Source organism: Rhodamnia argentea, chromosome 8 (genome assembly GCF_020921035.1).
Source record: "Rhodamnia argentea isolate NSW1041297 chromosome 8, ASM2092103v1, whole genome shotgun sequence".
Classification (NCBI taxonomy): Eukaryota; Viridiplantae; Streptophyta; class Magnoliopsida; order Myrtales; family Myrtaceae; genus Rhodamnia; species Rhodamnia argentea.
Window position 1 is genome coordinate 11,346,407 of NC_063157.1, and position 70,174 is coordinate 11,416,580.

Below are 70,174 nucleotides of genomic sequence, written 5' to 3' on the forward strand. Positions count from 1 at the left end.
CACTAACGTTTTGCAACTGGGCCAACAGTGAGGTGCAATCATTTATAATTGTTCGAGCAGCCCATGGAGTTCCCTGTCGGCCCGATACGTAGTTCACCACTGATAGATTATCTGTTGATATTTGCGCGCGCGGATCAGTTCCATTACTCAGTTTAGTTCGTGCACCTCTTGTCTTCTTCAGCCTCGACAGTGCCTCCCTCACAGCTAGGGTTTCGGCGACAAGGACGGAAGGGGCGTGGATCTCCTTTGCGAATCCATACGTGATGAGGCCGTGACTGTTCCTGCATATGCCCGCGACTGAACCGACCAAGGTAGAGCAGCACCATGAGCTATCCACGTTAAATTTGAAGCCGTTTGTCGGCGGGGAGGTCCACTGTGCCGGTGGGTGTCTATTTCCTCTTACTGTTCTGCCCTTTCTCGGATTCGACTTCGCATGAAGCTTATTCATCAAGATTGCTTCTTCTACGTATGCTCTGGGGTTGGGTCGCCTGGCTTGGAAAACCCCCTGGTTGCGCGCCTTCCATGTCAACCACAATACTCCTGCGAACAGAGCTTTCTGATCTGGGTCGACTTTGGGGGTGAGATTTCCTAAGACCCATTTGTCAATTCGAGTGATTTTTCTAGGGGAAGTGTCGGCCATGAGATGCGAATTTGCAAAGAAAGAAACAATGCCATTCTCCGAAAAAAGATGCCAAACCCAACGATCTCGTCAGCAGAACCATGGCGGAAAATCTTTGCTGTACCTCGGATCTGGTTATGGGCTTCAAGGACTTAAAAGCTATATAGCCCATTGTAGCATGAAATCTAACCCGGTTGCGGACTGGCTTGCAAAAGCCCGTTGCAATAGGTCTTTACCCTTTAATTAGTTGTCTAGTCCGTCGAGACCCTTATGAGCTTTACTTTATTCGGAATCTAGTTTTTTGTACTCAAACTTTTGAGTTAGCTAATGAATTTCCTTTTCTGACCAGTAGCAAAAAAAAAAGAAGAAGTCTTGTCATCTAGATGAAATGTGCTAATAATTTGAGGAGACGGTTAAACTTGACTGAAAAGAGTCTTTTGTTAGATATTGTTAATGTCTTTACTACTTGCTAAGTGCATGGATGACTAAAGTTTTTGCTACATCATGCAATGGGATTGCGGATAGATTAACTATATCATCACTCGGGATCGAGTAAAAAAGTTCCTTATTTTCATTTTCTAGCAAAGTTTTGAAATTTAAATGAACGAAATGAAAAATCGTAGGATTTAAGTGTAATATTGCACAAATTTTAGGACTTCTGATAGGATTGCCCCTATGAATTTTGAAAAGGTCGCCAACTTCGTATGTGTCTCGAATTCATTTCCCCATACAGTAGGGGTGTCAAAATAAAACCGAAAAACCGAATCGAACCGTTAACCGAACCGAACCGAAAATTTCACGCATTTCGGTTCGGTACGGTTTCGGTTTAGGTAATGAAATAAAAAATCATTTTTGTTTTTTGGTTCGGGAAACTTATGACTGATTTGGTTCGGTACGCGGTTAACCGAACTGAAAAAAGGCCCATCTTCTTAAAGGCCCGTTTTATTATCTTAATGTTTTACAATACCTCTCTTCTTTTTCACCCCTAAAAAAAGCGGTCCCCGTGAAACCTAATCAGCCTCTCCTTTAGTATCCCGTCATTGAAGCCCCTCGAGCTCGACCTCACCATCATCAATGTCGAGCACCTCATCAAGCACCTCATCAAGCACCTCATCAAGCATGCCAACTGGAAGAACGGCGACCTCAAGCCATACGCCATCTTCTGGATCGATCTTGATTGCCGCCTCGCCACAAAGTCCGACAATTACGGCTCAACCCGACGTATCTGCAACAAACAGTTCACAATCCTCACCTCCTTCCTCAGCTCCTCCCAACCAGACTCCTGCAACTCTAGGCTCGAATCGCCCACCATCGGGATCTCCGACTCCAGATCCTTCCAGAGGAAAACTCCCCGATCGCTCTCGTCCTTCCGCGGATGCCCGCGACGACGCAATGGCGGACACCTTGGGGCGCGATTGCTCACTCCGCCATCTCGCTTCCCACGTAAAACTTGGGCGGATAGTCAAAAGCGCAGATTTTTCCACCACTCACTGGATCTTCACTTTCCCTCTGTACTCCCGCTAGTTCATTTTTCTCTCTCACCTTGTTCGATTCGTTGAAGGCCAGCGAGAGGGCGAGCCAGAGTCGGGCACAGAGAGAGAGAGAGAAAGAGGGGGAGACATGGGCCTTTATCGGGTCGGGTCAAGCCTTTGATTAAAGCAAACTCGAGCTCGACTTGATCGTTTTGAAACAAATTTTTTTCCCTTTTTTGGTTCAAAGGGATTATTTTCTTGTTTTAAACAAACTTTTCGGGTCAAGCCTTTGATTAGCCCTTTCGATCTGATCCGAACAGGGTTATTTTCTTGTTTTAAAGGGTAAATTCTTTTCTTAAAAAAGGGGAAAAAAACAATTAGGAAAACCGAAAAACCGAACCGTACCGAACCAAAAATTCGGTTTAGTTTGGTTCGGTTTGGTACGTATTCGGTTCGAGTGATAATGCGGTTCGGTTCATCCGTTTACCATAATGGTTCGGTTCGGTTATTAAAAAAACCCGAACCGAACCGTACCGTTGACACCCCTACCATACAGTCATTTTAGTTATGACTTTAATTAGTTAAATTATTAGAAGATATTGCACCTCTAACTCCTTAAATTGTCTAAAAAATAGTGATAGTGTATATTTTAATTGACAACACTGCAATTTGTATTTTACGCCTTGCCACTTGCTTAGTACACCTAAATAAAAAATTTCTTTTTCTGAAAATTAAAATCGAAATGAAAATCATGGATCGGATAAGACGCGAGCCGAAACCTAAATAGATAATTCAAAATGGGAGATTATTCGCACCAAATGACGTGAGGAAATCAAACCAGTCCCGATCTCCTAATCCACAGGCGCATATCGTTCGCATACATCTTGTTTGTTGAATGGAAACTAGAAAAGAGAAAACGAATATGGTTTTTCGCTGCACCTAGTCGTACGCTTGAACCGGTCCTCCTCCATTGCACTTTTTTTTTGGGCCACAGTTCTCGCATTGCCTTTCACTTCCTTGAAGCATTATTCGTAATGATTCACTTACGTACTAACCTGCGCAAACGCACTTAGAACAACTGAAGGAAATAGAGTCGTCAACGGCGTGATGAATCTCGAAGAATGCCATTATATCTCAGTTGAGAAGTAATCAATAATCAAAGATGGTGCAAAACTTACACGATAAGTCTTTGGCAATCTACTGTTTGTCACTGCTTGAGATCCGATCTTAATGCTTGGCCTTCGATCTGAATTGAGAGAAAAGATTGAGAAAAAATAGTGGGTCAGAGCAAGCTTGACTATATGTATATGTTGGTACCCATCTAATCGATTTTGGCACATAAAATGCATTCAATTTAATGCAGGGGGGGTCTTGTTTTTATTTCGAATGAAAATTCAAGAGTTTTTCAGGAAAAAAAAAAGTTGAAAGTTTATAGGAATATCTCTTGACAATAAGTAGTAAGAATGACCTATGAGAATGAAAAAATGTTTTTAGAAACAACTACGAGAAAAAAAAATCAAAATTTTGACATAGGTATAAATACTATAATGCCACATAAAATTAGCTCTATTATGCATGATACACGATATTTATATACTTACTCAAAAAGATTACTTATACATCTATAGCTCAATGTGGAGAAAAAAATGACTTTGTCACTTACAATAAAATGCAGCAAAAGAAATAAAATCAAGGTCCATCATTCTTATTGCTTTGCTAAGTTCCTTTCTAATTTGCCTAGTCTCCTTGTATTTCCTTGTTATCCGACAAGTACCCTGTTATTAGACTGTCGCACTAGATAGGAGTTTGGGAGAACCCGTGCCTAACTTAGGGTTGTCGGTCCGCCTTTAGCATTATTTGTAAACACATTATTTTCCCGACACGCCCTTGTCGAAAATGAGGGTTGTGACAGCTCACTATCACTTGTATCCGCGTGTTTGTATTTGGAATCATGGTCCGAATTGTTATCTTCTACCTCACTGGTAGTCTCCACCTAGACTCGTCAAACGACTGAATTGGGTCAAGTTTGGATTCCAAAATGGGTCGGACACAAATTAACCCCTATTGAACTATCTTTTTAGCAAATTGATACAATTTTAGCAACCCATACCCCGACCGACCTAAACCTAAATCGAGCTCTAGTTCTTAGCAAATATTCCCCTTATATATGGAAAAAGCATGCTGAAAATAAAATTAACTAATGAAAAAAAAAAATAATCATGCAAACAATTGGAAAATAAGAAATTACTAAAGAATTTGACAGATCAAGCTACTAGAACACATGTCCTGTTATTTCTCTTAGTATTAGAAATTTGATCTAATTTATCAGAAGAGACCATACATATATGATGTTCACTTCTACTCTCGCGAGCACTAAAAGATCAGAAGAGACCATACATACTACTACCCATTAATGGACTGATTTGCAAAAATTTTCAATAAAATATATTTTATTCACCAACGATGTAATCGCGGGTTGCTTGATATATTTATTTCAAATTTCGTATTGACAACTCGCTTATCGTAAATTTCAACTTAAATTTTAGAAGTAGGTAATGAGAGTTAGCCATGAATACTCATACCTAAATTACTCCCGATGGGTTAATTATCTGGAAAGCGCACACAGCACAAATCACGGGTCTTAGCAATCTTCTTCGCGGCGGAAAGCAAGTCAAAGTCTTCATTATCTTGCTTGCTTAGTCACAAACCATGGGATTGCAGAGATCTACTTGTTCAATCAGGAAACTTTTGCGGGTCTAAATTGAGTAATTAATGGGTTAAAGATGGGTCTGTCACATAATTTACGTAGGTTGCAGCCTAACTTTTCTGCGGCCATTATCAATTTCGCATACGTTTAGTCACTCCACCCAACATGAAGTATGACTCTGAAAACGTCCGCCATCTGTGAAGGTAATATACAGTAAGAAAATGCATAGCTAGAGGAAAATATTATCAATTTGCGGGAGTGCGACTTCAGAATCTTCTCCTACACAAACCCGAAATCGACCTACAATGGATTAAACTTGAAGTAGATTAAAACCGGGACGTCCTCAACATAGATAAATGACCACTTAAATGGGCTTTAATTTGCTAATACGTAGAGTTATGGATTTTCTATTGCGTAGAATCTAGAATCTAGAGACTAGAGACTAGACAGCCATTGCACTTATTCATGCTGTAATCGCAATCACGGAGTGAAGTGAATTTCGGGTTGCCTCCCATAAAGCCATGAGAGATACGAGCTATAGTCACTCGGGCCGTCCTTCACCATTAATTCGTCGTGGTTATGGACGTGCATAATCTCAGGAGCCTGCAATTGGTATGGGCGAACCCAAATCGGCATTTGTGGGAGATGGTGGTGAACGGCGGAAAGATTTTGGTAGTCAGTCGGATGGCCTCCGAAGCCAGCGTAACCGAGGCCGTTTCTTCGTGTATGGACATCAGGATTCATGTCTCCCTTCCAATGGAGAGCATCAACCCTCCTGGCCATTGAGGCGCTCTCTCCGATGTTCTGGTTGAGATAGTTTCCAAGGGTCCTATCTCCTTCAAAGAATGCGGAGGGCATTGTATCCGCTCGACGTAGGATCTGTATATCGTTGTCTGAGTATGTCTTTGATCCATCTCCTTCTTGCTTCTGATTCGTTTTGAAGTCTGGAAGGAAAAGCTCTGCGTGTTTACCAGAACCTGCCAACTTCTCAATCAAAATATCGGAATCCACCGTGCCGGAAACAGTTACCAACTCTTGCTCCGAATCAATGTGTACCGTGTAAACACCTGGACTCATAAAACCACGTCACCAGTTAAGCAAATAAGACCAACAAAACGCATGAGGAATTGAAGGAATATGTCAAGAGGAAACTAACTACGGGGACCGGAACTTGATCAGGCACCATTAAACCATCTTTAGTTCTGTGATGCATAGATTTTACAATGCTGACTGGACATTCATTAAGCAATCTTCAGAACGTAGAAGCAAGAGACTCTCTAAGTAAGTTCGCCGATGATTGTCTCAAGAAACAGAAGAAACCAACTCTAATCACCTGAAGTCTGAAACATGTAAACCCTATTGGGCGAAACCTAGACGAGATGAGTACCGTCGATCTTCCGGAGGAGTTTCTTCACTTTCCGCCGGCATCCTAGACAGTTAATGTGCACTTTGAGCAAATGTGTCTGCGAAGCAGAGAAAATTCGGTTTCAAATGAGCCAAGAAACATGGCTTGAACTACAGGTCACCAAAGGGCAAGAGCCAAAAAGGTGGAGGACCAAGATTAGAAAGAAGAACCTTCATCATCTGATGTTGACCAAGTTCATTGGTTGACATTCTTAGCACACAAGTGATACTGTCTGGGATCTGCTACAGGAACCCTTTTGCTTCAATTGACCCATGAAACTCCAAAAGTTGAGACAAAGTGGCTTCTTTATGAGGAAGACAGAGACAGGGACTTCTGCGTGAGTCTGGTTTGGTCTGGAAGGTGTCAAAGCGATTGACCAAGTCCAAAGGGCGTGACACTTTTTCGGATTTGCGTGAGTCGCAGATTCGCACCTCCATCGCCTCGTGAAGGTGCGGTTGCATCTGCACACGGTCATTTCGTTACCGGGATTGACCATTTCTCCATTTTTCCTTTCTGCATTCAGAATGAGGACGGTAAAAAATAAGATTAGTAATCAAATATATATGGATGGGTGACCATCATATCAGGAAGCATGGACAGAGAAATTTTCAGTTCCACCCATAAAAATGGGCTGTATTCTCATCACGAACTGCATTAGAACATTATATGCACTAGAACATTTTATGTGAAACTCTCCACCAAACACTTTACCTCCGATTAGACCGTATCGCAGGCTGCGGACCCGAGCCATATGGGTCTGTAGACTTTTCGGGTGGTCTTCGGCATTCAGTGAGAAAACCTAGCCGCCGCCCGGACTTGACCCAACCCGAGGGCTTGTAAGTACCACTTTGATGGTTAGCAAGCTTGGGCAATAGGCCTGACCTTAAGGTCCGGCCCGACTGCCGTTGACTAGATTTCTGAGACAAAAAAAGATTTAATAAGAAAGTTTCTGCAAGTTCAAGGGCATAACTAGATAAATTGAAAGTTTAAAGATCTGATTAGACAAATTAAAATGATGCGTTTACTAGTATATGCCTATTAAATTTCGTCATCTTTATTTTCGTTCTCCAAGAATATGATAAATCAATTAATTAAACTATCCTTCTACTTTTAAGCATGTCTTTTTCCTTCCTCTTTTCAAAATGCTATGAGCAAATTTTTGTTTAGAATATGGGTTATGTTAACAATTGTCCATCAGGCATTTGCTGGACATACTGATTAAGGAATGTTTTTTTATTTCTAAACCAGTGATTACACATAATACAAAAAATTAGTACATTGAAAACTATAAAATTATTTTTAAATGGTTTCTTAACAAGTGCAATGGAGGCATCTTTAACAAAAATAAAATAAAAATAAAATATATGGATGAGAGGAGAACTATAAATACACACACACACACACACACAAGTTTACTCATATATATTATACTTTTTGTTTCTAAAACACATCTACTTAATTCATGAATTTCAATCTCATACCATTCACTTCTCATTGCATTTTCTCAATTAAACTAAGGCTCCTTTTTGTTTACAAATATTTAAATTTAAATTAATTACAAATAGGCTATTAAGTAGGCATATTAACTAGCCAATATAAAAGCTGAATAATTGATATCAATTGCTTGTCTAGGATTTTCTGTTCATGGCAAAAGAAAACTTTTGTCAATTATTCACTTACGTTTTTTTAGGGGTTCATACCACAGAAACCTCAAACCGGTACACCTATGATAAATTTACCACAAACCAATTTTTTAACAACTAACCTTTGACAAATTTACCTCAAACTGATTTTGTAACCACCAAAATCCCAAACCGGTATACCTCGTGACAAATTCACCTCTCGTAGTTTCCGTCAAGTTGGATTAGTACTATGAATAAAACCCAAACTGCTACTTTTGTGACAAACAGAGGGTAAAACTTCAAACTGTTGCACCGGTCAACCGCCACGTGTCATCCAACTCAACAATGTGATGGTAAAATTTTAACAAAAACTAACGGATAGTAAATTTATTACAAGTGTTCTAATTTGAGGTTTTTGGTGGTCAAAAAATTAGTTTTGAAAATTTTTTATCACAAATATATTAATCTGAGATTTTTCGTGATATTAACTCTTTTTGTAATAACATCAATATGTCGAACATTACGAGGATAAGACCAATGAAGAACCGAACTTGCAAAATCTCAAGTGCATTAAAAATGAAGGCCAATTCTATTAAATTTGACCGTGACAAGTAAACTCGACTCCTCTTGAACGAGGCGAATTATTTGTGATGTTTTAAATTTATTAAATCATTATGTAGTTGCTTTTTTTTACTAATATGTAAATTTGATATAATTACACATGGCAATTAATTGGGGGAAATGCCGTAAATCCTGTGGTGTCAGCTAATTTCTCAAAGTACCCTATGAAGCTGGCAACTTTGAGTCAATCGACCCCCTCCCTCTCCGGAAAGTGTGTGGACTTTTTGGGTTGTTTCCTGTTTACTGGGTCACAGAACTCTTTGACCGACAATAAAAAACTATTGTAACAGGTTCTAAACTAATTGCAAGTGATTCACTAATCAACTTTAGCTAATCAACTAAATTCTCAAGTATGGTATATGTTCCTTCCTGACAACTTTGCACATATTTTAACACATATTTACTCAAAACTTTTTGTTTGGCATGCTTTTGAGCTTTCCATAAAATCGTATATGATTATAATACCAGTAGAAGAGCATACGCATAAGTTTGTGAAAGAGAAGTTAAAAAGTTCCAAGGTATAGTGAATCAAAATATTTACAATATTAAACCTTCGGACATTTAAGCAATTAATTGTAAAATGAGAAAGATTCAAACGTGAATTTAAAATTGGTTACGACAAACAATTATGGGATTGCATGATAATTATATTAGGATCTAGGAATTTCAAATCGTAATCCTATTTTTGAGATATGAACGCACTGTTATGTTGGTATTACGCACGGGCTTTCATGGAGCTTCCTTGCGAAAGTTTATCGGGGGAAATCTACTCATTTTTTAAGGGAAAAAGTCACAAAAAATCCTAAACTATGTTCACATTGGAAATAAATTAAAAATAAATACAAAATAAAAATAAAAATTCATTAAAAATTCATTAAAAATTCAATTTTTTTTAATGGAAAATTTATAACGATTGTCCACATTAGCACCGGACATACATGTAGGTTGGCTGGCTGTCCACGTCATTATTTCTAGCCAAACCATGACGTGGAAAATCAAAATAGAGTTTCCTTTTATCAAATGTCGAAAAGTATTTTCCAATTCCTTTCCAAGTCTCAGTCGAACTCTGGCAAATATTATCATTTTCTTGGAAGATGACTTTTTGGAAATCAATTTCCGGAAGCATAACATTTTTCGTGAAATAAACGGAGCATAAACAAACAAATTTTGGTATTTTTCTTATTTTACCGTGGGAAACAATAATAATGATAATCTATTTCAGGAGACATGCAACTCTTCATATCAAGTTGAATATTTTTTAGAGGTTTGTTTTTAAAATTCACAATTATTTTCTTAACTGACACAAGCTCTCGAGCACATGCTATGTGCGTGTGGTTACTTTCATGCTCTTTTAATTAGTGGATTAGTTGAGCAAAAACATATTGGTTCTGCTATGATCTTTTGCATGAATGGATAACTTGTATGCATTTCTTTAACTGTTTTGATTTTTTCGCGGGCGATGAGATTTTAGTGTACAATAAAGGATCTCAACAAAATTATAAAAGGAGAGGGAAATTAAGGATACTTTTGCAAAAAAGATGTGATAGATGCCAAAAGATTATCATAAGCTCACTTTGTTTGATATACATCACTCAATCTTGCAATAATTAACCAGTTTAAACATTTGAATACTATGTCAATAAAATGTGATAGGTGTTTTATACTAAAAACTCGCGCATCGTGCTATCTGAAAAGCTAGTTTATACCACACGTGATAATCTTATCCTTTAACAACGAGCTAGACTATTTACTTTGCATATGAGAGCACTTGCAATTTCTGTGCGCGCATATTCTTCTTTATGCAAAACATAAAGATATATCTGTCTAAATCGTAAATAATTTTTTGAAGTAATACGATCCCATGTGGTAATTTTAAATATATAAGGAAAAAAAAATCAAGATATGCTTCTAACTTGCCATGGTCAATCTTGTTGGACATAGCTGAAAGAGCACAAAAATATATCAATATTTTTGAATAAGCTGAAAATGCAATTATTTTGTGGTAAATCATATATGTTCAGCGCAAAAATACAATTCTTAGGCAAACTGATAATTTGAAAAATTAAAATGCACAATATGGATGACTCTAGGTTATCTAGCTGAAAAAACATTATGTTATCACTCTTATGAATGATAAATGCAGCAAAAGAAAAAGAAAAACATATACAAGTTTTCATTAGAGAATGTAGCTTATTTGTTGTCTCCTGTACCGAGCCATATCCAAATTATCAAATCAATAAAACAGTACTGGATAATTGTTTAAGTTACACAAATCTAGGAAAATCGTCATATTTAAGGTTATTTTTCCTTAAACTTCCTTTCGAGCTGTTAACATCCACATGAACCAATCATGTCCTTCCCTACAGAGGAGGAGAATAGGCAATATTTCGACACGTGGTGCAATCAAAGAAGGTTATACAGCTTGACCTTTTTTTTATATAGGTAGGCATAGATGGATAGCATAGATGGTAATGGTTAGGATAAGATACTTATCCTTCAATTTTTCGGATAAGATTATATCTTCTTTAGAAGACAATATCAGATACATTACCAATGAAATGAATTTATCATTACAAATTAATCAAAGAATAACATTTAATTTCTTACTTAAAATTAAAAATTTTCCATAAAAGTATCACCAAGTTTTAGGTTTTACGAGTTTAACGTCATAACGTTAATTTTTTGCAATTAATACTCCACATATTGTTTGATTCTAATCCTGAATCCGAACACAAATTTTCTATTATTCTTTTCAACACCCAATTGGATTCTTCAATCGAGTGTAAAAATAAATATGCTCCTCTATATTTTAAAGGAAGGCTTTAATTACTCTGAAATAAAATAGACATAAATAAAACATCTAAGATCATAGGGTTACAAGAGACATTCACTCAATCCTACGGATTTTCTCAATTTTTTTGGATAAGGTTAAAATCTTTTTTAAGGATAAGATGGAATGTCTTTAAGAACGGCAAGTCTACTCTCTATATATATAGAGTTTAACCCTTTCCTGCTTACCGCATCGAAAATCATCTGATGTCTTCGGTAGTCATGGGAGGCTCGTTTACGTTGCTTGTAGAAGTTCTCTTCCTTCTTCTTGTTTTGTGTATGCGCAGAGGAAATGTCGAAGCAGTTCGTTCTTCAAGAGTGAAGTTCGACATGGGAGGTCTCAGCCGAGCGAGCTTCCCCAAAGGTTTTGTATTCGGTACGGCCACATCTGCTTACCAGGTCGAAGGCATGGCCAGTGGAGATGGCAGAGGTCCTAGCATTTGGGATGCTTTCGTTCAAGTTCCAGGTGCGTCTGCGAAAATTTCTTTTACTTGAGAAATGATTCGTCTTTTTATTCATCCGTTTATTCATTCGTCGGACAGGAAATATTGCCGAAATGGATTCCGGAGAGATTGCGGTTGATCAGTACCATAAATACAAGGTATTATCTCTTGGAATCGCAGAATTTTGCAAAATTGCCATTTGACGAGATCTTCTCTATTCATTGCCCTTTTTTTCTAATGCAGGATGATATTGATTTGATGCACAAATTGAATTTCGATGCATATCGATTTTCAATCTCATGGTCAAGGATATTTCCGAGTAATTACTCTTCCATAAACGTAATTTATTGTGAATAATATTGTTATGTGCTCATTCTAAGTTGATTTGGTTATGTAGATGGCACGGGGTATGTAAATTGGAGAGGTGTGAGTTACTATAACCGGTTAATCGATGCATTGATCGAGAAAGGTAGGATCTAGTTCTACTTTTTTGAAGAATTAGAGTTTTTTAGGCGAATTGAAAATTGTTATTGAGCATTTTCCCTATTTTAGTTTACGCATTGACGTATTAACTTTTGCATTTTGATATTGTATGTAGGAATAACTCCTTATGCAAATCTATATCATTATGATCTTCCTCTAGCACTTCAACAGAGATACGAGGGATTGCTTAGCATCAATGTTGTGTAAGTTTTGTATCATACTATGTTTCATTTCCCCAATTAAATATTTCAATGCAAATGATTCAATTGATAAACACATTTTCACGTCTTGCTAATATCATCATTTTCGAGTTACTGTTGGTTTAATTGCCTTGTAGAATGTATTATTCAACTAAAATGTTTCGCACCTGCAGGAAGGATTTTGCTGATTATGCTGAGTTTTGTTTCAAGACATTCGGTGATAGAGTGAAGAACTGGATGACCTTTAATGAACCGAGGGTCATTGCAGCTCTCGGGTTCGATAGCGGAATCAATCCTCCTTCTAGGTGCTCCAAGCCGTATGGGAACTGTACGGCAGGCAATTCGGGCACTGAGCCGTATATTGCAGCACATCATATGATACTGTCTCATGCTGAAGCAGTCAAAAGATACCGCAGAAGATACCAAGTAAGAGTCACTATCAGCTATCCTTCAATTTTCTTTTGAACAAAGTTATTATCCCTGCAGTCTTCCATCTAACTTCCTCGTCTTATGACAGGCGAAGCAACAGGGAAGAATCGGGATTCTGTTGGATTTCGTTTGGTACGAAAATTTGACAAGTTCACTGGAGGACAATTATGCTGCTCAAAGAGCAAGAGATTTCCATATTGGCTGGTAAGGAAACATAGAGAATCGATTGAAGCAATGGTTGTGTGCCTCTTCTAACATCAACGTCATTTGACAGGTTTCTGCACCCTTTGGTCTATGGAGAATATCCAAAAACGATGCAGGAGATAGTTCGTGAAAGGCTTCCGAAGTTTACTAAAAGGGAGCTCAGGATTGTGAAGGGCGGTTTTGATTTCATTGGCGTTAACCACTACACATCTTACTACATGTATAATCCGAATTGGACTGAAACCTCTCCACCAGGCTATCAGGCAGATTGGCATGTTGGATTTGCTTGTAAGACCTAGCTTTTAAACTGAAAAAAGCCCATCATTGTTAATTCGCAAAACTGATTTTTCTTTTGCTTGAATTTGCAGTTGAAAAGAACGGAGTTCCAATCGGGCCGAGGGTAAACCTTCTGAATTCCTAAAACAATAGCTTAGAACTACATTGTTAGCCGAATCTCTTAGGAATTCTGTCATTCAAAGCAGTAGACATTCTTTGACATGCTCATGAAAAGAAAAGCTATGCTTCCAAGTCTGTTGTCATTACTATCTCTTCCGTGTTGTAAGTTGCTTGATTTGTTTATATGCTAATTGGCTTAATTTTACTTGGAATGTCAAACATATGCAGGCAAATTCAGGTTGGCTTTATATAGTGCCATGGGGTATCAATAAGGCCATTACATACGTGAAAGAGAACTACGGAAACCCGTACATGTTTCTCTCCGAAAACGGTATCGGAAAATGATATTACTACTAATCATATCTTGCATCCTTTTTAGGGTTTTTGGTTTAGGCATCTCATGACTTTGTTTGTACTTTCACAGGCATGGACGACCCGGGTAATGTAACTTACGCGGAGGGATTGCACGACACTACGAGGATAAACTACTACAGGAGCTATCTGCAGGAGTTGAAGGCAGCCATTGATAATGGAGCGAATGTGAACGGCTACTTCGCTTGGTCGCTGCTCGACAACTTCGAGTGGCTGTTGGGCTACACCGCTCGGTTCGGCATCACGTACACGGACTTTAGGGACCTCTCTAGACACCCGAAGATGTCCGCCTATTGGTTCAAGCAATTGCTAGAAAAGAACTAAAGCATTTGCTAGTTATGCAGACTCTAGTTTTCGTCGGCTAAATGTTTCCAAATTCCGTTAGTAGCTTGTCAATAGCTCTTCTGGATTATTTTTGCTTCGAAGTCGCCAGTTGAACCGGGCAAGATCCTTTCTAGGATGAACTCTTCAATCAACGCAGTTATTTCTCCCCGACTTCAGATTGATTATAGGTTCATAAGATGTCTCTCGATTGTGGAATGGATTGGTGATTGATTTATAAGTGTGAGGGAAACCTCATCCTTTGAGCATTTATAAGTGTAAGGGAAAATCTCATTTTTTGAGCTAGCTTTTGAATGAGAGAGGTTTAAGACCACCACACACTGGTATTTTGTACCTAACAGTGATAGGGGAGAGGTATGAGTTGTTGCTGCTTCGACTAGACATGGCCAAATTGAACCATGGGTCCGGAACCGGCCCATTGACCTAGCCCACAGTTTCGACCAATTTAATAATTAAAAAGGGGGAGCTGGTGGGGAAAGAGCCGTTGGGCTCTTCCCCGGTTCCCCCCCTCCCCCAAACGGCTCTTTGGGCAGTTGCTTCACCAAAAAAAAAAGTAATTTTTTTTAAAGTTAAATAATCCTCTCATTCTCTATAAATATCTATCCTCCCCTTTCATTTTTCTCATAAATCCTCTCAACAATTCTCTCAAATTCCCTCAATCCACTCAATTCTCTCGGTCCCTCATCAATTCTTTCAATCGGATTTCTGATCAATTCTTTAAAAAATGGCAAGTGCAAGTAGAAATACTGAAAATGCCAAGTGGTGATGGGAGATTCCGAGTATCATATTCCTAGATATGATCCTCGTGAGTATACATATTGGGAAGACGACGATAATATCAACGTTGTTCCCATTCCGAACGTCGAGCACCTCTCAATACAAGAAAGTCTTCATCCTCCTACTGGTGTCGAAGAAATGTTGATGAAAAATGCGCCGGAACGGAAGGGCCGAGAGAGTACATTCGACTTGTGGTTGCACTTCGACAAGGTATATGATGAAAGTGAATGTAAGTATAATATAAATTGTAAATATTATTCACAAATATACAAATTTACGAAAGGAGACGGCTACGGAACATTCTGTTGGCACCTGACGAAAAAACATCCAACGTAAGCGGGGATCGACACTACGCAACAACAAATTTTCGGGTACGCCAATTCTAATACTCATCCTTTATTCTGTTACACTGATGCACTTTATAAACAAAAATTAGCTGAATATGTTGCCCTTGATCATGCTCCGTTTACTACTGGTGAAAATTTTAATTTGAAATATTTGATAAATACTGCGTTGGTTCCGCAAGTACTAACTATTTCGAAAAGTACTCTTAAACGCGAACTTTTGTATCTTAATAAAAAACAAAAAAAATCTTTAGCAAAATTTTTTGTGGAGTTCAATAGATGTGTGCATTTAGGTAACGATATTTGGAGTGATCCTTAGCAAATTCATTCTTAGATGGGTGTCACGTGTCATTGGATAGGTGACGATTGGACCATTCAAAAAAGCCTTATTGCATTTTGAGTTTTTGATGAAAAACATTCGGCTCATAATATTTATAGAATAATTATGCAAGTTTTAGAATAATATAATTTGATAAATAAAGTATTTTCAATTGATTTTGATAATGCCGCCGCAAATATCGCTTCCATTCTCGAATTAGAAAATATTTGCAAACTCTCTTTTGGCGGACAATTTTGTCACTTAGATGTGCTTGCCATGTTTTAAATTTTTGTGTACAAGATGGTTTACGAACTCTTGAGATTTCTCTCGCCCCAATAAAGGGTGCAATTAAATTTTTATGGAGTCGTGTCCATTTTATGAAAGCATGGAGAAAATTTTGTAAACAACATGGGAGAAGGACAAAAAGGTTTCTAAAAGATATTCCGACTCGTTGGAATTCTACCTACGAGTTGCTTCGTCAAATTTTTTATTACAAAGATTTACTATGTATGTTTATTTCGTAAAATATTCTCGAAATTACTTTACTTCCGTAACATTGGGATGTTTGCAAAAAAAATTAGAATTTTTGAAAATTTTTGATGATGCTACTAATACTTTATCTAGTATTTATTATTCTACTTCGCATTTATTTTTAATAGAGTGTGTTAATATTGGTGTTTTTTAGTGAATATGAAAAAGATACTGAATTAGCTAGGACTATTTTAGTAATGCGAGAAAAATCGTTGTATTATTATTTCAAAATTCCTCTTGTCTATTTAGTTGGTATTGTTTTTGATCTACGTATTAAATTAAATGGTTTACTAGATTATCTGAATGTGTATTATTATGATTGTTTACATTTGGAAGATGCAATAGATATTTCAAATATACAAGGAGAGGTTAAAGAATCCATAGTAGTATTATATGGAGAATTTTGTACTAGATATAGTTTAAGTGATTGTGAATCTTTACAATTTACTGCATCACGAAGTGAATCTGGTAGTTTAATTAGTAGAGGGTACAATATGCTCAAGAGTAGACAAAAAAAAAAAATAAATAAAAAGGGGCAACATGTAGTATTTCTGAATTAGAAAATATTTAACCACTCAATTTGAGTTTCGTGATACCGAACATAGTACTGATTTCCAAATCCTGAAGTGGTGGAAAAGTCACTCAATTGATTAACTTGTTTTCGCCCTCATCGCTCGCGAGATATTAGCAACCTCTTCTTCAACAGTTGCGATTGAATAAACATTTAACGTTAGAGGATTAGTTTTGGACTATCGCCATTCAAGATTAAGTCCGGAGTCGGTGGAAGCTCAAGCTTGTGTCAACGATTGGACGAAGGCATTTAGCGTAGGAGCATTTCGACACCAAGAGCTGGATCGAGAACATGAATTCTTTAGTGAGGATTGTGGAGATACCACCGCCACGGGTATCACAACGGGTAGCGACGATTGACGATGAGGTAAGTTGGCGTTATCAAAGGTAAAAGAACTACATGAGTTTTGATTCTTTTATCCCCAAGAAGATATGTTGGCGCTTAATAATAATTAATTAAGTTCAAGCCCATTCCTCCTTTCTCTTTTTTTTTCCCCAAATTTTATTACGATGTATAATTTGATTATAATTTATAATTTATAATTTATTATGTTTATTTTATTATTTTCTATTTTAAAAATTAAATTTAAAAAACGGAACCGGAACCGGCTTGGAATCGCCGGTTCCATCTTTTCTTGGAACCGGAACTGTCGGTTCTCGAACCTGAACCGGCGGTTCGGCAGAACCGACCATTTCTAGTTCCGACCCATGTCCCAATGTGTGAGAGGGAGATTGTTAGAGTTGTCCTACATCGGTTGTGGAATGAACTGGTGGTCGGTTTATAAGTATGAGGGAAAATCTCCCTTTGAGCTAGCTTTTGAACGAAAGAGGCCCAAAACTATTCAACACATTTTACATTACTTTTTTCATTTCCAAGACGGCTTATATCACCTTGTGAAGCAACCACATCCCCTTCCAATCCACCATTCTTGAGGGAGATCCACCATTGAGAGAAACAAAAATTATCTCAAAATTTCAGAAATTTTCAACTTAATAGCATAAATTTTTAAGATAATCAGATGTTCATTTTAATCGGTGTTAAGTTTGTACTTAATGCTTTTGTCATTCTCCTAAATCTTGTCGCTGATCACTCCAACTATGTATATATATATTGCCTAGTTTGGTTGCAATACATCATTCCAATATGAATTAATTTAAACCTTCCTTAGTAATAGAGATATTCAAATATCCCTCTGTGGATTGGATCCGATCAGTGTTGGATCCTAGAGATTTGACATATCTATAGTTTGTTGAGTTTAGAAATGGAGATGGCATTTTTATTTTTATTTTTGTTTAGGGAGATGCCAATTAAAAGAAATGAAAGAAGAGACAAATATAAACTGTGCAAATAATTTTAATAATTGAACATAAAAAATGCGAAAAAGGTCAACATTGCCCACTCTCTCTCTCTCTCTCTCTCTCTCTATGTTTTTTTTGTCCTTCTGATTTCGTGACCTAAGTCCAATTTCACATAGGGTATTATCGGAAACCTAAAATGAGATGAATGTCCCGAATTTTTCCTTAAATATAGGCCAAATCAGAGGAAAAATGCAGCAGTAATTATCAAAAAAGTCCTAAATCTGTTGCAATTGTGTCACTTCAGTCCAATTTCTTTTTTTGCCAATTGAGTCCAAACCTTTTACAATTATACTAATTTTGGTCACTTTGTTGACTGACATTGATGTGGACGAGTTTTAATAATATTTTAACAATTTTTTTTAAATTTTTTTTCCTTTCCTACCTCTATTGTGGCTGCTGAGGGTTGTAACTCATTGGCCACTAGGCAAGGGCTTTGCGGTCTTCGGCAAAGCTGCCTTTGCCCACAGCTGGCGAGGCTGGCCTTGCCTTGATTTGGGCTTCGCGGCCCCCGCTCGGCCTCGTCCAATAGCGTGTGAGTTTCGGCGACCCTCGCCGGCCACGATAGAAGTAGGAAAGGAAAAAAAAAATATAAGGAAAAAAAAAGAAATATAAGGAAAAAAATAATATTATAAAAAATTATCCACGTTAGTGCTGGCAAGCCACGTAAGCTCCGGCCGACAAAATGGACCGCAAATAATGAAGAAGTTCGTCCATCTTTGATTGTTTGAAAATTTAAATAGTTTTGTGGCTTGATGGTTTCAATTTTGGCTAGCCATTGAAATTCTCTCTCTGTCTATTTTTGGACATAATGCATATTCTAAATGAAGAATTGTTTGGATTGTTTACTTTGAATTAAAGGGTGCGTTTGTTTGAGGGAAAGTATTTCAGAGAATAGGTTTTCTAGACTCTCCCCCGTTTGGTTCGCCAAAAACGATTAAGTGAAATCCCTAATCCGAAGAGGTGAAAACACTTTCCGGAATTGCTTCTCTCAAATTTTTAATATTTTATTTTTTTAATATATCAATATATATATAATATATTTTTTTATATCTTCTTTTTCTTTATCTTTTTAAATTTTTTTTCTTTAGCCGCGAAGCCTCGGTGATGGCTAATGACAGGCACCCTTGTCGGCTGCCTGTCGAGCTCAAGCTCGTCGACCACTTTAGGCGAGATGATCCTTGCCGGTCATCTCGTGTGGTTAGTTGTTGGTCATCGCTGAGGCCCGACAATCGGTGGAGGAAGAAGAAAAAGAAAAAAATAAAAATAAAGAAAAAATGATACAATATAAATAAAAAGTTACTTAAAATTCGAATTTAAATTTTTGGTCTCAGATAAAGTAATGAGATTGAAATAATTTTGCAAATGTGTAACAAACACCTTAAAACATTTTTAGTAACATATCACCAAACAAAGGAAAATAAACCGTTCTCTTGAAAAATGATTTCTAAAAAATCACTTTCTTTTTTTATGGAGGTTTTCCCCAACCAAATGCACCATAAATAAATCCGGCCAAAAAAAAAAAATGCACCATAAATAGATGTTCCCGTTAATACATATGCTACAAGATTTGCTTTTGCAACCGTGTGCCACCTTTTTTTAGTACATATGCTACACTCAGTCCATTAATACATCTTTTTAACCAAGTATATCTTCCGGAAGTGTTTTAGCCAACTCAACAAAATTAATGGCAGTTATTAGCTTTTTACAAAGATAAAGTTAATCTACATAACCCACCCACGCATGGCGTGGTTGGTTGAGAGCGTGCCCTTCTTCGTCCACGTCAAGGGTTCGAAACTCCCGACCGCGTTTCGTGATTTAAGTGGGGGGGCCTGGCGGTGGGTTGTTGGGCTAGTCTCCCCCGAGGTATAGTCGCGGGCGTAAGTCGTGCGGATCCTCGGATAAAAAAAAAAAAAAAAGTTAACCTACATAATAATTACTATAACACATCGCCGGTGTAAATATTTAAAAGAAACACTTATAAAATGAAAATACATATCTTGTATTACGTAGGGACATAGTAAAAATCGCTATGATGCCATCATTCGAGATCATATTTGTTGTGATATTAAAAAGAGGAATAGTCACTTGACTTGAAGCACAAGTTTTCTAAGAACACTTCCTCAAGTCTATCACCAAATATTCAAAAGATATCGCAAAAGATACCAAGCTAGAATTCTCATTCGAATTTTGTGCCGAGAAGACTTGGAATTCTTTTGGAAATTTTTTTTATTATGAAGAACGAAATTAAGGTTCATTACCCTTATAATTCCTTTTAATAATATGACCAACGGAGTGGTCAATTTAAATCAGAACAATAAGCATGTTTCAAAAATCAATTTGGCTAACCCTCATTTTTCTCAAGTTCCTTTCCAAGTTTTTATGCACACATCTTAGATAGATATAGATAGATTGAATAAATAAATGTAGGTACTAACTAATCTAAGTAATACTTTTGATTAAAATTTTCATTAATTTTTTATAAGTTGATGTGATAAAATTATTAATGCAAGTATAAACAATTGAATTACATTTAAGCACGCAGCAAAAGTACGCTAATATCGATTCATAATATAATTTTCTTGAATATAATGGACCTATACGAAAGACTCTTTAATATAAATGACTTGGATAATTTCTCAGACTGACGTTGCCAAAATTGATTTACCATGTTTTAAAATAAAAATTCAGTTAGAACAATTTAAAATCAAAGAAACCCGGTTTTTTTTCAAATGTTGATCTTTTATTTTTTCTTCTGTTTTTATTGTTTGTGAAATGCTATTGTTATCACATTAATTGCCACCCTCTCCAGTTGGCAACGGTAATTAACTAACCCACGTCATCAATTGGAATTATTACGATATATATATATATATATATATATATATATATATATATATATATATATATATATATATATTAAGTTTGACTTCAAAGTGCAATTTCCTAAATTAAACCTACTTCTCCCACTCACCACACCACACGCACAAAATCATCTTGATATATCGGAATGTCTTATTTTATTTCCTATTGTGACTTTGAATTATCATATATACTTGAACCCCACTAATTCCTTCATTCACCTTCGCTTACCTTACCCTACAGTTCTAACAAAGTCTCTCTGGTCTCACCTACCTCCCCTCTCTCTCGCAAAAGCTCAATTTCCATTAGATCTTCTTCGCCACCTCCTCTCTTTCTTCTTTTGGTCCCAATTATAGAAACGAGGCGAGCCACGACAAGAACGGTGACTGATGGATTGATGGTCTCGTCAGAAGATGATCAGGAGAAGGCCGTTCCCCGGTGGTTGAGGCCGATTGCGGGTGCCAAGTTCTACTGCTCGTGCGAGACTCATCGCTCCAAAGAACGCAATTACTACTGTAGAGTTTGCATGGTCTCTTTCTGCAAAGATTGCAAGGAGCAACACGATCGCTCCAAGCACGAGATCCTCAAGGTAACAATTTCCATTCAGAATCGTCTACCATCCAACAATTTTAAGGGCATTTTTTTTTTTAAGAAGTGGGTTGCAAAACTGTGCTATGTAGTACTCTCTTTCTTTGTATGATGAAGAAAACGGGAAATTAAGGTTACTTCTGTTGATATTGAATTTTTCCCCTTGTTAAGATTTTGTTTATGGGTTTTAACCTTCTTAGGTATATAAAACTTCCCATGCGGCATCCTTCAGGGTAGAAGACTTGAAGCCGTTGTGGGATATTTCCGGTATCTGCATGTACACTTCCAACGGGTGGCTGGTCGCCCTCATATACAAAAGGGGAATTGGGATCTCTGGCTCCCGCGGTAAGAAGGGCATCGCAGAGTGCGAATCTTGCTTGTATGGGCTCAAGTCGCCGAGTGCCAAGTACTGCTCCGTGGAATGCAAGGTGACGATCAAGCACTTCTTTTCAAACCAACCTCGTTGTTTCATGTTCTGCAAATTCGAAGAACATTTTCTCACATTTGGGTCCTTTTTTTTGTTAGGTTGAAGCTGCGTTGAAGATGAATGGAAGTGGAAGTATTACCGAGAAAGCAAAGAGGAAGCTAGAAACAATGTTAGAGGAGATTGCTCATGATGTTCACTCATTCAGAAAACGAGCAAGAAAGCAAAAAAAACCGCAGAGAGCTTTGTCTCATTAAATTGATATTTTGTGTAAATTGGGAATGGGCTAATGGGTTTTGGTAAATATGATTACTTTTCCTTTTAATTTCAGTGGTATATTCCTAATACGAAACAATTCTAATTTTTTCCTCACATTTGAAGTGCAGTACTGCAACAATTATATTTTTTTCTTGTATTATGTGGCAGCGGTGCTGGTGTTTTCTTTTATTAAGTATTAGTTACATTAAACTCTGCTAATTTAAAATGTGAATAATTTAACTAGATAAACATAAAAATGTGAAAATATCAAGATTGCCCACTCTCTTTTTTTTCTTTCTTCCTTCTGATTCCGTGACCTAGGTTCAATTTTGCACACTAGGTATTTTCGGAAACCAAAAATGAGACGGATGTCCCAAATTTTCCCTTAAATATAAGCCAAATCAGAGGGAAAATGTATCAAACTTATACCCGCTGGATAAAAATATCATCACTTTTACTTGAGGAACAAAATTACCGATTGTCTTCCGGTTATAAATTTATGCATTTGTTGAAATCTAGCCCTTAAATAACTAGATTCACATGATTTTTTGGACCAGGACTCTTGTAAGCCACCCCATCAACTAAATCCATTAGCAAGAATTTTGGGCTAGACGGTTTCAATTTTGGCTAGCCATAGAAATTCTCTATCCGTCTATTTTTGGTAACCTCCAGTTTGATCGGGGAAACCACAGAAAATAAATCTGATAACGAGGGTTACAGGCTCGGTCAAGAGGAAAAACTATAATAATGTAGCTGCTAAAATTCATTTTGAATATTGAAAACCATTGGTCTTATCTCATTAGATCTGGCCATCTAGATGTATTTTAGTACATGTGTCACATATGTCCATTCTTATTTCTTTTTAAGCAAGTATAACTTTGAGAAGTGTTGTGGCCTATTCAACAAAATTAAGGACGATTAAATTTTTAAAGAGGAAAAGTTAATCTTACAGAATAATTATTAAAAACACCGCTAGTGTAAATATCTGAAATAAGCCGTTATATAATGGAATTAACCACTTGTAATACACAGGGACTTAATAGTGATCGATGCTATGATGTATGATGTCATAATTCGTGATCAAATGTGTTGAGATGTTAGAAAGAAGGATAGTCACTTGACTTGAAGCACAAGTTTTCTAAAACCACTTCGACAAGCCTATCACCAGAGATTGAAAAATAATCTTATAAATACCAAGCTACAATTCTCATTCGCATTGTTTTTTTTTGTTTTTTTTTCTTTTAATGAAAATGTTCCAGCAATTTTCCTTCTAACTAATGCGTTTGAAGAGAAGACTTGGAATTCTGTGGACTTTTTTTATTATTATTATGAAGAACAAGATGAAGGTGGATTGCCTTTATGATTCCTTTTTTGAAATGACCAAGGGAGTAGTGAATTTAACTCAGAAAAATAAACATGTTTAATAAACCAATTTGGCTAACCCTCATTTTTCTCAAGTTCGTTACCCGGTTTTTATTCACATGTACTTAGCTAGATATAGAAAGATTGAATAAATAAATGTATGTACTAATTGATCTGAGTAATATTATGGGTGAAAATTTGATTATTATTTTACAAACTGATGTGATAAAATTATTAATGCAAGTATAAACAAATGAATCACACTTAAGCACGCAATAAAAGTATGCTAACATATCAATTCATAATATGATTTTGCTGATTCTAATGGACCAATAACAAAGACTCGTAAATACAACGTGAGTGCCAGTGACTCAGCGAGACTTATATAAAGGTAACGACTTCGATAATTTCACAGATTAATGAATAAAAAAAAAGTTACAGTTTTATTTGTTGCCCAAAATTGATTTACCTTGTTTTAAAAAAAAAATCAGTTAGAACAATTTAAAATGGAAGAAATCCGTTTGAAAATCACAATTTATTTTTCTCTTTTTATTGTTTTTGAAATGTATTGTAATCGCATTAATTGCCAGCATCTTCTTCGCTACTGCCTCCTCTCTTTCTTCTTTTGGGATTTCCTTCCTCTTTTTCAAATTTTGAAGAAGCGAGCCAAGCCGCGAAAATGGTGGTGACTAATAGATTGATGGTCTCGTCAGAAGATGATCAGGAGAAGTTTGTTCCGCAGTGGTTGAGGCCGATTACGGTTGCCAAGTTCTACAGCTCGTGCGAAACTCATCGCTCTAAAGAGCGCAACTACTACTGTAGAGTCTGCATGCTCTCTTTCTGCAAAGTTTGCAAGGAGCAACACGATCGCTCCAAGCACGAGATCCCAACGGTGATAATTTCCATTTAGAATCCTCTGCATCTCAGGACTTTTTAATGGATTTTTTTTTTTAGTTAGTAGGGTTACGAAACTGTGCAATGCAATACTCTCTATCTTTGCATGACAAGGAAAACTGGGAAATTAAGGTTACTTATCTTCATATTGAATTCTTTCTCTTTTTCTGATTCTCTTTATGGGTTTTAATCTTCCCAGGTATATAAAACTTCATGCATGGCGTCCTTCAGAATAAAGGACCTGAAGCCGCTATGGGATATTTCTAGTATTCATCTGTATACTTTCAACGGGTGTTTGGTCGCCGTCATATACAAAAAGGGGATAGGGATCTCTCGTTCCTGCTATAAGAATCGCGTCGCGGAGTGCGAATCTTGCCGGTATGGGCTCAAGTTGCCGAGCGCCAAGTACTACTCCGTGGAATGCAAAGTGACGATCAAACACATCTCTTCAAAGCAACAGTGTTTTTTTAATGTTCCATAAATTCGAAGAACGTTTTGTCACATGTAGGTCGTTACTTTGCTTTTTGTAGGTTGAAGCCCCGCTAAGGATGGATGAAAGCATGGTTTTAATGAAAAGGCAAAGAGCAAGCTAGAGACAACAGTAGAGGAGATTGCTCACAATGTTCACTCAATCGAGAAACGAGCAAGAAAGCGGATAAAACCGCATAGAGCTTCGGTTCATTAGATTGATTCAAAGATTGGAAATTTGGTAAATTTGGTGTAAGTTTAGGATGGGCTAATGGTTTTGGTACATATGGTTAATTTTCCTTTTAATTTTATGGGTGTATTCTTAATACGGCTGATTGAAACTACTAAGATTTTCGTTATTTTTGTCTCTCTCTCTCTCTCTCTCTCTTTTATTTTTATTTTTATTTTTTGTGTAGGAGATAATAAGAGTGCTATTAGCACCCACTAGATCCGCCTTGTATTTAGAGAAATAAACTCTATTGATTTTTCCTCCCATTTGAAGTACAGTAATGCAACAATTATATATGTTTTTCTTGTCTTATGTGGAATCGGTGCTTGGGTTTTCTTTCGTAGGTATTAGTTACGTTAAACTCTGCTAATTTAGGTTCTACCGACCGAAAAGAGTTACTATTATTATTGTCGTTGTTGTCATTTGCTTATTAATTCAATTTGTTTATTTTGGGATTAATGCTTTCTCATGTTCCAAAGAGGTGGAAAACCAGCGTCGCTTTTGGTTCTCTCAATAAAAAAGTAAAAGTAGAACACCTTTTGTCTAATTAAGTGGATAAAATCGGTGCATGCTGAATATGATTATTTATGTAAAGATAAATCGACGCATTGTGCCTAAATAAGGGGGGCCATAAATGGAACAGAAACAAAACATTGACGCCATTAATCTCTTACTCCACCACGCCAAATGGGCACTTCGAAGATTGAGGCCCAAGCAATCATTGAAGAACCCCTCTTGCCACCGAAGATCTCAATTTTCAATGTAATGATTCTTAATAAAAGAGGGTAGCAAAAAAATTACAATGCCGCTAATAAAAAATCTCAATTTAAAAAAAATGGAACAACTAAAAATCGATGGAAATCACGTTTGGAAAATGCTAATCCTTCTTTTCGTAATTAATTTTTTTTAAAAAAAATTTTACAAATGGGGATTGTTATCTCATTACTTGGCAACTGGAGATGATTGCCAATATATGACATCTAGCGAGTAACGGTAACTAAACCAATCCCATGTCATCAAATTGGAATTATTACGAAATATTCGCAAAATATAGTAAGTTTCGACTTCAAAGTGTTGTTTCCCGAACCGAGATCTTTTGCGCGTGGTGTGATGAAAATCTTGATATATCAGCATCTTGGATTGTATTTCCTGTTTCTTACTGATACTCAGTCCTCTCCACTCCTCGTTTCTTCTCTCTCGCGCAGTTTCCTTACATCTTCGCTGCCCTTCTCTCTTTCTTTTTCTGGGATTTCCTTCTTTCATCAAATTATAGAACCGAGCCGCGACAATGACATTGACAGATGCCATGATGGTCTCGTCAGGAGAAGATCAGGAGAAGGTCGTCCCCCGGTGGTTGAGGCCGCTCGTGGACGCCAAGTTTTACAGCTGGTGCGAGACTCATCGCTCCAAAGAGCGCAATTATTACTGTAGAGTTTGCATGCTTGCTTTGTGCAAAGATTGCAAGGAACAACATGATGGTTCCAAGCACGAGATCATCACGGTAATATTTCTCGTTTTGAATCGTCTTCGTCTCTATTATTTATAACGGCACTTTCTTTTCACAGTGGGTCGCAAAACTGTGCACTATTGTGCTTCGCTATCTTCGTTTGAACTGGGCAACGGGAAATTAGGGTTTCTTCTCCTTATGCTGAATTCTTTACCCTTTAGTTTACTTTTTGTTTATGGATTTTCACCTTCTCAGGCATATAAAGCTTCACACATGGCATCCTTCAGAATGGAGGACTTGAAGCAGCTGTGGGATATTTCTGATATCTGCCCATATACTTTCAATGGGTGGCTTGTTGCCTTCATATACAGAAAGGGAACCGGGATATCTCGTTCCCACTGTAAAAGCGGTGTTGCAGAATGTGAATCTTGTCGGTATGGGCTCAAGTTGGCGAGCGCCAAGTATTGCTCCGTGGAATGCAAGGTGATGAGCCGAACATATCTCTTTGAACTAATCGGGTTTTTGATAGTTTACTACGATGTGAAGATCTTTTTCTCACATATGGTTCGCTTGTTATTTTTTTTTTTTCCCTTTTTTTGTAGGTTGAAGCGGCGTTGAAGAAGAACGGAAGTGGAAGTATGGATTTGAAAGCAAAGAGGAAGCTAGAGACAATAGTGGAAGAGGTTGCTGAAGATGTTCACTCATTTAGGAAACGAGAAAGAAAGCAGCAAAAACCGCAAAGAGTTCCGTCTCATTAGATTGATAATTGGTTTTGTTTGGTACATATGGTTAATTTTCATTTTAATTTTTGTGCTACATTCATGATGTGGCTCATTGATACTACTGGGATCTTCCTAATTTTTCCCTTTTGTGGATCTGGAGAAATAAACTCTAATTTTCTTTTACTTCTATTTTGAAGTATAGTTATGCAACAATTCTCTCTTTTTCTTGGTTTATGTGGAATCGTGTAGGTGTTTCTCTTTTCTTAGTATTAGTTACATTACTCTGCTAAATTCAGTTCTACCTGTTCTCTGTTTTTCCCTCTTTTTTTTTTTTTACTACTACTACTACTACTGTGTCTAATTAGCAGAGTCTTAACTTTTCTGAGTACAATTCATCGTTTCATCAAGAAATGTCTTGTGGGTGAAGAATTTGAAGCAAGAGAACACTAATTCAATTGATTATTTACAGCGAAAGTTCAATCAACAGCATATTTGGGAAAAAATAAATATAAAAATGAATGAACGAAAAAGGAAATATCAACAGCATTAAACTGTAGCTCCGCTACACCATATACACACTTCAAACTTGAGGTCCAAGAAATCATCAAAGAACACTCTTGGGACCAAAAGGTACAGCAACAGATTCGGATTATATTCAAAGTCATATGAATAAGCCGCCTTTGGCAAGGGGCCGATGCAACGGATCCTAATCTTGCTGCCCAGGTCTACCGTTTCGATTTTCAAGACAAAAAGAGGAACGTCTTCTCTCTTCATTGAGAGAGAGGTGCTGAAGTAGAAACGGAACGATGTCGCACAAGCCCCATGCTTGGTGCTGAAGTGCTTCACTAACATCCTAAGCAGAGCCAATGTAGCTGCAACTCAAAAAGGGAACGAACGGGCAGCGAACGAACACATCTTCTCGTGGTTGCTTTTCACGTGGTAACCGAACTTCAGATTGCAGCCAAGCTTTGCATTTTGACATGCCATCTGGACAGACTCCAGGACCTTCGCGATGGCGCGGCATCTGTTGTAGCCGATAGGCATAGACCAGGACGGGCATTTGTTGCTGATCTTTTTGCAGCATGAAGAGCAAGCTATGTGCGCATTAGCGCACTGTTTCACAATACGAAGACAAAGGATTATCAGTTCAGCCATATAACAGCAACCATCACAAAGAATGCCACTTCGTTCAGTATATACAAAATCTTATCCTGAAAAATGTTCATGTACATGGACTTTACTCATGATAAGAGCATAAGATTAAGTGGCACAAGCTAAAATAAGAGCCAAGGTGAAAAAGAAATTGACACAACAGTAGATTCGGTCAAAATTAACATCTGAAAAAGCCAGATCATCATATATAGTCCCACAAAGAGACGCAATTTTTAGTTTAATCCTCAAAAGAGATATCATACATACAACTAGGCTAGTGTACTAACCAGACAACACAATAATGAAGAAACCCTGTTATTTTTCTGAAAACACTGAGGTCAGTGAGAGTAGCACACCCTTCTTCAATTCTCTTTGATCGAGAATCAAGCTTCCTGTGAGGCTTAGTGATTAGAGACAAAAGATTTCTCAGGAAAAAAAATATAAATGTGTTGGCAGAAAAATGATCTGGGGGCCAAACACCCTGAAAGTCCCCATCTAGCGAGATATTCATGCTTTGAACATGAATTCCAGGAGCTCTCCTACTCCAAACAAAAAAGTACAAGACTAAGTGACACTCTCAATACATCCAGACTTCCTTGTCAGGGCTAATTACATATCAAGAGAAGCGCCAAAAGAGTCACCAAGAAGAGGGAGCTTTAGCATGGCAAATTGGTGGATTCTGATTAGGCTACCATCCTCGGTTGATCACGGACGCAGACATTTCATGGTCGGTGATTTTAAAAGATGCAGACATTTCATGATCTAGTGATCCTAAGTGTGTTTTACCTTTTATGTGAACCCACTTCCCAGGTGGAACAGTTCAAAAGACAGCACCAAAAGATAAATGCGTTTCATATGACATAAATCTAGGCCAACCGGCTCTCAGCTACATATGGGTCAAAGAATATCCACTATTTTTCATTAAGACCCTAAAGATTGATTGCCTACTTTCATCCAAATCACTAACTTGTTACCATTTGCACCCAGAATTCTACAATGGGTTTATTGGTCAGAGATTTCTACATTTATTACAACACCAATTTCCAACTTTGGGATCCACTAAGGGCACCAAAAAACACTGCCGATTGCAGCAATTCTAACACGACTCAACCGATAAAGTAACACTGATTCAACATTGCTCAATAAGGTAAACTACTACCAGCACACCCCAGAGACGCCGGTACAATCTGGTCATGTCTGAGGCCAACCGCATGGCCTTTGTCAACGATCAATTACTGAAATCAAATGATAGAGGCCAAGAAAAAACCGTATTTCGACCAGAAATGAAGCAAAAAAGGGCATCCCAACAGAGACCTTAGGCCTTCAATTTACATGCAGGGACTAATACTAATCGAGCAGCTCAATTTCATTTACAATTTGACCCCAAACAAAAACGAATTCACTCACAACCCCCAACTAGGCACGAAAGAATCGAAATTCATCAGAAAGATGCGAGCTTCTCCTCCAAATTCAGCAGTTCTGCTCTCACACAGTCAATTCATGCCCACCAACAACCACAATGGAATCACCAACAAGCAATCAACCAAGAAATGAATACCCGCTCCAAGGAAAATTCAACCTGAAAAACGAGGGCTCGTCAAGGGCTCGAGACAGACGGCGCAGTCGAACACATCCGGGTCCGTGAGAGTGACCTCCAAAGACCCAACCGCCCGGCCACATGGAGGGGACCAACTACGACCGTACGAGTACTCGTCACCGTACCATCTCGCATGCGCCGATCGCCCCCGATCCTGTTCTTCTAATTCTTCCTCGCTTGGGCTCGATTCGTCCGATCGATGTCTTTTTCTCTGCCTCCCACTTCTTCTTCTTTAGTGGGTCGGCTTCGGCTGCGGCTTCGGCTTGGGCTACCTTCTTCTTCTTCCGGTTGATGGCTAGAAGAAGGAAAGCGGCGCCTCCTGCCAAGCCGGGAGCTGCTGGGTACATCGTCATCGTCTTCTCCGTCCACTGAGAATTTCGCCATTACCGTCCTGCTTTATTTCCCTCCCAGTTTGTTAGGCTAACCTGCGAGGCTCGAACTAGATACTACTACTTATAGTTAGGTACATTGGCTTATACGAATGCGAGAGGAAATTATTTCCAACAGTTTAATTTCATTTTATCTTTAATTTTAGGACATTATCTTACGTTTTTTTTATTTGTTTAAGAGATAGATATTAGTCCATTTTATTACTCGTTCGATACACGGAAAAAGTTCCGAAAAGTTCAAGTAAATTTTGTCGACATTCGATAATAATCTCGATACCTATAATTAAGGTATCGAGATTAATTATTTGTCATGTTTGAGACAACTTTTATCATTGATTTTCTAAATAGGAGGGAATTTCAACTTGATTTTAACCTGCTTCTGTGTGGATGTTTTAAACTGATACATTCTCATTGTTTGTCCTTTTTGCTGTATCGGATCGTCATAACAAATTAATTAAAAGTTAATAAACCTAATTAGTCTATCTACCACCTTGGACCTCTAGTTCTACGCTCTCGGCTGCCAGTCGCCAGTCTTCGGCGACAAATTCCATAATCAAAAGCATGAAAACACTCAACTCAAACAATTAGCAAGCTCACGCAACCAATCATCAGAGTAAGAATTTCGAATTTGGCTTTGGTAATTTGATGTCGATCATGGGGTTCGAATGGCATTTTTAATGCCTTCTCCGAGCCTCTGCAAGTGGATAACGAGCCGTTAACCCCACTCAGAAGTTCCGCGTGGACGGAGAAGCTAAAAATGGCATCCAAAGTTCCCGGTGATAGTTTTCTCAGAGGAAAGCATGGAACACGGGACGAAGTCTTGGATGAGAGCTTGTGATGAGAATGTGCAGGCTCTCCGAGAGCTTCGTGATCCGATCTCCGGCGTCGCGAAGGAGCTCTTCGATCTCCCTCAAGAGACTAGGGTTTGAAACTCCAATAGCGCTCACTCAAATAATTATGTTGGATTTTGTGGATGGGTACCGGGCCGCCCAAGATGAGCTAACCCAGCTCATAACACACAAGAATTGAAATAACTGCAAAAGGTGATTAAAAAGAATCACGTTCCTTCGTCGTTTTCTTCTAACGTTCCACAAAAAGAGAGAGCATAGAGAACAGAACAAGAGAGAAAACGATGATGACGACGTTCCTTCTCCTCTCCCCGAATGTGATAACGGGACGAACAATCTCTCGAGGCTGCAATGGAAACGTTTAATCCGTGAAAAACGAGTTGCGTCCGTTACATGGCATACTCCTACGATAGTGATTCAAATATGTTCTTGGACATATTTTTTGAGTAATCTGTTGCATTTATAGTGGGAATCGTTCCCTTCCGGTTACATAGCCAGAGTTCCTAGAACTCGATGTTGCTGAGAAACTCGAAGCTGAAGCTTGTGAGAAGTTCGCAGCTCTCATGTGGCCGTCTGGGAATGCTCTCTTCTAGTAACGACCTTTCTAAAAAAATATTCCTTTGGGTGTCCCTTTCATATAATTTAAATGTTGTTTGTAGATGGAGTGCATGTGTCATTTCCGCGCATAATGTAAGTTTAACTCTTTATAATCTCATACATTTTGGCCACTGACTTGAGCTTCGTTTCGTACTTTTAGTTTTACTCGTTTACAAACATTTTAAATTTACTAACTTGTTTTAGAACTTGCCGATCGCAGTTAGAATAATTACAACTTTTCTCCAATTGAGTTACCAACTAGTTTTGCTTACCAACTTTTCTTACTAACATTTGAATGTATCAACAATTTTATGAAATCGTTAACCTTGTTATATGACATACTAACCTTTCTTCCAGTTTAATGACCCACTAGAATAGTTGGTAAATTAAAAAAAAATAAATCAAATAACTGTTGATAACTAACTCAAATGAGAGTTGATAATTAAGAATTGGTTGATAACTTAATCGGAGAAAAATTGATAAATTATTTAAAGTAAAGTTGGTAATTTCATATGAACGTCGGCAAGTGTAAGGGATTGGTAAGAAAAGTAAACAAAAGTTGGCAAAACATAAGAAAAAGTTTGTCATTAAAAGAAGAAAATAAACTTGCAAATTAATGCAAATGAGAGCTGGCCATAAAAAATTATAGTAACTTAATCGGCGAAAAGTTAATAAGCCACTTTAATTTTTGCTTGCAATTTCTAAAAAAGTTGGTAAAGTTAACGCATTAAGAAATGCAAACACGAGTTTGTATAAGAAAAGTTGGCAAATAAAAAGAAATCAAAAGAACGTCATTGAGTAACTCGTATGAGAGTTGGTAATCCTATACTAAATGGTATATTTATAGGAGAAAAGTTGGTGAGTCACTCTAATTTAGCTTATTAACTTCAAAAGGAGTTAGTAAATATAGAGTTTTGCTAACCAGTGCAAATAAAAGTTGACGACTCAACAAAATAGTCAATAAAACAAAACAGTGACTTAGAAGTCTATCCAAAGATAACATTCCGAATTTTCCAAGACTAATAGCGCAATATTCAACCTGTACCCGGAAAGATTCAGATATGGCCAAAGCAGTGACTCGGTGAGGACGATCTGAGACACGTTGAGGGCAGCAGCAGGGGATGGCCAAACGGGTAGGATCATCGTTGTCGATGGGACTCGGCTAGATTCATGCGCGGGCACTAGTTGTGAAGCTCGGTAAGCCCGGAGGCGTGGCAGCCTCATCGTCTTTGGAGGGGAATTGCAGCCGCTCGTAGACGGACCCGGTCAGCTGTAGCTACGTCGACCAGAGTTGGGGGCGTTTCTCGGTCGGCTTGGTCTCGGCCACGAATGGGGAAGCCTTGGCCGAGACTCCCTCTCTCTCTCTCTATTCTTACGTGTTTCTATGTTGATCTTGGCTGTAGCCTCGGCCGAGACTCCCTCTCTCTCTGGCTCTCTTCATTCCAGTGGGTTTATTTTTAACCACACTAAGCTCAAAGCCTTTTTATCAGTTCTAACTCCAATGCAATTGAATAATTAAACTTACATCATGATATGGCTTAACAAAATAAAAGAGAAAACTTAGACTAATGCACCCGGCAATCGAGACATTGACGTTCAATTCTCATGCATAGATTAATTTGTATCAATCTTCTTTGACTTCATCGTGATAATTGCATTGTCCCTCACAGTAATTTTGATCTTTAATATAAAAAAAACTCATGAAACGAGATTAAGCGTATGACGGTTGAATTAGAAATAACTGCTAATCTTGAAATTCAACGACTAATGGGCTCTGTCAAGGGCCGGGGCAGCAAACTTATTAGTATTTATTTTCTTTTCGACATTCAATTTATTGGATGTGTATTACATTCGCCTGTCAAAATTTAATATATTTTTTCCATGTGGGTCTATAACTACGTACTCTCCTATACCTGGCTTAACGATAGAACCGTTCAAGAGGCTCTTCACGTCGGACCGGCATGCAATGAGTAATGCTACAGCAAAACGCATTTGACTCTCCTACCTAATTATACTATTATTTATCTGTTTATTTCATCCTATTTTGGGTTTAAAAAAAATGATATGCCAGGGAACAATTAGGAAGTGGGCAAGGTGCAACGTGACATTGTCTTTTTAAGTAATGCGTCTGAAGAGAAGACTTGGAATTCTGTTGGACCTTTTTTTTATTATGAAGAACAAGATGAAGGTGGATTACCATTATGATTCCTTTTTTTTTTTTTAAATGAACAATAGAATAGTGAATTTAAATCAGAAAAATAAACATGTTTAATACATCAATTTGGCTAACCCTCATTTTTCTGTAGTACCTTACCCGGTTTTTATTCACTCGAACTTAGATAGATATAGAAAGATCGAATAAATAAAGGCATGTGCTAATTGATCTGAGTAATATTATGGGTGGAAAATTTGATTATTATTTGACAATATGATGTGATCAAATTATTAATGCAAGTATAAACAAATGAATCACATTTAAGCACGCAGCAAAAGTATGCTAACATCAATTCGTTATATGATTTTGCTGAGTCTAATGAATCAATAACAAAGACTCGCAAATATAACGTGAGTGGCAATGTGACTTATATAAAGGTAATGACTTCGACAATTTCTCATATTGATGTATAAAAGATAGTTACATTTTTATTTGTTGCCCAAAATTGATTTACCTTTTTTAAAAAACAAATCAGTTAGTACATACATTTATTTACTCAATAGTTGTACAGCTCATGCGAAACTCATTGCGCCAAACAGCGCAATTACTACTGTAGAGTCTGCATGCTCTCTTTCTGCAAGGAGCAACACAATCGCTCCAAGCACGAGATCCTAAAGGTAATAATCTCCATTTAGAGTCCTCTGCATCTCAGGACTTTTCAACGGCATTTTTTTTTTTTTAATTAGTGGGGTCACGAAACTGTGCAATGTAATACTCTCTATCTTTGCATGACAAGGAAAAAAATAATAATTTAGATTACTTCTCTTCATATTGAATTCTCTCTTTTTTTGATTTCCTTTATAGGTTTTAATCTTCTCAGGTATATAAAACTTCACACGCGGCGTCCTTCAGAATATTTCTGGTATTCACCCATACACTTTAAACGGGTGACTGGTCGCCTTCATATACAAAAAGGGAACAGGGATTTCTCGCTTCCGCTGTAAGAACGGCATCGCGGAGTACAAATCCTGCCGATATGGGCTCAAGTCACCAAGCACCGAGTACTACTCCACGGTACACAAGGTGATGATCAAGAACATCTCTTCGAACCAACGGTTTTTTTTTTTTAATGTTCCGCGAATTCGAAGAACGTTTTGTCACATGTGGGTCACTTTGTTGTTTGTAGGTTGAAACCGCACTAAAGATGGATGAAAGTGCAAGTATTAATGAAAAGGCAAAGAGGAAGCTAGGGGCAATAGTAGAGGCGATTGCTCACAATGTTCACTCATTCGAGAAACGAGCAAGAAAGCGGATAAAATCACACAGAGCTCCGTTTTATTAGATTGATTCAAAGATCGGAAATTCGGTAAATTTGGTGTAAATTGAGGATGGGCTACTTGGTTTTGGTACATATGGTTAATTTTCCTTTGAATTTTATGGGTGTAATTTTTAATACCGCTGATTGAAACTACTAAGTTTTTCGTTATTTCTATCTCTCTCTCTTTTGTGTGTGTGTGTGTGTGTAGGAGATAATAAGAGTGCTATTAGCACCCGCTAGATCCGCCTTGTATTTAGAGAAACAAACTCTATTGATCTTTCCTCCCATTTGAAGTACAGTAATGCAACAATTATATATGTTTTTCTTGTCTTATGTGGAATCGGTGCTTGGGTTTTCTTTCGTAGGTATTAGTTACGTTAAACTCTGCTAATTTAGGTTCTACCCACCGAAAAGAGTTACTATAGTATTATTATTGTCGTTATTGTCATTTGCTTATTAATTCTATTTGTTTATTTTGGGATTAATGCTTTCTCTTGTTCTAAAGAGGTGGAAAACCAGCGTCGCTTTTGGTTCTCTCAATAAATAAGTAAAAGTAGAACACCTGTTGTCTAATTAAGTGGATAAAATCGGTGCATGCTGAATATGATTATTTATGTAAAAATAGATAGAGGCATTGTGCCTAAATAAGGGGGGCCATAAATGGAACAGAAACAAAACATTGACGCCATTAATCTCTTACTCCGCCATGCCAAATGGGCACTTCAAAGATTGAGGCCCAAGCAATCATTGAAGAACCCCTCTTGCCACCAAAGATCTCAATTTTCAATGTAATGATTCTTAATAAAAGAGGGTAGCAAAAAAATTACAATGCCGCTAATAAAAAATCTCAATTTAAAAAAAAAAATAGAACAACTAAAAATCGATGGAAATCAAGTTTGAAAAATGCTAATCCTTCTTTTCGTAATTAATTTTTTTTTAAAATTTTACAAATGAGGATTGTTATCTCATTAATTGGCAACTGGAGAAGATCGCCAATATATGACATCTAGCGAGTAACGGTAACTAAACCAATCCCACGTCATCAAATTGAAATTATTACGAAATATTCGCAAAATATAGTAAGTTTCGACTTCAAAGTGCTTTTTCTTGAACTAAGATCTTTTGTGCGTGGTGTGATGAAAATCTTGATATATCAGCATCTTGGATTGTATTTCCTATTTCTTACTGATACTCAGTCCTCTCCACTCCTTGTTTCTTCTCTCTCTCGCGCAGTTTCCTTACATCTTCGCTGCCCTTCTCTCTTTTTTTTCTGGGATTTCCTTCTTTCATCAAATTATAGAACCGAGCCGCGACAATGACAGTGACAGATGCCATGATGGTCTCGTCAGGAGAAGATCAGGAGAAGGTCGTCCCCCGGTGGTTGAGGCCGCTCGTGGACGCCAAGTTTTACAGCTGGTGCGAGACTCATCGCTCCAAAGAGCGCAATTATTACTGTAGAGTTTGCATGCTTGCTTTGTGCAAAGATTGCAAGGAACAACATGATGGTTCCAAGCACGAGATCATCACGGTAATATTTCTCGTTTTGAATCGTCTTCGTCTCTATTATTTATAACGGCACTTTCTTTTCACAGTGGGTCGCAAAACTGTGCACTATTGTGCTTCGCTATCTTCGTTTGAACTGGGAAACGAGAAGTTAGGGTTTCTTCTCCTTATGCTGAATTCTTTACCCTTTATTTTACTTTTTGTTTATGGATTTTCACCTTCTCAGGCATATAAAGCTTCACACATGGCATCCTTCAGAATGGAGGACTTGAAGCAGCTGTGGGATATTTCCGATATCTGCCCATATACTTTCAATGGGTGGCTTGTTGCCTTCATATACAGAAAGGGAACCGGGATATCTCGTTCCCGCTGTAAAAGCGGTGTCGCAGAATGTGAATCTTGTCAGTATGGGCTCAAGTTGGCGAGCGCCAAGTATTGCTCCGTGGAATGCAAGGTGATGAGCCAAACATATCTCTTCGAACTAATCAGGTTTTTGATAGTTTTCTACAATGCGAAGATCTTTTTCTCACATATGGTTCGCTTGTTTTTGTTTTTTCCTTTTTTTTTGTAGGTTGAAGCCGCGTTGAAGAAGAACGGAAGTGGAAGTATGGATTTGAAAGCAAAGAGGAAGCTAGAGGCAATAGTGGAAGAGGTTGCTGAAGATGTTCACTCATTTAGGAAACGAGAAAGAAAGCAGCAAAAACCGCAAAGAGCTCCGTCTCATTAGATTGATAATTGGTTTTGTTTGGTACATATGGTTAATTTTCATTTTAATTTTTGTGGTACATTCATGATGTGGCTCATTGATACTACTGGGATCTTCCTAATTTTTCCCTTTTGTGGATCTAGAGAAATAAACTCTATTTTTCTTTTACTTCTATTTTGAAGTATAGTTATGCAACAATTCTCTCTTTTTCTTGGTTCATGTGGAATCGTGTAGGTGTTTCTCTTTTCTTAGTATTAGTTACATAATTACATTACTCTGCTAAATTCAGTTCTACCTGTTCTCTGTTTTTCCCTCTTTTATTTTTTTACTACTACTACTACTACTGTGTCTAATTAGCAGTCTCAACTTTTCTGAATACAATTCAACGTTTCATCAAGAAATGTCTTGTGGGTGAAGAATTTGAAGCAAGAGAACACTAATTCAATTGATTATTTACAGCGAAAGTTCAATCAACAGCATATTTGGGAAAAAATAAATATAAAAATGAATGAACGGAAAAGGAAATATCAACAGCATTAAACTGTAGCTCCGCTACGCCATATACACACTTCAAACTCGAGGTCGAAGAAATCATCAAAGAACACTCTTGGGACCAAAAGGTACAGCAACAGATTCGGATTATATTCAAAGTCATATGAATAAGCCGCCTTTGGCAAGGGGCCGATGCAACGGATCCTAATCTTGCTGCCCAGGTCTACCGTTTTGATTTTCAAGACAAAGTGAACGTCTTCTCCCTCTTCATCGAGAGAGGGGTGCTGAAGTAGAAACGGAAGGATGTCAGAGAAGCCCCATGCTTGGTGCTGAAGTGCTTCACTAACATCCTAAACAGAGCCAATGTGGATGCAACTCAAAAAGGGACACGAACAGGGAGCGAACGGACACATCTTCTCGTGGTTGCTTTTCATGTGGTAACCAAACTTCAGATTGCAGCCAAGCTTTGCATTTTGACATGCCATCTGGACAGACTGCAGGACCTTCGCGAAGGCGCGGCATCTGTTGTAGCCGATAGGCATAGACCAGGACGGGCATTTGTTGCTGATCTTTTTGCAGCATGAAGAGCAAGCTATGTGCGCATTAGCGCACTGTTTCACAATACGAAGACAAAGGATTATCAGTTCAGCCATATAACAGCAACCATCACAAAGAACGCCACTTCGTTCAGTATATACAAAATCTTATCCTGAAAAACGTTCATGTACATGGACTTTACTCATGACAATTAGAGCATAAGATTAAGTGGCACAAGCTAAAATAAGAACCAAGGTGAAAAAGAAATTGACACAACAGTAGATTCGGTCAAAATTAACATCTGAAAAAGCCAGATCATCATATATAGTCCCACAAAGAGACGCAATTTTTAGTTTAATCCTCAAAAGAGATATCATACATACAACTAGGCTAGTGTACTAACCAGACAACACAATAATGAAGAAACCCTGTTATTTTTCTGAAAACACTGAGGTCAGTGAGAGTAGCACACCCTTCTTCAATTCTCTTTGATCGAGAATCAAGCTTCCTGTGAGGCTTAGTGATTAGAGACAAAAGATTTCTCAGGAAAAAAAATATAAATGTGTTGGCAGAAAAATGATCCGGGGGCCAAACACCCTGAAAGTCCCCATCTAGCGAGATATTCATGCTTTGAACATGAATTTCAGGAGCTCTCCTACTCCAAACAAAAACGTACAAGACTAAGTGACACTCTCAATACATCCAGACTTCCTTGTCAGGGCTAATTACATATCAAGAGAAGCGCCAAAAGAGTCACCAAGAAGAGCGAGCTTTAGCATGGCAAATTGGTGGATTCTGATTAGGCTACCATCGTCGGTTGATCATGGACGCAGACATTTCATGGTCGGTGATTTTAAAAGATGCAGACATTTCATGATCTAGTGATCCTAAGTGTGTTTTACCTTTTATGTGAACCCACTTCCCAGGTGGAACAGTTCAAAAGACAGCACCAAAAGACAAATGCGTTTCATATTACATAAATCTAGGCCAACCAGCTCTCAGCTACATATGGGTCAAAGAATATCCACTATTTTTCATTAAGACCCTAAAGATTGATTGCCTACTTTCATCCAAATCACAAACTTGTTACCATTTGCACCCAGAATTCTACAATGTTTTTTTTGGTCAGAGATTTCTACATTTATTACAACACCAACTTCCAACTTTGGGATCCACTAAGGGCACCAAAAAACACTGCCGATTGCGGCAATTCTAACACGACTCAACCAATAAAGTAACACTGATTCAACATTGCTCAATAAGGTAAACTACTACCAGCACACCCCAGAGACGCTGGTACAATCTGGTCATGTCTGAGGCCAACCGCATGGCCTTTGTCAACGATCAATTACTGAAATCAAATGATAGAGGCCAAGAAAAAATCGTATTTCGACCAGAAATGAAGCAAAAACGGGCATCCCAACAGAGACCTTAGGCCTTCAATTTACATGCAGGGACTAATACTAATCGAGCAGCTCAATTTCACTTACAATTTGACCCCAAACAAAAACGAATTCACTCACAGCCCCCAACTAGGCACGAAAGAATCGAAATTCATCAGAAATATGCGAGCTTCTCCTCCAAATTCGGCAGTTCTGCTCTCACACAGTCAATTCATGCCCAGCAACAACCACAATGGAATCACCAACAAGCAATCAACCAAGAAATGAATACCCGCTCAAAGGAAAATTCAACCTGAAAAACGAGGGCTCGTCAAGGGCTCGAGACAGACGGCGCAGTCGAACACATCCGGGTCCGTGAGAGTGACCTCCAAAGACCCAACCGCCCGGCCACATGGAGGGGACCAACTACGACCGTACGAGTACTCGTCACCGTACCATCTCGCATGCGCCGATCGCCCCCGATCCTGTTCTTCTAATTCTTCCTCGCTTGGGCTCGATTCGTCTCTCCGATCGATGTCTTTTTCTCTGCCTCCCACTTCTTCTTCTTTAGTGGGTCGGCTTCGGCTTCGGCTTCGGCTACCTTCTTCTTCTTCCGGTTGATGGCTAGAAGAAGGAAAGCGGCGCCTCCTGCCAAGCCGGGAGCTGCTGGGTACATCGTCATCGTCTTCTCCGTCCACTGAGAATTTCGCCATTACCGTCCTGCTTTATTTCCCTCCCAGTTTGTTAGGCTAACCTGCGAGGCTCGAACTAGATACTACTACTTATAGTTAGGTACATTGGCTTATACGAATGCGAGAGGAAATTATTTCCAAGAGTTTAATTTCATTTTATCTTTAATTTTAGGCCATTATCTTACGTTTTTTTTTGTTTTTAATTTGTTTAAGAGATAGATATTAGTCCATTTTATTACTCGTTCGATACACGGAAAAAGTTTCGAAAAGTTCAAGTAAATTTTGTCGACATTCAATAATAATCTCGATACCTATAGTTAAGGTGAGTTTGATATTAATACCATACGAATTAATTATTTGTCATGTTTGAGACAACTTTTATCATTGATTTTCTAAATAGGAGGGAATTTCAACTTGACTTTGACCAAAGGTGCTTCTGTGTGGATGTTTTAAACGGATACATTCTCATCGTTTGTCTTTTTTGCTGTATCGGATTGTCATAACAAATTAAATAAAAGTTAATAAACCTAATTATTCTATCTACCATCTTGGACCTCTAGTTCTACGCTCTCGGCTGCTAGTCGCCAGTCTTTGGCGATAAGTTCCATAATCAAAATCATGAAAACACTCAACTCAAACAATTAGCAAGCTCACGCAACCAATCATTGAGTAAGAATTTCGAATTTGGCTTTGGTAATTTGATGTCGATCATGGGGTTCGAATAGCATTTTTAATGCCTTCTCCGAGCTCCCGCAAGTGGATAACGAGCCGTTAACCCCACTCAGAAGTTCCGCGTGGACGGAGAAGCTAAAAATGGCATCCAAAGTTCCCGGTGATAGTTTTCTCAGAGGAAAGCATGGAACACGGGACGAAGTCTTGGATGAGAGCTTGTGATGAGAATGTGCAGGCTCTCCGAGAGCTTCGTGATCCGATCTCCGGCGTCGCGAAGGAGCTCTTCGATCTCCCTCGCGAGACTAAGGTTTGAAACTCCAATAGCGCTCACTCAAATAATTATGTTGGGTTTTGTGGATGGGTACTGGGCCGCCCAAGATGGGCTAACCTAGCTCGTAACACACAAGAGTTGAAATAATTGCAAAAGGTGATTAAAAAGAATTGCGTTCCTTCATCTTTTTCTTCTAACGTTCCACAAAAAGAGAGAGCATAAAGAACAGAACAAGAGAGAAAACGATGTCGACGACGACGTTCCTTCTCCTCTCCCGAACGTGATAATGGGACGAACGATCTCTCGAGGTCGCAATGGGAATGTTTAATCCGTGAAAAACGAGGTGCGTCCGTTACATGACATACTCCTATGATAGTGATTCAAATATGTTCTTGGACATATTTTTTGAGTAATCTGTTGCATTTATAGTGGGAATCGTTCCCTTCCGGTTACATAGCCAGAGTTCCTAGAACTCGATGTTGATGAGAAACTCGAAGCTGAAGCTTGCGAGAAGTTCGCAGCTCTCATGTGGCCGTCTGGGAATGCTCTCTTCAGGTAACGACCTTTCTCAAAAATATCCCTCTGGGTGTCCCTCTCATATAATTTAGATTTTGTTTGTAGATGGACTGCATGTGTCATTTACGCGCATAATGTAAGTTTAACTCTTTATAATCTCACACATTTTGGCCACTGACTTGAGCTTCGTTTCATACTTTTATTTTTACTCATTTACAGACATTTTAAATTTACTAACTTGTTTTAGAACTTGCCAACAGCAGTTAGAATAAGTACAACTTTTCTCCAATTGAGTTACCAACTAGTTTTACTTACCAACTTTTCTTACTAACATTTGAATGTATCAACAATTTTATGAAATCATTAACCTTGTTATATGACATACTAACCTTTCTTCCAGTTTAATGACCCACTAGAATAGTTGGTAAATTAAAAAAAAAAAATCAAATAACTGTTGATAACTAACTCAAATGAGAGTTGATAATTAAGAATTGGTTGATAACTTAATCGGAGAAAAATTGATAAATTATTTAAAGTAAAGTTGGTAATTTCATATAAACGTTGGCAAGTGTAAGGGATTGGTAAGAAAAGTAAACAAAAGTTGGTAAAACATAAGAAAAAGTTTGTAATTAAAAGAAGAAAATAAACTTGCAAATTAATGCAAAGGAGAGTTGGTCATAAAAAAAACTATAGTAACTTAATCGGCGAAAAGATACTAAGCCACTTTAATTTTTGCTTGCAATTTATGAAAAAGTTGGTAAACTTGACGCATTAAGAAATGCAAACACGAGTTTGTATAATGAAGGTTGGCAAATAAAAAGAAATCAAATGAACGTCATCGAGTAACTCATATGAGAGCTGGTAATCCTATACTAAATGGTAAATTTATAGGAGAAAAGTTGGTGAGTCACTCTAATTTGGCTTATTAACTTCAAAAGGAGTTAGTAAATATAGAGTTTTGCTAACCAGTGCAAATAAAAGTTGACGACTCAACAAAATAGTCAATAAAACAAAACAGTGACTTAGAAGTCTCTGGGATAGACCATAACTTCTTTTTTTTGGGTCAGAACCATAACTTGACTGAAGAAAACCAGCAACCGGAAAGATTCAGATGTGGCCAAAGCAGTGACTCAGCGAGGACGATCTGAGACACGTTGAGGGCAGCGGCAGGGGACGGCGGCACAGGCAGGATCGCTGTCGTCGATGGGACTCGGATAGATTCATGCACGGGCACTAGTCGTGAAACTCGGTAAGCCTGGAGACGCGGCCGCCTCATCGTCTTTCGAGGGGAATTGCGGCCGCACGGCAATGGACCGGTCAACTGCAGCTACGTCTACCAGAGTTGGGGGTGCTGCTTGGTCGGCTTGATCTTGGCCATGAAGGGGGAGCCTTGGCCGAGACTCCCTCCCTCTCTCTATTCTCACGTGTTTTTATGTTGATCTCAAATTCTGACTGCCGACCGACCTCCTTAATTGTGAGGAATAAGACTCTATTTATGGGGTAATTAAGGTTCGGGCTCTCTTCATTCTAGTGGGTTATTTTCAACCACACTAAGCTCAAAGCCTTTTTATCAGTTCTAACTCCAATCCAAGTGAATAATTAAATTTATATCATGATATGGCTAAACAAAATAAAAGACAAAACTTAGACTAATGCACCTGGTAATCGAGACATAGATTAATTTGTATCAATCTTCTTTGACTTTTTTGATCTTTAATTTAAAAAATTCATGAAACGAGTTTAAACGTACGCCGATTGAATTAGAAATAACTGCTAATCCTGAAATCCAATGACTAATGGGCTCTGTCAAGGGCCGGGGCAGCAAACTTATTAGTATTTATTTTCTTTTTGAGATCCACTTTATTGGATGTATATTACATTCGCCTTTCAAATTTTAATATTTTTTTTTTCCATGTAGGTCTATAACTACGTACTCTCCTATACCTGGCTTAACGATAGAACCGTTGAAGAGGCTCTTCACGTCGGACCGGTATGTAATGAGTAATGCTACAGCAAAAAGCATTTGACTCTCCTACCTAATTATACTATTATTTATCTGTATATTTCATCCTATTTCGGGTTAAAAAAAATGATATGCCAGGGAACAATTAGGAAGTGGGCAAGGTGCAACTAGACTTTATCTTACAAATACTCTGTCAGAGACTCAGAGAAGTGATTGACTATTTAAAAAAAAAGGCCTTAAAATGATGTCATGATTTCTCAAGTTCCTTACCCGGTTTTTATTCACACGAACCTAGATAGATATAGAAAGATTGAATAAATAAAGGCATGTACTAATTGATCTGAGCAATTTTATGGGTGGAAAATTTGATTATTATTTGACAATATGATGTCATCAAATTATTAATGCAAGTATAAACAAATGAATCACATTTAAGCACGCAGCAAAAGTATGCTAACATCAATTCGTTATATGATTTTGCCGATTCTAATGAACCAATAACAAAGACTCGTAAATATAACGTGAGTGGCAATGTGACTTATATAAAGGTAATGACTTCGACAATTTCTCATATTGATGTATAAAAGATAGTTACATTTTTATTTGTTGCCCAAAATTGATTTACCTCGTTTAAAAACAAATCGGTTCGTACATACATTTATTTACTCAATAGTTCTACAGCTCATGCGAAACTCATTGCGCCAAAGAGCGCAATTACTACTGTAGAGTCTGCATGCTCTCTTTCTGCAAAGATCGCAAGGAGCAACACAATCGCTCCAAGCACGAGATCCTAACGGTAATAATCTCCATTTAGAGTCCTATGCATCTCAGGACTTTTTAACGGCATTTTTTTTTTTTAATTAGTGGGGTCACGAAACTATGCAATGTAATACTCTCTATCTTGGCATAACGAGGAAAAAAATAATAATTTAGATTACTTCTCTTCATATTGAATTCTCTCTCTTTTTCTGATTTTCTTTATAGGTTTTAGTCTTCTCATGCATATAAAACTTCACGCGCGGCGTCCTTCAGAATATTTCTAGTATTCACATGTACACTTTAAATGGGTGACTAGTCGCCTTCATATACAAAAAGGGAATAGGGATTTCTCACTCCCGCTATAAGAACGGCGTCGCGGAGTGCAAATCCTGTCAGTATGGGGTCAAGTCACTGAGCGCCAAGTACTACTCCGTGATACGCAAGGTGACGATCGAGAACATCTCTTCGAACCAATGGTTTTTTTTTTAATGTTCCGAGAATTCGAAGAACGTTTTGTCACATGTGGGTCACTTTGTTGTTTGGAGGTTGAAGCCGAGCTAAAGATGGATGAAAGTGCAAGTATTAATGAAAAGGCAAAGAGGAAGCTAGGGGCAATAGTAGAGGAGATTGCTCACGATGTTCACTCATTCAAGAAGCGAGCAAGAAAGCAGATAAAATCACACAGACCTCCGTTTTATTAGATTGATTCAAAGATCGGAAATTCGGTAAATTAGGTGTAAATTGAGGATGGGCTAATTGGTTTTGGTACATATGGTTAATTTTCCTTTTAATTTTATGGTGTACTTTTAATACGGCTGATTGAAACTACTACGTTTTTCGTTATTTCTGTCTCTCTCTTGTGTGTGTGTGTGTGTGTGGGAGATAATAAGAGTGCTATTAGCACCCGCTAGATCCGCCTTGTATTTAGAGAAATAAACTCTATTGATCTTTCCTCCCATTTGAAGTACAGTAATGCAACAATTATATATGTTTTTCTTGTCTTATGTGGAATCGGTGCTTGGGTTTTCTTTCGTCGGTATTAGTTACGTTAAACTCTGCTAATTTAGGTTCTACCCACCGAAAAGAGTTACTATAGTATTATTATTGTCGTTATTGTCATTTGTTAATTTAAACCAATCTCCGAATCCCACGTGTGGTGTGGTGTACTTGATAACACTTTCTCAAGATGCAATTATTCTGGATCGCAGGAGTTGTTCCGACATCCTTAAATCTTTCTCATGAAATACACATTATCATTCATCTGAATACAGTTCATCCGTTCATTAAAAAAAAAATTATCTTGGGCGAAAGATTTGAAGCAAAATAACAGTAATTCAGTTGATCATTTACGATGGAAGCTCCAACCGATGAATCAACGGCATTTCTGGCAAAAAAAAGGATAAATTAATGAAAGGGCAAAAAAGAAAATATCGTCGCATTAATCTCTTGCTCCGCCATGCCAAATGCACATCAAAGCTTGAGGCCCATGAAATCATCAAAGAACCTCTCTTGGCACTGAAGATCTCAATTTTTAATGCAATGATTTCTCAATAAAAGTGGGTAGCAAAATAATTACAATGCCCCCAATCAAAGGTTTCAATTTTAAAAAAATCCAGCAGAACAACTTAAAAATCGATGAAACCTCGCTTGAAAAAAATGCTAATCCTTCTTCCTGCTATTAATTTTTGTTTTTATTTTTTTCAAATAGGATTGTTATCTCATTAATTGACAATTAGAGATGATCACCAATATATGACTTTCAGTTAGCAATGATAACTAATTAATTACACGTCAACAATTGGAATAATCACGAAATATATGCAAATATAACAAGTTTGACTTCGAAGCGCTGTTTTCTGAATTAAAATCTTATGCGCGTTATGTGGTGAAAATCTTGATATATCAGAGTCGTTGATTGTATTTCTTGTTTCTTACTGATACTCGTCGTTTCCTCTCTCTCTCGGTTTCCTTACATCTGCCCTTCTCTCTTTCTTCTTCTGGGATTTCGTTCTTTCGTCAAATTACAGAAACGAGCGGCTATAATGACGGTGGCTGATGCCAAGATGGTCTCGTCAGGAGAAGATCAGGAGAAGGTCGTCCCCCGGTGGTTGAGGCCGCTCGTGGATGCCAAGTTTTACAGCTGGTGCGAGACTCATCGCTCCAAAGAGCGCAATTATTACTGTAGAGTTTGCATGCTCGCTTTGTGCAAAGATTGCAAGCAGCAACATGAACGTTCCAAGCATGAGATCATCACGGTAATATTTCTTGTTTTGAATCGTCTTCGTCTCTATTATTTATGACGGCACTTTTTTTTTCCCAGTGGGTCGCAAAACTGTGCACTATTGTACTTCGCTATCTTCGTTTGATCTGGAAAACGAGAAATTAGGGTTTCTTCTCCTCATACAGAATTCTTTACCCCTTTTTTTACTTTTTGTTTATGGATTTTCATCTTCTCAGGCATATAAAGCTTCACACATGGCATCCTTCAGAATGGAGGACTTGAAGCAGCTGTGGGATATTTCCGATATCTGCCCATACACTTTCAACCGGTGGCTCGTCGCCTTCTTATACAAAAAGAGATCTGGGATATCTCATTCCCGCTGTAAAACCGGTGTCACGGAGTGTGAATCTTGCCGGTATGGGCTCAAGTCGGCGAGCGCCAAGTATTGCTCCGTGGAGTGCAAGGTGATGAGCCGAACATATCTTTTCGAACTAACCGGGTTTTCGAAAGTTTTCAGCGATGCCAAGATCGTTTTCTCCCATATGGTTCATTTTCCTTCCCCCTCCCCCCCCTCCCTCTCCCCCCTTTTTTTTTGTAGGTTGAAGCCGCGTTGAAGAAGAACGGAAGTGGAAGTACGGATTTGAAAGTAAAGAGGAAGCTAGAGACAATAGTGGAGGAGGTTGCTGAAGATGTTCACTCATTTAGGAAACGAGCAAGAAAGCAGCAAAAACCGCAGAGAGCTCCGTCTCATTAGAATGATAATTGGTAATTTGGTAAAGTCAGTAAAAATTGGGGATGGATTAAATAGTTTTGTTTGGTACATATGGTTAGTTTTCATTTTAATTTTCGTGGCACGTTTATGACGGGGCTCATTGATATTGATACTACTGGGATCTTCCTAATTTTTCCCTTTTATTTGAAGTATAGTTATGTAACAATTCTCTCTTTTTTCTTGGTTTATGTGGAATCGTGTAGGTGTTTCTCTTTTCCTAGTATTAGTTGCATTAGACTCTGCAAATCTCAATTCTACCTGTTCTCTGTTTTTACTTTTTTTCTTTTTTTTACTACTACTACCACTGAGTCTAATTAACAGAGTCTAATTTTTCTGAATACAATTCATCGGTTCATCAAGAAATGTCTTGTGGGTGAAGAATTCGAAGCAAGATAACACTAATTCAATCGTTTATTTACAGCGAAAGTTTGTATCGATGAATCAACAGCGTATTTGGCAAAAAGTAAATATAACAATGAAGGAACGAAAAAGGAAATATCAACAGCATTAAGCTATAGCTCCTCACATACACACTTCAAACTTGTGGCCCAAAAAATCATCAAAGAACACTCGAGAATGTGCGACTATGTCGTATGAATAAGCTGCCTTTTGGCAAGGGGCCAATGCAACCGATCCTAACCTTGTTGCCCAGGTCTACCGTTTCGATTTTCAAGACAAAAAAAGAACGTCTTCTCCCTCTTCATTGAGAGAGAGGCGCTGAAGTAGAAACGGAACGATGTCGCACAAGCTCCATGCTTGGTGCTGAAGTGCTTCACTAACATCCTAAACAGAGCCAATGTAGCTGCAACTCGAAAAGGGACATGAACAGTGAGCGAACGGACGCATCTTCTCGTGGTCTCTTTTCACGAGGTAACCAAACTTCAGATTGCAGCCAAACTTTGCATTTCGACATGCCATCTGGACAGACTGCAGGACCATCTCGACGGCGCGGCATCTGTTGTAGCCGATAGGCATAGAGCAGGACGGGCATTGGTTGCTGATCTTTTCGTAGCAGGAAGAGCAAGCTATGTTGCCCATTATCGCACTGTTTCACCATATGAAGACAAAGGATTATCAGTTCAGACATATAACAGCAACCATCACGAAGAACGCCATTTTGTTCAGTATATACAAAATCTCATCCTGAAAAATATTCATGTACTTGGAATTTACTCATGACAATTAGAACATAAGATTAAGTGGCACAAACAAGCTAAAATAAAAGCCAAGGTGAAAAAGAAATTGACACAACACTAGATACGGTCAATCGTAACATCTGAAAAAGCCAGAACATCATATATACTCCCACAAAGAGACACATTTTTTAGTTTAATCCTGAAAAGAGATATCATCCGTAAAGCAAGGCTAGTCCCGCTAGTGTACTAACCAGGCAACACAATAATGAAACCCTGTTATTTTTCTGCAAACACTAAGGTCGGTGAGAGTAGCACACCCTTCTTCAATTCTCTTTGATAAAGAATCAAGCTTCCTGTGAGACTTAGTGATTAGAGACAAAAGACTTCTCAGGTGAAAAAACATATATGTTGGCAGAAAGATGATCCGGGGGCTAAACACCCTGAAAGTCCCCATCTAGCGAGATATTCATGCTTTGAGCATGAATTTCAGGAGCTCTCCTACTCCAAACAAAAACGTACAAAACTAAGTGACACTTCCAATACATCCAGACTTCCTTGTCAGGACTAATTACACATCAATAGAAGGGCCAAAAGAGTCCCCAAGAAGAGCGAGCATTATCATGGCTAATTGGTGGTTTCTGATTAGGCCACCATCCTCGGTTTATCATGGATGCGAACATTTCATGGTCGGTGATTTTGGAAGATGCAGACATTTCATGATCGGTCAAAGGAAAATCGAACCTGAAAAACAAGGCTCATCTAGGGCTCGAGACAGACCGCCGCAATCGAGCACATCCGGGTCCGTGAGAGTGACCTCCAATGCCCCGACCGTCCGGCCATATGGAGGGGACCGACTTCGGCCGTGCGAGTACTCGTCCCCGTACCATTTCTTATGCACCCATCGCCATCGGTGTCGATCCTATTCACCCAATTCTTCTTCGCTCGGGTTCGATTCGTCCCTCCGATCGCTATCTGAATCTCGGTCTTCCTCTTCTTCTCTGCCTCCCTCTTCTTCTTTAAATCTACTTGTTTTAGAACTTGCCAATCGCAATTAGAATAATTACAACTTTTCTCCAATTGAGTTACCACCTAGTTTTGCTTACCATCTCTTATTTAAACTACCAACTTCTCTTATCCCTAACAAAAAAATAAAAATAAAAACAATCCTTTTATTTTTTACTAATTTTTATTTACCTTTCTTGTCAACACTCGAATGCATCAACAACTGCCAGGTCAATTTCAAATAATATTCCGTTGTAGTATTTGCATTTTTGTTTTTGGATGAAATTCTTCTCGATGCTCGATGTAATTCGTAAGTTGATGAAACTGGTCAATCTTGATATCTCATTTTCGAGTTTACATTGTCAAATCGTCAAAATATTTGGGACTGAATTTACATCTGTGTAATAAGTTTATGACTTTCTTGGCAATTGTCCCTATTTGTATCTATCCACACAGGCAAGTTCGTTTCTTGAACTGACTTTTGATCGGCACCATGAGGTTGAGACCCAACACCTATATACGGTCTCAGAAAGCGTGATCATCGATTGGTTACTCGTATTTTTTTTTTGAGGTGGGGGGGCGGGGGGGTCGAAATTGGTTACTCGTTAAAAGCATGGTTCTTCAGATCAATCCAAGGGCCTCACGTTCTTATCTTAGAGAGAACCATCGCGCGACCCAATTAAATTATAGAAGCGTGAGACTCCAACACCCTATGAGAGCAAAATCCCTTCCGTGAATCAGTTGCATTTGGCGTTTTTGTTATATTGATTAGACACAGACAAAAAGAGTGAAATTGTCTCAGACAAGAGACTACATTTTCCCATCTTAATTTTTGTTACCCCACGATCGACGAATGTTGGTGATGTTGTAGCAAACGTCCAACCTTGCACTTCAAATTTATCGCATTTACTATTTGACTCCTTCCTACATATGAGATGGGAATGTGATATTTATTTGTAGACAAACACTTGGCATAAATTGACTGGCCCAAAAAAATGGGTCTAGTGAGAACCTACATTTGAATCAACAGGACCCCAGTTTTTGGGCCTTTAACAAATAATAAAGAAAGAGTGTCGAAAAAGTCATAAATTTATTACATTGATGCCAATTCAATTTTAATTTTTTTTATGACAATTCATTTCCAAACTTTTTTTATGCCAATTTAGTCCTAAACTTTTTGCATTGATACCAATTCGGTCTTAAATCTTTTATTGGTGCCCACTTAGTCCTAAACTTTTTATATTTGTATCAATTCAATTCTAAACCTTTTGTATTTATGTCAATTGAGTCAATCCAGTCAATTAAGAATACAAAAGATTTAGGACTAAATTAACACCAATGCAAAAATATTTAGGACTAAATTGGCGCTAATGCAATAGGTTTGGACTTTTTCGACACTTTTCCTGCAAATAGTCCTTAAAATTTGACTCAATATATAATGTGGTATTTGAACTTTTAATTTGTTTAATGTGATCCCTGAACTTTAACTTAATGTGTAATGTAGTTCCTGAAATGTCCAATATTTTTCTTTATATTGAATTAATGGAAGGGTAACATTAAACCTATACTAAAAGTCCAGGGACCACATAGTTCATGGATCACATCAAACAAACTAAAAGGAATCATATTGGACGTTGGGTTAAAATTTATGAACCAATGATATCATTATGCCAATAAATAATTAGCTGAATTTGTGACGCCAGCAGTGGCGTGGGCACGCTACGACCCAACAAATTCGTTTCCAAATGCGATGGGACTTGTCATTGTCTTTGGGCCATGATAAACTGAAGGGGCGTTTTGCATTTAATTCCTTGATGGGCCATCTTTGTGAGAGATGAGATGCCTTCCAATGGGGGAAAAGAAGAAGAAGATTGGAATGAGATGCTCTCAAAAGAACGCACTCACAATTTTTCTACAAAAGTTGATGCTAATACATGCTGTCTGATCATGCACGGGACAATTTATATGAGACTGACTCGAACTCTCCCTTCCATTTTTTAACTCAGACTCGGCGAAATGTGCCGGGTCTCCAGTTCTTTCAATGCCGACTTTGGCCAGTAGAGAGCAGGTGGTATCCCCATCAAGACTTAGATCAATGTCGGTTCTTCTGAACAATGGAGAAGAGAAGTGGTTATTCTGGACGTGATTGTTTCAATTGACATGTCAAACCCCTCCATCTGATCATCTACTAAGATAACTCCTCAGCATAATTTCATGACAATAGTAGCGTGCTAAGACTAGACTAGCAATTCCACCGCATCTTCGCCAAAACCTTTTGCATCCGCTGACGGAGGAACAAAACCACCCACCCCCCACAAGATCCATTAGTGATCATATTTACAGATGTTTCTCGACAAAGTAACAAAAATAAATAGTTCAACGAGCATAAATTTGTAACTTGCATGTTCTTCTGTTACGCTAAAAGTCACATTAAGGAGGCACAACAGAGACACGATGCGTAGAAAACCGGAAAAGATGAAAAAAAAGCAACTGTTATTCAGTCTTTTCAGATGGTCAGCAGATCAACTATCTTGTATCACAAGGAATATCAACTTGCTGTAACGTGAACATAGTGCTTTAAAGAATTTACGAACTGTTTGTAACCGGCAATCATACAACAACGAGGATAGATCTACAAGCTTTTTCTTCAACGCTCTGACGATCAAGTGAAGTAAGGGCATTTCAATATATTCATAGCGTTGTGTTTCAAAATTAGTGCTTCCATTTTCCCTATTTAGTGCTACGACTCATTTTTCTCTTTTTATGCAATCCAAACCCTGACTCATTTGACTATCAAACTAATCTCATACCGAATAAGAAGTCCATAATCATTGATAAAAATTCTTAAAAAGGACATACAAACATTAACAGATCCATGCTTCTAAACGTATTATAACTATACACATAGTTATATTGCGTGACCGATAAGAAAACAGATACGAAGCATAATAAATCATAGTTTAACGGCAGCGTTCGCACTATGTGCATGGAATCGGGTCCAAGCGAGAGCCACCGATGAGAGTGGGATTCCGAAATTCAATCTCACATGTCGGCCACGAACCTTCAATTCAAATGGAATCGGAAAAAAATAGAAAGTACTTACGAGTTCTAAGCCTGTCTTGTCTTCTGTTGAAGTTGAGATTTTCGACTCGTGTGCAGAAATAAGCAAAGAAAAGAAAGGGCAAAGAAACTGAAAAAAGAAAAATCCTGTCGCTACGAACCTGTGCTTCACCGTAAGTGTTGTTGCGCAAAGAGCATGCCAATCATATAAGTGCGACCTCAGCTTCGATCTCTTTAAAAATCACGCATCTTAGAGCATTAGTATTCATTTTGTTCTTGGCATCATAAATTTTATGTACGTATCAAATAACTCCGCAAATTGTGGATTTTCTATCCTACTTCGATCCTAAAAACTTTCTAACCATCCCGACTACTTTGACCACTAAACCCTTCTTCCCCTTGACCGGCGCCGGAGGAGGGTCGCCCCGGGGTGGCGTCTCGTCCAGACTCAGCTCTTCGCTCAAACCAGCCAGCGAAGCCCCCTCTTTGCTAAACGCTTTGAATAGTTGCGGATACAAGCTCTTGATGGACTTCTTGAACTTCTCCCGCACTGCCACTTCAGACGAACCCAGCTGCAGCGCGCCGTCCCGGAAGTACCCAACCCGGACCTGCCCCTGGGCATAGGCCTCGCAGGCCCGCAGTATGGCGCAGGCCCGGTCCCGGAAGTGCCACGCAACGAAGGCCTCGAATCCTCTCGGAGGCACCTTGATGAGGCGCAACATGGACTTGCAGGAGAGGACGAAGGTCTCCTCGTTGTACGCGATGGACTTCTTCTCGCCGCCGGCGGATCCAGGCTTGAAGGACCAGAGAAACGATTCGTTGTAGTAGGGTCGCTCGTTCAGCACGAGGGCCTGTATCGAGAGCAGCACCTGCAAGATGGTCGACTCCTTCGGGTTCCATTGCTCGCTCCTTTTGCCTAACATTGGACACAATTCTTAATTTCGATAAATAAATTCATTCCGATTAGAAATCTTATAAAATTATATATGAATCCAATCCTTAGAGAGTAAAATCATGGAATATAATATAGTTACGGTTCGGATATCATATATAAATGCACCTAGAAATACATGCTTCCTATAAACATGTGTTGTGGTAAGAAAGCGACAGAAGTTACCAGCATACGTATTGAGCAAGCTCAAGCAGACCACGCCGCTTTCGTAGAGGTTCGGGTTGATCTTGTACCCGAACGACCGGTAGTTGACCTGGGGCGGCAGCGATGGGTAATAGGACGGGAAGGATATGTCGAAGAAGTAGAGGCCGTCGTGGTAGGGCGTGTCGGAGGCACCGGCAATGGCAGCCCGGAGGAGGCCGACCCTCTTCTCGTAGGCCCGTACGGTGATGGACTCCGGCAGGTGCTGCTCCAGGAGCTTCCACTCCCGCATGATCTTCTTCTCGGTCGCGGCTGGGATGTGCTGGCTATGGATTCGGTAGAAGTGGTCCGAGTCGTCGGAGACCACGTCGAAGCGCGGGAAGGGCTCGATACCTTCGATCTGCGAGGCTGTCCCATCAGGCTCGGCGGGCGCTGAGACGCCGACGGTGGCGGAGGAGGAAGAAGAAGAAGAAGCGAAGGGCGTGGTTCTCCGACTCTTGTTTCTTGACATGATTTCGATGGCTCTTTGGTTTCAGCCCCAATCTCGAGCGACTTTATAACTCCGTGAGCGACTTTATAAACCAGTTGGTTTAGTTTAGCGTGTTTGCCAAATGCAAGATAGATGTTTGCCTGGTAATTCAATCTGCTAATTTTGTAAAAGATAAAAATAAATATTCCTGAAAGTAATCTTATAAAACAAGAATTAAATGATAGTTTTCAAAGTGCAAGATAGATGTTTCTCACAGTAAAATCACATATTTTAATTATTATAATTTATTTAAGACATTCTATCGAGATAATTTTTCTTCACTGATAATAATTCTGCAAATGAAAAATCTTTACCTTGCGTTTTGTCACTTCTTTTCATCTCACTCCTTTGCTTTGGAAGCCTCTTACGGACTAATTGATCTTATCATGTGCTTGGTAATTGATCTTCTCATTGATTTCATTAGACAATCAATGAGAAGTTATAGAAATTGGGTGACAATACTCGAGTTTGATAAATCTCTCTATCTGACATTATCATTCATTGAAAACTTCTTAAGAATTACAATTTGTAGATTATACTTAAAAGGTTTAGGATTGAATTCGTAAAAATACAAAAGGTTTATGACTTTTTTGACAAAAGCACACAACACTTACGTATACGACAAAAAAAAAAAAATCGAAATTCACAATTGGTTGTAAAACAAAGCTAATAATTTACGAAATCAAAATATTTATTGAAGTAATTGGTAGCGTCAGAAAAGTTCCAATTTCAAGTTCGATGTCCAAGGGCATGTCTTGCAATTCAAATATTCAATACAAGACATGGAGGGGGAGAGTCGAGTTGCCGCATATCTCCAACGTGCTTTTGTCTTATAGCTTTTTCAGCTAATGCCGTTGGAGCAAACATACGTCTGATATTCTGTCATAAGTATCATCATTACCTTGTGATTATTTTTTTTAGGAGAACGGTACAGATGTTGTTGGCTCTCTCAAGAAGTTGTCTACCGGTGTGAATGGCTATTAGTTTATGTAACAACTAAGAAAATGTATGTATGTATGTATGTATGTATGTACGTATTGTTGAATTTCAAAATGTACATTTCCAATCTAATTGATGACATGTTGTATATGTTTAAAACGTAACATAGAAAAGGTGGTAACTAATCGGGAGTGCGAATGTAAAGCTAATACGGTTGTTAAATGTAGTCACTATGAATTGGACTTTTTTTTTTTTTTTTTTCAGTTTTCTTGTGTGGAGTTAGGGGAGGGGGCGTCTTGAGTTCCTTCCTGTTTGGGTTTTGGTTCTGAATTGGCTTGGCGATTTCAGACGATTTTTCACTTTTATTTTCGAAGTTCGGAAAAGGTCCTTGTGTTTCTGAATTGGTGAGAAATTTTTGATTTTTTTCTCAATTAGATGCGTGAAGAAGAAAATGGGATTTGAATTTGAAGATTTACCACTTTGGTTCATCTGATGGGAAATTGCAACTATCGGGGGAATTTTAATGACAATAGAGCAATCGGGAACATCTAAAATTCATTTTCAAAGATGCTAAAAATTTTCTTTCACCGTGGATTGTTAGTGATGGTGAGCATCTAATGTTCAAAACTTTCTTCTCCCCCTAGTTAAAACTTAAGAGTGTTTGTTCTTTTGGAAATAAGGGGTGCATGCACCGATTCTAAATGGAGGCAACACGAGCTCATTGAGATGTTATATTATTGCCAAACTGAGAGATCGAGGTCGGACCGAAAAATCAAACCGAACCACCTGATAGTTTCAACCATTGAAATGCTACATTATTGAAAATGTTGCTTGAATCAAGAAAAATTGTTATTTTTTTTTTTTTGCACGCTCCAAACCGAGCCGGATACATGGCAATTGCTACTGGTCATACATGTAATACGTACGCGTACAATTGCTTTCACATTTTTTTGTTAGCTAGGCAGAACATCAATGCGAATAGTTGAAGGGTAGATTCATATAATAAATCAATATACATTAATGAATGTTTGGGGAAGGATCTGGACTTAGGAGACTCAGGCGGGCGAACTGCACTGTTGGTCATGCGATATGCAGATTGTCTGAGATGGTAAACTTTAGTTGTCGATCCACTTATCATATGGTAAATTTTAGTAATCGAGTACTGGCTGGAGGGCTGCACCTTCTCTGGAAAATGTCAGTTTCAATTAATTCTTTGCTTGATACAGTCAAATATCCTTTCGATTAGTCAATTGACTGCAGCTCTGCTTTGTAGTAGAGTTGTTAAACGGATGAATCGGATTAAATATGGTCAAACTTATATTGACCCATCTTATCCGTTTTAACCCATTTTCATGTGATAAAAATCTAACGACACATACCGAACCCGACCTACAATACTTAAACACATATATATTTAATTAAATCATGGAATATTTGTTTCTTATAATTTAATAAGAAAAATGATATTGCTAAAACAATTTCATGCAATATAAATTTATTAAATTTTTTGTTTTTCTAAAAAAATAAAAAACTAATTTAAAATTGTTTTATTATTTTAAAGAAATGAACTTTTTTTTAAAAGTACTTTTTATTTTATTTTTATTTTCTTTTTTCTTTTCCTTTGTCTTCTTCGGCGGCAGCGGCGTGAGGTGGTCGGAGGCAGCATATGGCGGCAGCGTCGGACGATGGTTGATGGCAATTTACGGCGACGGCAGACAGCTTTATATTTTTCAATTATATTTTTATTTCTTTCTTTAACTTATTAAAAAATAATAAAAATGAAAATAAAAAAAATATAAACTGATAAATGGGTTAGGCTAGGCTTGTCTAGCTAAATGGGTTCAAAGATAAACCGCTTTACAACCCGTATATGATTATGCAAACTCATTAATAACCCATTTTGTAGAATTTGACTAACCCATATCTGACCCATTTTCATTTTCAACCCATATTGACCCCTATACTCTGCAGTTATAAGCTAGAGATAAATGACTGGCCTTCACCCAAAGACTAGTTGCTTGGCAGTGTAGCCTTGTCGATATAGATTCTTGAAGAAGGAAGGACTGTTTGACTGCTTCTTTTTATAAGTTGCAAAATGAGCTAGCTGATCGTTCTGCCGTGACTAAAAGTTCTCCGGCTCTTCTTTGTACTATTTTATTGCAATGAGCTAACTGATAGCTTTACTGTGAATTGGGTTTTTCCTTTTTGTTTGTACCAATTTATACTCCATTTAGCAAAAGAGAATATGACATTTTTTAATGTGGACGGCTAATTTCATTGGATGCGTGCTAACAGTTCGGACAAGGAAGAACGAGATGCTGACACTTCAAAGCTTTGGGGAAGCTGCATATGCAGATGAATTGATGAACTTTGGATCAGCATGGGCCACGAGGGCGAAGCTTGTTGAGCATTTCTTGTCCTTAAAAGTGCAGAACACGTTCTCTTTTCTTTTCATACGTATTTTATGCATACAATCGTTTGTGTTTACTTAATGTATGTACCAACACATATTGAATGGGAAAATTGTTAAAAAAGTTCTAAACCTTTCATATTTTTGCCAATTCAGTTCTAAACGTTTTCACATTTTGTTGATCCAATTCTAAACCTTTTCTCCTCTTGCTAATTCAGTCCTATTGGTTGGAAATTGCTAATGTGGATGCCGATCATCCTATGTGGAACCGCCGGCACCGACTTGGATAAATTATAATAATTTTATGAAACAATTACAATTTTTTTTTTATTTTGTTCCTCTTTTTTTATTTAGGATTTGAAGGCTAGCGACCCGAATACGATTAGAAATACGCTTTTCTATCTTATGAAATTATTAAAAAAATTATTATAATTTGTTCACGTCGGCTTCGGCAGTACTATATTAGCGATTTTCGGCCAACAGGACTGAATCGGTAAAAGGTAAAAAGATTTAAGACTGAATCAGCAAACTTAAAAGGTTTATGACTGAATCGGGAAAAATGCGAAAGATTTAGGACTTTTTTGACAATTTTTTCCGTACTCAACTTTCATGTTGTAAACTTGGATGGAGAAAAACCGATTGACCCCACTTATCTATTTGAAGGCAGAATTTTAATCTGATGATGGCTTATTTCTTAGTACGTCCGACGGAAACTGTCATTGTGGTCGTGATCTTTTTCCCCTTGTATCGTTATTCGTTGTCATGGTAAGCATTGCCTGAAACTCCACTGTGTTCTTATTTTGGCAGTTCTTCATCGGTTTCCTAGTATCCTATATTCTAGGTCAAATCACTTATGTGTAACAAAAGTAATTGAAGATTTTTACGACGTAACATTCTCAAATTTTTTTGTTTAATTTCAAATTAATTTGTCTGACCAGCTGGGCGGGTATGTTGAAGGTTGGTGCCGATGCTATAGATGTAGCAGTTACTTGAACCAGAAATCTCTGCATTCAACTTGCCCAAGTTCACTTGCCAACAGATGCTGACGATGTCAATGAATCCGCCTAAGATGGTGATAAACCTATACGTGGCTGGAGTGTAGTCGACATAGGAAGAGACAATGGTTTGCTTCTTCAACAGCGTGAGACGCACTTCTACTCTAGAAATCAACTTATGGCTATAAGTTGATTTTTTTAATTCTTCAAATGTTTCAAAACTACCTTTGGAGCAAAAAAATGCTCCAGAAGTAGAAAATAAAATTGCTTAACTAAATTCATTTCTACTCCTCAAATAGAAATTCTACTCTAGAAGTGTTGTCATGCAGCCGGTTTCCACCCCTATGGCCTCTAGTTCTCATTCTAATACGGATGCAACATTATTTTCGAATCCTACACTATATCGCAAGATCGTTGGAGCTCTTCAATGTCTCATGATTACACGGCTAGATATTTCATATGTGGTCAATTTTGTCTGTCAATTCATGCATCAACTTATCGTGAGTCATTTTCAAATTGTGAAGCGCATTTTGCATATTATCGGCGGCACAACAGATCGAGGAATGCAAATCTTGTCCAAGTCGACTTTGGACTTGTATGCTTTTTGTGATGCAAATTGGGCAGGTTGTCCCTTGACTCGACGATCGACTACTGGATTTTGTACTTTCTTAAGTAGCAATTGTATATCATGGAGTGCTAAGAAGCAACAAATAGTTACTCGATCTAGTGTCGAGGCAAAGTATCGTGCAATGGCTTTGACAAGTGCAGAGATTACTTGAATATCATTCCTTTTGAGAGATTTGGGTATTCATCTCTCAAGTCCACCGATACTATTTTGTGATAATATCGGTGCACTTTATATGTCAATTAATCCAGTATTTCATGCAAGAACTAAACATATCGAATTAGACTATCATTATGTGCGAGAAAAAGTGGCTCTTGGAACACTTGTGACTAAGTATGTCCCGTCTGTGCATCAAATTGCTAATCTCTTCACAAAACCCCTATCTAGGAACACATTTGGAAACTTATGTCGCAAATTGGGATTCTCCCATTCCCAATTTGAGAGGGATTGGGAATTTGGGATTCTCCCATTCCCAATTTGAGGGGGAGTAAAGGCATTGATTTATCAATCAAGGGAGAAGAATCTGAAGATATCAATCAAAATCACAAGGGCTGATTCTTGAAGATGCTAGAATCAAGTGATTAACAACTTTTGTAATATGATTATCCCTTTATTATTATTTTCCATTTATATAGTGAAAGTCATCTCAACAATTGTGTATTGATATCAAGAATCAAACACCTTTGTTCTTTTATGGTATTAGAGCGGGAGGTCCCGAGTTCAAATCTTTCCAAGCATCTATTTGCCTCTCCAATGAATATTTCCATGCTTAGTACTAATCAAAAAGACCAGACAAAGCGTGAGGGGGAGTGTTAGAATATATAAATATTAAACAACGCATTCTTATATAAGTTTAAGCTTTTAGAAGAAGGCGTGGTTTAATATTTGTATATTCCAACACTTAGAAGATCTCAGGATGGTTTGACTTTGAAGGCCACTATTATTATTATTATTTAAAACCATTGTCTCTAGTAAATAGAAGAGGCCGTGCGTGAGTAAAGACTAATAAGATGCCCTAGAAATGCATAGAACAAGCCGGTTGTCGCTGCCACCGACGGTTGCCGGTCACTACTCATCGCCACCAATCGCCGATCACCGCTGCTGCCGACATTTCGATAATTATTTGAAAAAAAATTGGGAAAATGACTTTTTAGGGTCTTACCAAACACATTTTTATTCTTTTCCCAGAGCAGTTACCAAATACGTTCTTTTGCTCAAAAATTGTCTCCGGAAACAGAATTAAAAAAAAATCATTTCTGTTCAGAAATTTTCCCCGGACAGAAACATTACCATATGCACCTTTAGTTGTCAACCATGATTTTCTCGTGCTCGTAGAAATTAAAAAACATGATGTTCTGAATTGACCTAAAATAAAGTAGGACGTCTTCGAAATCGTTCCAATAGAATTAGGTTTGATCGCAAAATAGCCGCCCGCTAAAGATGTCTGTTTTGTAAGGTTCATAAGATGATGTCCGAGTATTTTTCACTTGTAGGACAAAGAGGAGAGCACGCCTGTTCACAAAACTAATTCAATTGATTATTTACCGCGAAAGTTCCTACTGATGAATCAACAGCATATTTGGCAGAAAATAAAAAATAAAAATGGGAAGAACGAAAAAGAAAATATCAACAGCATTAAGCTATAGCTCTGCTGCGCCATATACACACTTCAAACTTGAGGCCCAAGAAATCATCAAAGAACTCTCTTGGCACCAAAAGGTATGGCTCCAGATTAGGGTTACATTCAAAGTCTGAAACGCTCTTCGTGCAAGTGTGAAGCTTGAGAGAGCTTTCTCGAGAATTTGCGACTATGTCATACGAATAAGCTGCCTTTGGCAAGGGGCCGATGCAACAGATCTTAATCTTGCTGCCCAGGTCCACCATTTCGTTTTTCAAGACAAAGAGAACATCTTCTCTCTCTTCTTTAAGCAGACGGACCTCCGTCTCGACGTTTATCAAGAGAGAGGTGCTGAAGTTGAAACGGAAGGATGACGGAGACGCCCCATGCTTGGTGCTGAAGTGCTTCACTAACATCCTAAACGAGCCAATGTAGTTACAACTTGAGAAGGGACACGAACAAGGAGCGAACGGACACGTCTTCTCGTGGTCACTTTTCATGTGGTAACCAAACTTCAGATTGCAGCCAAATTTCGCATTTCGACAAGCCATCTGGACAGACTCCAGGACCTTCTCGATGGCGCGGCATCTGTTGTAGCCGATAGGCATAGAGCAGGATGGGCATTTGTTGCTGATCTTTTCGCAGCAGGAAGAGCAAGCTATGTGCCCATTATCACACTGTTTCAACATGCGAAGACAAAGGATTATCAGTTCAGTCATATAGCAGCAACCATCACAAAGAACGCCACTTTGCTCAGTATATACAAAATCTTATCCTGAAAAAGGTTCATGTACATGGAATTTACTCATGACAATTAGAACATAAGATTAAGTGGCACAGGCTAAAATAACAGCCAAGGTGAAAAAGAAATTGACAAAACAGTAGATTCGGTCAACCTCAACATCTGAAAAACGCAGAACATCATATATACTCCCACAAAGAGATGCAATTTTTAGTTTAATCCTGAAAAGAGATATCATCCAAACAACAAGGCTAGTGTACTAACCAGGCAACACAATAATGAAACCCTGCTATTTTTCTGAAAACACTGAGGTCAGTGAGAGTAGCAGACCCTTCTTCAATTCTCTTTGATAAAGAATCAAGCCTCCTGTGAGGCTTAGTGATTAGAGACAAAAGACTTCACGGAGAAAAAAACATATATGTTGGCAGAAAGATGATCCGAGGACTAAACACCCTGAAAGTCCCATCTAGCGAGATATTCATGCTTTGAACATGAGTTTCAGGAGGTCTCCTACTCCAAACAAAAAAGTGCAAAACTAAGAGACATACTTTTTTTTAACCCAAAAAAAAATTACGTCCAGACTTCCTTGTCGGGACTAATTACATAACAGGAGAAGGGCCAAAAGAGTCACCAAGAAGAGCAAACTTTGGCGTGGCTAATTGGTGGATTCTGATTAGGCTACCATCCTCGGTTTATCATGGACGCAAACATTTCATGGCCGGTGATGTTAAAAGATGCAGATGTTTTATGATCGGTGATCCTGAATGGGTTTTACCTTTTATGTGAACCAACTTTCCTCCACTTTTCAGGTGGAAGGGTTCAAAAGATGGCACCAAAAGAGAAATGCGTTTCATTTGACATAAATCTAAGAATATCCACTCTGTTTCATTAAGACCCTAAAGATTGATTGCCTACTTTCATCCCAATCACTAGCTTTTTACCATTTCCTGCCAGAATTTTACATTAATCACCACACCAACTCCCAAATTTGGGTTCCCCTAAGGACACCAAAAAGCACTTCTGATCGTGGGAATTCTAACACGACTCAACCAATAAAGTTAACACTGATTCAACATTGCTCAATAAGGTTAACTACTACCAGCACACCCCATAGATGCCGGTACAATCTGGTCATTTCTCAGGCCAACCACAAGGCTTTTGTCAACGATCAAGTTACTGAAATTGAATTGATTGAGGCTGAGAAGGAAACGTGTTTTGACCAGAAATGAAGCGAAAAAGGGCATCCCAACAGAGACCTTACTCTGCCTTCAATTTACATGCATAGACTAACACTAATCGAGAAGCTCAATTTCACTTACAATTTGATCCCAAATGAACAAACGAATTCAGTCATAACCCCCAACTAGGCACGAAAGAATCGAAATTCATCAGAAAGATACGAGCTTCTCCTCCAAATTCTGCAATTCTGCTATCACTCATTCAATTCATGCCCAGGAACAACCACAATCGAATCACCAACAAGCAATCAACAAAGAAATGAAAACCCGGTCAAAGGGAAATTGAACCTGAAAAACAGGGCTCATCAAGGGCTCCAGACAGACGGCGCAGTCGAACACATCCGGGTCCGTGAGAGTGACCTCCAAAGACCCAACCGTCCGGCCATATGGAGGGGAGTCAGGGGACCAACTACGACCGTACGAGTACTCGTCACCGTACCATCTCGCATGCACCGATCGGCCCCGATCCTGTTCTTCCAATTCTTCTTCGCTTGGGTTCGATTCGTCTCTCCGATCGATGTCTGAATCTCGGTCTTCCTCTTCTTCTTTAGCGGGTCGGCGTCGGCGTCGGCGTCGGCTACCATCTTCTTGTTCCGATTGATGGCTAGAAGAAGGAAAGCGGCGCCTCTTGCCAAGCCCGGAGCTGCTGGTGCTGGGTACATCGTCATCGTCTTCTCCGTCCACCGAGAATTTCGCCATTACCGTCCTGCTGTATTTCCCTTCCAATTTGTAAGGCTAACGTGGGAGGCTTGTCCTAGATACAACCACTCATGATATTTTATTATCTTATACGATGCGAGAGAAAATTATTCCCAAGAGTTCATTTCATTTTATCTTTAATTTCAGGACATTATCTTACATTTTATTTGCCTGAGAGATAGATATTAGTCCATTTTATTACTCGTTGAATACACGAAAAAGTAGGGGTGAGCGGTTCCAGGTTCCTTACGGGTTCCACCTAGAACCCGAAACCTACCCGTTGAAACAGGTTCCTTATTTTTTTGAATCTGAAACCTAACCGTCATACCTTGGAACTTGGAACTTAGCTTGTCACAAGTTCTAGGGTCTGGTTCTGGGTACCCGAGAACCTATCAATTTATTTTATTTTATTTTATTTTCATTTTTAGTTAAGCAAAAGGAGAGTGAACGTTACAACATCTAAGAAAAAGCAGAGATGAGTGGTTTTAGGTTCCGTACAAGTTACATTTAGAACCCGAAACCAATCTATTGAACACATTTATCATTTTTTTGAACCTGAAACCTAAAAATTTGTTTGGCTCCAGATTATACATTCATCATCGGATACCATAGAATATTATAGGATCATGCAAAAACGTATACAAAAAAATATAAAAATTTATTTCGAGATCTAGGGTGTAGGTTCCAGGTTATAGGTAGTGGAACCTGGAACCTACCCGTTAGAACATGTTCCTCAATTTTTGGAACCTGTAACCTACCATGCATACCTTGAAACCTGGAACCGGATCGGATCCTACAAGTTTCTCCTACGGGTTCTCGGCTTTATCCTAGAATCATGGTCACCTCTACGGAAAAGTTTCGAAAAGTTTAGGTAAATTCCATTCAATAATAATCTCGATAACTATAATTCCTTTTTTTTTTTGGTCGAACGATAACTATAATTAAGATGCAAATTATTTACTTGTCATGTTCGAGACAACTTTTTATCAATATTTCTCCGAACATGAAAGCATTTCAATTTGACTTCAAGCAATGGTGCTTTTCCGTGCGAATGTTTTAAACTAATTTGTTCTCGTCACTTATGTCTTTACTGCATCTGATTGTCATAAAAAATGAAGTCGACGGAAAGGCATCGAACGGCAAAAAAACCCCTCTTAATGTATTTGGAAGTCTATGGTATGTGTGTCTAATCAATTAACTCGTAATTGAAAGGTGAAATGGTGAATTGGAATAGGCATATGATTTTCGAAAGGGGATCGATTGAAGGCTTGTAGATCTATCAAAATGAGTCATAAACTCATTTTTTGGGCCCTTATATAATGGGTTGAATTGTTATAAGGGTTAGTTGTATTCAATAGGTGGTTCATAAACGAGTTTAAACATAATATGAGTATTAAATGGCATATAAATGAGTCGTAAATTGGGTCATAAATAAGTTTACAATTTATTTAGACCCAATCCCGACTCTCTTTCATTCTCTCTCGCTTTCACTCTGATCTCGTGTTCACTTATTCGACACTCTCACAAATAAGTTGGATTAGATACGTGTCACTAGATTTACATTACAATAAATGACTCATAAACTAGTTAAATGGGTCTATTTGAGTCGAATAGTTTATGATCCAATCCAAACTCGACCCGACTCATTCATTTGACAGATCTTTGAGATCCACGGTTCATATACACCACAAGTAAAATGTCGAACCGGCCCGAATCAAATCGAACCGCACTTTCCGGCTCGACTCAAACAGAACGGTTCGAGGTTTAAGCTTAGTTTGGACCGGTTCGCGTTATCCCCAAGTCGATCTGGAGTCCTCTTAAGTTTTCATTTCACAATTGAACTGGGAAGAGAACTCGAAGAGCACTGAGTGGAGACTAGAGAGGGAGAGAGGGAGAGAGGCAATTCGTACAGCGAACCGAATTAATGGAGGGGGCTTTGGCGTGCTCCGTTTCGCAAACGAGGCTTCAAATCCCAATCCCTAGTTTCAGTAGCAACCCCGCTTGTGCCGGCAGTTGCAGGAGAAGTCGAAGATGTGCAGTCAAAGGGGCGAAGAGCAGCTCCTTGTCGACGGCGAGGCCGACGTTGTCGAGCAATTGGGACGTCAAGGGCGGCGGCGTCGGCTTCTCCATCTCTTCCGTCGCTCCGACGGCCCCGTGGTTGCCTAGGTTCGAAGAGCTCGACACCACCAACATGCTTCTCCGTCAGAGGATCATCTTCTTGGGTTCCCAGGTCGTCGAATTGATTGGTGTCTGTAATTTCTGCATTAGGCTTTGTTGCTTGATTAGTTGGGATTCTTTATGATTGTCGTAACACTGCTGGAACCTTAGGTTCTCTGGTTTCGAATTGAGTGAGTACGAGCTTGGAGCTTCCCGGTTATGGAGGCCTAAATTATTAGGTTGGGAAAGACTGAAATATTCGAAACTGATGATTGGGGAACAAGCTTAAGAGCTACTTGAATTAAAACTTCTTGAAAGCTGCATAACAGGGTGGTCTACAAGATTACCTTTTGAGTGCATTTGGAGGTGGAAATCTGAAGTCGTTGTGTTTTTCACAGGTTGATGACATGACGGCAGATTTCATAATAAGCCAGCTCTTGTTTCTGGATGCTGAGGATCCCACCAAGGACATCAGATTATTTATCAACTCTCCCGGTGGCTCTGTTACTGCCGGTGAGTTTGAGATTTGTAGTATGGAGCTTAATAATGCTGTTAAAAGAACCATTTTTTTTCGTTTGGTATTTGCTGGTGGTTATAGAGTAGTAGTTTCCTCTGGGGATATTAAAAGGTTTTTCATGTGATGGTTTGAGTACAGTTTGGAGGTTGCTCATCTGTGTTGTAGGCTTGTAATATGACGGTTTACAGTTGGTTTTGCGGGATGAAAGCTGATACGAATGGGGTGGCTATTTCTGAAGAATCCCAATAGACTGTGGAGTAGGAGTAGGAATGGAAAAGTTTCTCCATACTTTGGTTCGGGAAATGGATAGCTGATATGTAATTGCACTCCTCTAAGTGGTTTAAGACTAATGGATGCGCTTGGACAGGCAGAAAGAAGCATCAGTGCCGTGGAGCTTCAGTGGCAGAGTGGATTGAGCTCACTTGGCACCTGGATTAAGGTGTCAATAGTGGCAGAGGTACAGCAGTGATGCAATTCAATTGCTGGATGGTTACTAAAAACAGAAGAAAACAAAAGAAAAAAATTCAACTGCTGGGTGGACACATGGAGACATCATGAACAATGGAGTTGCAGTGGGAAGCTGTTGTGATGGGTGGGCAAAGCACAAACTTATATGAGATGACTTGAGCAACTATATTTATGCTGTGAATAGTTCAGGATATTCAAGGACAGAAGTGGTTTAGCTATTTTCATCCGGGCTGGAGTAGCTGCGCCCTTCAGGGTTATAGGAATGGAATACCTGCTGAAATTACTAGCCTGCCTCCTTTTTTGAGACAAACATTGGAATGGCTATTCCATCACCCACACTTAAAATAGCCATGACCCTAAATTAAGCAGGCTGTTAGTGCACCTTGACAGAGAAGGTGCCTTTTAAGAGTTGCAGTACAATCAATTCTAGCTGGTGCCTTTGAGTAGAAAATAATGTTTTCCTAGCAAGTCATTAGAATGGTGAGAACTCATTTTCTTTCATGAGGTAAACTGCAACATAGAAGGTATTATTAGTATTTTATATATGAGGGGTGAAGTTAATCATCATATGGGAATTTGTTTCTTGTCAAAGAGTGCGATTTTAGTTGGATTGTCCCTTCTTGAAGACTAGAACAACATGTGAAATATGATTAGGACAAATCAAAAGAAAAAGGGCCAGTGGATGTGGCAGAGTAGACATGCTTGTGTCATTTTTCAACAACAAATGGAGATATTGCCATGTTATGTGTTTCAATTGGTTGTGTGTAATATGCTTTATAATCTAGTTGAAAACATTCTCAGTGCTCAACCTTGTACTTTATCGTTAATGTAGGAATGGGAATTTATGATACAATGAAGTTGTGCAAAGCTGATGTTTCAACTATTTGCCTGGGCCTTGCTGCATCTATGGGTGCTTTTCTCCTGGCATCTGGTTCAAAAGGCAAGAGATTCTGCATGCCAAATGCCCGAGTGATGATCCATCAACCACTTGGAACTGCTGGAGGCAAAGTATGTTTGATTTTGGGCCTGTTTTTTTCTCATTAGGCTAAAGCTGGTCTGGGTGCTTTTTCAAGGCCTGCTTGCATTGTTGTAGTCCATTTTACTTGATCTCATTTGAATAAGTTCTTGTATACCTAAGTGTATTAGAGGGACTTGCAGTGTAGTACCCTGATTCATTATCCTAGATCTTCCCTTATCTCCCTGCATGGTTAGAATTTGGATTTTGCTTTTCTAGTCAAGAGATGCGGATTGTTTGCACAGTTTGATGCCTGAAGTGGAATCTTTTTCCCCTAATTAGGAGTTTAAACTGTCGTTATGATCACAGGCTACAGACATGGGCATTCGAATAAGAGAGATGGTGTACCACAAAATCAAGCTTAACAAAATACTATCAAGAATCTCAGGGAAGCCCGAAGAGCAGGTTGGACATGAAAATGATATATGGACTCGCATTTTCTTTGTAACTGCCACCTGTGATATCGGTCAAGAGTTTATTATCATGTTCTCTATTCTCTTTTTTTGTGCAGGTTGAATTGGATACAGACCGGGACAATTTTATGAATGCTTGGGAAGCTAAGGAATATGGGTTGGTTGATGGAGTCATTGATGATGGGAAGCCTGGTCTGGTTGCTCCAATTGGAGATTCGGTGCCTCCACCAAAAACACGGGTATGGGATCTGTGGAAAATTGAAGGCAGCAGGAAAGCAAGGAAAAATTTACCCACAGAGCACAAGATTTTAGAGAATGGATTTACTGGCGGACAAGGAAATGATGATGATAGGGGTACGGTACAAGAGAATCAAGCACCCACACCTGTGTAGGGAGTTAAGATGCTATGTTAGACACAAGCTGTAATATTTTCTTTTGGAAGAAATTTCATAATTAGGTTTCTCTCCAATCATGAGGTTTGTGATGAAGAGAAGGAAAGTTGATTTCTAACTTGCATTGTTTGAGGTTTCTAACAGGATAGGTGCCATCATCGATCTACTCAGTCTGTGCAGCTAAGAAGAATGCCTTTTCAGGTTGGCATACGGCCTGAGAAAATATTCGTTTGTATAGGCTTGTGGATGAATGATGTGTTTTCTGAAGGCTATTTCTGGAAGCATAATTAACTTCTTTTAAACTATTAATATACGGCATTTATCTAGAATTGTGGCTGCTCAGCCTCGGCCCTCAGGTGTCATTTATGTTGACTTGTTGAAATGGGTTGGATGCAGCTGAGGACATTGTAAGGGCTTTGAAAGATTGTAACTTTTTTATATGGCAAGTTGCTCGTGGAGAGTCCTTTACAAGCTTGTCAGGAGCTAAGCATAATTTATCCTATGATAGTTCCAGTTCTCTGTGAAGTGAAATTATGGTCATTTTTGTTTAACAAATCCAGAGGAGGGTGAGCTTTTCTCTCGAGTTATGCTCGGGGCTAGTTCAATGCGTCGTACGGCGCATCGTGGGGATTTCATTGTTTTGCATCGTGTGTTGGATATGGAGATAGAATTCTTGTGTTTGAGAGTCATGCGCTTGCTTACAGAACTTATGCTACTTATGTTATGCTGCAAAATTGTGTGAATCAATTGCTGTTGCAAATTGCTAACCCTCACTCCCAGGAGATTCAAAAAGAAAACCCTGGAATCCAAATTTCCTCCAGAATCTCTCGACAAAACGCATAACAATTATTCACTGTCTGGTTAATTGGAATTGGGAAACATTTATCCATATGTAAACCGAGACAGGCCCGTCTAAACTGAGCAGTAATTATGTCGGTATTTAATTATTTTAGCGCGGTGCAGGACTCCTTAAGAGGATCACCACGCTAGTCGTGTCTTTCCACTCTTTCACTTACAAAAGAAAAATCATACACAGAATCCATAATTTTTTGTCTGATCCTCGGTTTTTAGCTTGTGTAAGAGCTGACTATTCTACTTATATTTTTTTAGTGCGTTCATTTCATAAAAAAGAAATTATTTGAAATATTTTCCTAAAATAATAATTGATTGTATCAATTACAAAAATGAAAGAAAGAAAAAAAATGTCACCATACACAAAAATGGTCAGACATTAATTGTTGTTGATAATGAAATATTTTTCATTGACTAATTATTTCAAGCCATATAAA

General features: G+C 38.4%; 8 protein-coding genes and 2 pseudogenes across 8 annotated transcripts; 6 read left to right on the forward strand and 4 right to left on the reverse strand.

The window, feature by feature from the left end:
* Positions 1-5,035: 5,035 nt before the first annotated feature.
* On the reverse strand, positions 5,036-6,507 carry LOC115745451. Its single transcript, XM_030681006.2, has 3 exons — positions 6,374-6,507; positions 6,186-6,261; positions 5,036-5,865 (listed from the first exon to the last, which is right to left on the reverse strand). Exons 1-3 carry the CDS (start codon positions 6,410-6,412, stop codon positions 5,279-5,281), a joined length of 702 nt encoding a protein of 233 aa, XP_030536866.2. The 5' UTR covers positions 6,413-6,507; the 3' UTR covers positions 5,036-5,278.
* A 4,952-nt stretch (positions 6,508-11,459) lies between these two features.
* LOC115745380 (beta-glucosidase 44-like) lies at positions 11,460-14,294 on the forward strand. The gene is made up of 11 exons (XM_030680903.2): positions 11,460-11,741; positions 11,818-11,876; positions 11,962-12,037; positions 12,116-12,187; positions 12,317-12,404; positions 12,575-12,827; positions 12,919-13,034; positions 13,105-13,322; positions 13,403-13,434; positions 13,659-13,761; positions 13,855-14,294. Exons 1-11 carry the CDS (start codon positions 11,483-11,485, stop codon positions 14,124-14,126), a joined length of 1,548 nt encoding a protein of 515 aa, XP_030536763.2. The 5' UTR covers positions 11,460-11,482; the 3' UTR covers positions 14,127-14,294.
* A 7,006-nt stretch (positions 14,295-21,300) lies between these two features.
* LOC115745381 lies at positions 21,301-22,172 on the forward strand. Its single transcript, XM_030680904.1, has 3 exons — positions 21,301-21,492; positions 21,692-21,919; positions 22,017-22,172. Exons 1-3 carry the CDS (start codon positions 21,301-21,303, stop codon positions 22,170-22,172), a joined length of 576 nt encoding a protein of 191 aa, XP_030536764.1.
* Positions 22,173-24,214: 2,042 nt separating this feature from the next.
* LOC115745382 lies at positions 24,215-25,022 on the forward strand. Its single transcript, XM_030680905.1, has 3 exons — positions 24,215-24,427; positions 24,629-24,856; positions 24,960-25,022. Exons 1-3 carry the CDS (start codon positions 24,215-24,217, stop codon positions 25,020-25,022), a joined length of 504 nt encoding a protein of 167 aa, XP_030536765.1.
* A 1,392-nt stretch (positions 25,023-26,414) lies between these two features.
* LOC125316277 lies at positions 26,415-27,331 on the forward strand. Its single transcript, XM_048284283.1, has 3 exons — positions 26,415-26,627; positions 26,829-27,056; positions 27,176-27,331. Exons 1-3 carry the CDS (start codon positions 26,415-26,417, stop codon positions 27,329-27,331), a joined length of 597 nt encoding a protein of 198 aa, XP_048140240.1.
* A 467-nt stretch (positions 27,332-27,798) lies between these two features.
* Positions 27,799-30,984, reverse strand: LOC125316278 (annotated as a pseudogene).
* Positions 30,985-38,022: 7,038 nt separating this feature from the next.
* Positions 38,023-40,729, reverse strand: LOC115731603 (annotated as a pseudogene).
* A 6,157-nt stretch (positions 40,730-46,886) lies between these two features.
* LOC125316279 lies at positions 46,887-47,819 on the forward strand. Its single transcript, XM_048284284.1, has 3 exons — positions 46,887-47,099; positions 47,302-47,529; positions 47,664-47,819. The coding sequence occupies exons 1-3, from the start codon at positions 46,887-46,889 to the stop codon at positions 47,817-47,819; spliced, it is 597 nt and encodes a 198-aa protein (XP_048140241.1).
* A 13,254-nt stretch (positions 47,820-61,073) lies between these two features.
* LOC115745432 (E3 ubiquitin-protein ligase SINA-like 10) lies at positions 61,074-63,955 on the reverse strand. The gene is made up of 2 exons (XM_030680966.2): positions 63,513-63,955; positions 61,074-61,921 (listed from the first exon to the last, which is right to left on the reverse strand). Exons 1-2 carry the CDS (start codon positions 63,921-63,923, stop codon positions 61,262-61,264), a joined length of 1,071 nt encoding a protein of 356 aa, XP_030536826.1. The 5' UTR covers positions 63,924-63,955; the 3' UTR covers positions 61,074-61,261.
* Positions 63,956-65,768: 1,813 nt separating this feature from the next.
* On the forward strand, positions 65,769-68,999 carry LOC115745429 (ATP-dependent Clp protease proteolytic subunit 3, chloroplastic). Its single transcript, XM_030680962.2, has 5 exons — positions 65,769-66,153; positions 66,479-66,593; positions 67,898-68,073; positions 68,390-68,485; positions 68,592-68,999. Exons 1-5 carry the CDS (start codon positions 65,848-65,850, stop codon positions 68,883-68,885), a joined length of 987 nt encoding a protein of 328 aa, XP_030536822.1. The 5' UTR covers positions 65,769-65,847; the 3' UTR covers positions 68,886-68,999.
* Positions 69,000-70,174: the final 1,175 nt, after the last annotated feature.

Bases quoted from the DNA above. Each gene is read 5' to 3' on its own strand.
- LOC115745380 (XM_030680903.2), top strand. From the start codon at position 11,483: ATGTCTTCGGTAGTCATGGGAGGCTCGTTTACGTTGCTTGTAGAAGTT. The intron at 12,038-12,115 runs GTAATTACTCTT...TTGGTTATGTAG, and splicing joins ATGGTCAAGGATATTTCCGA to ATGGCACGGGGTATGTAAAT. The intron at 12,405-12,574 runs GTAAGTTTTGTA...TCGCACCTGCAG, and splicing joins TTGCTTAGCATCAATGTTGT to GAAGGATTTTGCTGATTATG.
- LOC125316279 (XM_048284284.1), top strand. From the start codon at position 46,887: ATGACGGTGGCTGATGCCAAGATGGTCTCGTCAGGAGAAGATCAGGAG. The intron at 47,100-47,301 runs GTAATATTTCTT...TCATCTTCTCAG, and splicing joins CCAAGCATGAGATCATCACG to GCATATAAAGCTTCACACAT. The intron at 47,530-47,663 runs GTGATGAGCCGA...TTTTTTTTGTAG, and splicing joins ATTGCTCCGTGGAGTGCAAG to GTTGAAGCCGCGTTGAAGAA.
- LOC115745429 (XM_030680962.2), top strand. From the start codon at position 65,848: ATGGAGGGGGCTTTGGCGTGCTCCGTTTCGCAAACGAGGCTTCAAATC. The intron at 66,594-67,897 runs GTGAGTTTGAGA...TCGTTAATGTAG, and splicing joins CGGTGGCTCTGTTACTGCCG to GAATGGGAATTTATGATACA. The intron at 68,074-68,389 runs GTATGTTTGATT...TTATGATCACAG, and splicing joins TTGGAACTGCTGGAGGCAAA to GCTACAGACATGGGCATTCG.
- LOC115745381 (XM_030680904.1), top strand. From the start codon at position 21,301: ATGGTCTCGTCAGAAGATGATCAGGAGAAGGCCGTTCCCCGGTGGTTG. The intron at 21,493-21,691 runs GTAACAATTTCC...TAACCTTCTTAG, and splicing joins CCAAGCACGAGATCCTCAAG to GTATATAAAACTTCCCATGC. The intron at 21,920-22,016 runs GTGACGATCAAG...TTTTTTTGTTAG, and splicing joins ACTGCTCCGTGGAATGCAAG to GTTGAAGCTGCGTTGAAGAT.
- LOC115745382 (XM_030680905.1), top strand. From the start codon at position 24,215: ATGGTGGTGACTAATAGATTGATGGTCTCGTCAGAAGATGATCAGGAG. The intron at 24,428-24,628 runs GTGATAATTTCC...TAATCTTCCCAG, and splicing joins CCAAGCACGAGATCCCAACG to GTATATAAAACTTCATGCAT. The intron at 24,857-24,959 runs GTGACGATCAAA...TGCTTTTTGTAG, and splicing joins ACTACTCCGTGGAATGCAAA to GTTGAAGCCCCGCTAAGGAT.
- LOC115745432 (XM_030680966.2), bottom strand. From the start codon at position 63,923: ATGGCGAAATTCTCGGTGGACGGAGAAGACGATGACGATGTACCCAGC. The intron at 61,922-63,512 runs GTTCAATTTCCC...ATGTTGAAACAG, and splicing joins TGATGAGCCCTGTTTTTCAG to TGTGATAATGGGCACATAGC.
- LOC115745451 (XM_030681006.2), bottom strand. From the start codon at position 6,412: ATGTCAACCAATGAACTTGGTCAACATCAGATGATGAAG. The intron at 6,262-6,373 runs GTTCTTCTTTCT...TCTGCTTCGCAG, and splicing joins GTCAACATCAGATGATGAAG to ACACATTTGCTCAAAGTGCA. The intron at 5,866-6,185 runs GTACTCATCTCG...TTATGAGTCCAG, and splicing joins ACTCCTCCGGAAGATCGACG to GTGTTTACACGGTACACATT.
- LOC125316277 (XM_048284283.1), top strand. From the start codon at position 26,415: ATGACATTGACAGATGCCATGATGGTCTCGTCAGGAGAAGATCAGGAG. The intron at 26,628-26,828 runs GTAATATTTCTC...TCACCTTCTCAG, and splicing joins CCAAGCACGAGATCATCACG to GCATATAAAGCTTCACACAT. The intron at 27,057-27,175 runs GTGATGAGCCGA...CTTTTTTTGTAG, and splicing joins ATTGCTCCGTGGAATGCAAG to GTTGAAGCGGCGTTGAAGAA.